General features: G+C 34.8%; 2 protein-coding genes across 5 annotated transcripts; one reads left to right on the forward strand and one right to left on the reverse strand.

Annotated features, from left to right (window-relative positions):
- Positions 1–10437: 10437 nt before the first annotated feature.
- NUDT15 (nudix hydrolase 15) lies at positions 10438–22572 on the forward strand. 3 transcript variants are annotated; one of them, XM_051987343.1, is made up of 4 exons: positions 10438–12785; positions 16689–16885; positions 18910–18993; positions 22000–22098. In XM_051987343.1, the coding sequence occupies exons 1-3, from the start codon at positions 12613–12615 to the stop codon at positions 18960–18962; spliced, it is 423 nt and encodes a 140-aa protein (XP_051843303.1). In that variant the 5' UTR covers positions 10438–12612; the 3' UTR covers positions 18963–18993; positions 22000–22098. The 3 variants fall into 3 exon arrangements, with proteins under 3 accessions (XP_051843303.1, XP_051843301.1, XP_051843300.1); XM_051987341.1 differs by lacking the exon at positions 18910–18993 and having other exon boundaries at positions 10439–12785; positions 16716–16885; positions 22000–22572; XM_051987340.1 differs by lacking the exon at positions 18910–18993 and having other exon boundaries at positions 11671–12785; positions 22000–22572.
- Positions 22573–24113: 1541 nt separating this feature from the next.
- On the reverse strand, positions 24114–60200 carry MED4 (mediator complex subunit 4). 2 transcript variants are annotated; one of them, XM_051987336.1, is made up of 7 exons: positions 59973–60200; positions 46991–47057; positions 39005–39175; positions 36153–36210; positions 34785–34871; positions 31678–31809; positions 24114–26597 (listed from the first exon to the last, which is right to left on the reverse strand). In XM_051987336.1, the coding sequence occupies exons 1-7, from the start codon at positions 60098–60100 to the stop codon at positions 26425–26427; spliced, it is 816 nt and encodes a 271-aa protein (XP_051843296.1). In that variant the 5' UTR covers positions 60101–60200; the 3' UTR covers positions 24114–26424. The 2 variants fall into 2 exon arrangements, with proteins under 2 accessions (XP_051843296.1, XP_051843297.1); XM_051987337.1 differs by lacking the exon at positions 59973–60200 and adding an exon at positions 51348–51435.
- Between the last annotated feature and the right edge of the window lie 748 nt (positions 60201–60948).

The following is a 60948-nucleotide window of genomic DNA, read 5'->3' on the forward strand; positions in this document are numbered from 1 at the left end:
TCTGAACCCCGAAGCGTTGCTAAATGCCCTTCTGGACTTAGCCCACGGGTCTTTCTCAGTGTAACCTTTGCAGAAGTCCTAACAGGATTTTGCCCACTGATGAAGATATTTTCTTCTCAGTATAAACCCATCCTTGCTAATTCCTATCAGGACTTTGCCTGCTCAGAAAGCTGTGTTCTTAATACTGTTTTCTTAGCATAAATAAACCCATTCTTTGTCACAAATCTTGTGCCTGTATTTATTGGGGTTTGTGAATTCTTTCACAAAACCTGCCATTGGCCAAGGGGGAGCCCATTGCTGTTAGGGGATTTCTTACCCTCAATTCTCACACTTCAACACTTCCAATAAAATGAAATTGTCTGTAGATGGTTTGGCCTGAAAAGAACATAGTATTTTTAAATCAATCAAGGGTGATATTATAATAGGAATAAAAGTTATTGCAGTCTCACAGTATCATAAATCTAGAGCTAAAAAGGACTTCAGGAACTATCTAATCCATACTCTTCCTATGAGGAAACAGGCTCAGAAAGATTAGATGATTTATCCAGGGTCACACAGCTATTAAGTATCAAAGGTGAGATTTGAATCCAGCATTTCAGAATTCCAGATACAGTATTCTATCCACCAGTTGCCTCATTTCATCATTAATTGCATACATGTTATATATTAGGCTCCATAGAGCTTACTGCCTAGTAAAAAGAGAAGATGCCATAATGCACATCCTAATATAGGATACCATAATTTTGTTTTGCTTTTCCTCTTCAGAATGAAGGGTGTTCCCTTATGGAATGTTCCTCTTAGAGATTAATGGGTTTGAATAATCTGAAAATTCATCTAAAAAACATAATGTGGGAGCTTAGGAAAAGTAATTGGAATTCAGTGGGAAAGTGCATATGGGTTTCCAAAAGAAGAAGGATACAACTTGATCCTAGGTATCTCTCCTAGAGGAAAAAAAAGACAAAAGAAATGGTGCTTTCTAGTCCTGCTGGGGAAGGTAGGGGGAAAGAGAGGTGACTAAGTGAGAAGAGATTGGTGGTGGGAAAGTGTCAGCATAAGTCAAAGAACAGCTAAAATGTATGCTTCCAACAGTATTGCATTGTATAAAACCCTTCTATTCAAGAAAAGTAGTTTATTCACTTTTGCATTGTTTTCTGAGGACACACTGAACAAATCTGCAGAGTGGATAATGATCCAATATAAAATCAGCATCAAAGAATCTTTGGCCTATGAAAAAGGGATTGATTTGTCTGTTTCCTGCTACTGTATATCTTTGCAAAGAACTCTCCCTAAAGCTGTGTCTCTAGAACACCTTGATGAGTTATTTCCTGTACCTCCAAACCAGAGACAAATCCTGTTGGCCATGGTGGCAAAAGCCTAAGGATTTTAAAACCTATCAAAACATGCTTCCTAGTCTTTAGCCTTTCCTACTTCTATCTTATACTCATATCAGCATCAGATAACAAAGCACTTGTTACAGTCACAAACTCATTAAATATGTTATACATCAGGACTGATTTCATAGCTACCACCTTTTGCAATGTACTATAATCTTTAGCTAATGATTTAGGTGCAGCCAAGGTATTATTGAATTTACATATAACGAGAAGCCTCTATAATTTATAAATAACTAAGTATATACAAGACATAGACAAAGTAAACAGAAGGTATCTTTGAAGCATATAAGTAGCTAGGGAAACCAGGAAAGTCTTCCTGCATAACATGAGATTTGAGTTGAATTTTGAAGGGAAGTCAGGGAAATGAAGAGGTGAAGGTGAAGAGGGAAAACATTCAAGAGATGAGGGACAAAACACTGTAAAGCAAGGAGACAGGAATAGCAATTAGGCTAGTATTATTGGAATATAGAGTATATAGATGGGAATAAAATGTAAGAAGACTGGAAAGGCCTTTCCTAGAGACTAGGTAATGAAGAGATTTAAATGTCAAACAAAGGACCACGCATTTCATCCTGCAGGTTAGTGGGTCATTTGGTTCCTGTAGACCTGGCCAGCGTAATAGATTTTACCATTCAGATTAATGATTGAATGAACAAAAGAAAAAGGGATAGAGATGTAGAGAGTAGAGATGGATTGTGAACTCTCCAGGGCCAGAACTTCAGGGAAGCTTGTACCAAGGAGAATATGCTCATTCATCACCTAACACAGCTCTCTATGACCTTAAGAATTTGATATGCGCAGACCTCCTCACTAAGAAAAACAAGAAATTGTCTAAAAGTATGTGTTCAGCCATAAGGAACAGGAAACATAACTTCCATAGCTGTTTATACAGTATTGCAATTTTGCTCTATTAAAAATCTTGTCCCTTCAATAAACAGATTGCTCACTTGCATTCCACTTGACACATATTTTTCTTACCAGCATGACAAGAAGCCCAGGACTAAATCTGCTGGGCAGACCTGACATAAAAAGTCTTGGCTTTCAGAGAACTTGGATCCAAATGCCCTCCATGATACTTATTTTCTACTTGTATGACTGGGTGGATTAACCTAATTTTAAATAGCAGATTAAAATCCAGGTCTTCTGACTCCAAATTCAGCACTCTTTTCAGAAAGAGGCAGGGAAAGCGCCTCAGTCACATCACAATCCAAATTTGTGCATAACCTGATTCTTTTGGTGCTTGTGGAAACTCCTCCCCTTCACAATATTGACAGTGGATGAGGGTATAGAAATGTCATTTCTTTCTGCAAAGAGAAAAGAGGAAGTTGTATCAATCAATAAACATTTTTGAAACATCTACTATGAGCCAGGCACTGTGTTAAGTACTGGGGATACAAAAAGAGACAAAACACTGTCCTGGCCTTTAAGGAATTGAGAGTTTAATAGGGGAATCTGGCCCTTCAGAATTAGTATATAAAAGTATGTGAAATTCTCAAAGGCACTAAATTGAAGAATCAATTCAGAGAATTAGCATGTTGACTAATAGATCTGAAGACATTGCAGGTGGTGAGCATTAACAAAATATTAACTGTTTAGATCTCTGAGATATATAAAAAGCTTTAAAAATAAAGATAATCATGAGACTTGGGCTACAATAGGATCCTTGTAGTACATAATTATGTAGATTTAAATATACCAATATATTTTCATTCTCAAGACATAAAAGCCAAATAGAATATGAGATTAGGCTATATAAAGCAGGAATGGCTCATGTTTCTGATGGGAGTATTCTAAAGCAATGCCTAAAGCAGGGGGTTCCAAAAAAGTCTCCATTTTAAGGTGCAACTGAACCAGATAAAATTTAATTGGGAAATATATAAAAATACAATAGATTATAGACAATGTTAATGTATGCTTTGTCTAAGTCAATTTGAAGCCTTCAGAGATCCTTATGTATGAATTAGTGGTTCCTATTTCGATTTAAGTTTGACATCATTAAACTATATGACCTCTTAAAAGTCCATTCCAACTTTAAAGCTATGATTCTAAATATAAATGGAATAATGAGTTTGGGAAAATGAGGCCCTGTGAGGAGTAGTCATACCTCTAATCTTTTCCAATTAAATACGCCTTTAAATACAGAGTCCCCACTCTTCTTCTATAGCCAGACTTTCCTGTAGATCTGGAATTACCAGTACCAGTACTTACCTGGCAGATAATCAAATAGGGAAGATCTGGAATACAATTAAAACAAAAGCCCACTAGGCTTTCCTACTTTTTTGAGTTTTTCTGTATTTGAATTTTAAATTTTTGTTTTGAAATTTTGAAAAAAAAATTTTGATTTTGAATTTTGAAATTGAATTTTGAAAATTTGAAATGTGAGTATTAGAATTTTATTACCTTTCTCTCAAGGATCCCAAGGTCTTGACAAAAAGAAAAGTAATTGGTCCTCACAAAGAAGACTGCGGCACTGTTTGGCATTTTGGAAATTGGCTTTCAGCCTTTCTCTAAAACATAAGTAACCAAAGATTATAAATAAATTTCAAATGAATTAAACACCATCAACAGTCATATGAAAGATTTTTTTTCTAAATCACTAATTTAAAAAAATGCAAATTAAAACAATCATTAGGTTTTGCCTCATCCATCAAAGTCACAGAATTGACAAGAAATAGAAACCAGCCAGTATGGAGTGGCTGTGGGAAAGCAGGTACACTAATTCACTGTTGATGGAGATCTGAATTGATTGAACAATTTTGGGAAAAGATATAGCATTATTTGAGAAAAAAATCACTAAATAATTCATATTTTTTGACCCAGAAATTTCACAGATAAGCATATTCCAAAGAGGCAAAGGGGGGAAAAAGGTGTCATATATCAAAATAATTCATTGCAATGGCTTTTGTGGAAGCAAAAAATTATAACAAAATGTGTGGTTGTTGATTATGTAACAATTGAACATATTAGAATTGACCAATATAATAGGTTACTGTACCTATTTTACCTTCAGAAACAGTGAAGGAGTAAATTGAAGAAATATGAGAAGACAAATATAAACTATTACATAAGGAAGTAGGAGCAGGAAAACAATATGCAATAAATTGACCACAAAAATGTGAATTAAAAATAATGCTGAAACAATGTCGCTGTAATAATCAATTTTGGCCTAGGAGAAGAGATAAGAAAATGCCTACTCCAGGGGTAGGATGAGTATGCTAATAAGATTTTTGCCAAGGAAGGCCTGTAGAAAGGAGCAGTGCATGGATATGATGGTGATGTAAAAGTTAAGTCCATCAATAAAACCTTTTAAAAACTAGTTGTTCCTGCCAACGAGAAACTAATACAGAAACAGAATTTAGGCTGTGGTAACAGCTTTTCATTCAACTCATTCTATTAATCTTATTGCCTGGGAGGCTATTTATCAGGCTATATCAGCAATATATAGATCAGGAGGACATCTAATCTTACCTCACCACTTAAAATTTAAAAAGTTCTGCCTAGTAATAAATAATTTCTTTGAAATCTGAAGCAACCCCGCTTTCCTTTCCCTTTATAGTCTGTCATTCAGCAGTTTATCTTTGTTTATAAATTATAGCCTTGAATACCAGCACAGGGAACACCAAAAGGGTAACAAACTTCTGAAGTATTTTTCACAAGAAATTAGGACATTTACTGCAACCCTGGAGGTCAATTAGTGATACTAAACAGGAAAAGAAATGATTTCTCTTCTCTTTCATAATTGACAGATTTAATAGTTAAAATCTACAAAGCATATACTATACCATACTAGAGTGTGGTTCATGGTTTTTTCATTATTCCAGATGAGCTTTCCCTTTAAAAATGTCCATATTATAATAGCCCATGAATTACCTACAGATTCTGCTATCCTATACTGTAGTGCTATAAAAACTGATTATTTGTGCATTAAGGTAATCAGATTTCATTTCCCCCTTGATAATGTAAATGACACTTTGTAATTCTTTAATGTACATATTAGAGGCTCTCACATCCAACTACAGCCCTTGCTACATCCTAGGGGCATCTCAGACTTCTGGCAAATTGCTTCCAGCCAGAAAATCCTGTAACTCCCCTGTATGATACTATATAGTCATGCCCTCAGAAAGGCCTGGCAGATGCTGCTTCCTGCCAAAGTACTAATGATTCAGTCTTTACTGCAGCTTTCCAAAGCTATTCCCAGCAGCTGTGTTCCTCTTGTGGTATTCTCTGCAGGTCTGAGCAGGTGAAGTTTGTTTCTCCTGCTGTGTCTCTCCACATCAAACAACAATGGTTAGTTATTAGCCCAGCTGCCCTCCAGGTGTGTTATCCCATATGGCCTTCAGCAAGTGCTGTCTCTAGTCCTTTTCCCAGAGGAAAAACCTTTGTTTTTGAGGTTTCTTTCAGTAAGGAAGTAAAAGGGAATTTCAGAGCTTTGCTCTCCTGCACATCATGGCATCCTTGTAACTAAATCAATGGGAAGGACAGCATGCCTCTGCTCTGCATTCTATCCCTAGTATAGCTACCAATCTTTGCCCTTATGAAAGTATCTAAGAGTTAGGAGGAGCCTAATTATGTTTCAATCATCTTCTAATACATCTCCACGTCAACACTAAACTAGGCCATGGTGATCCACAGTCTGTCCCCTTTTTTCCTCTACTGATAAGATTGAACAGTCCCTTAGGGGCAAACTAGGCAATTTTTCAAATTATTGGGGCTTATAGGAAAATAGAAAGAAAATTTTCATGTATACTAAAAATGTACATAGTCCCCTCAGTAAGATCAAAGAACTGAAAATGATATAGTTGTTCATGGATTGGGGGGAATGGCTACAAATTTTGGAACAAAAAAGTAATGGAATAGTAATATACACAAAGAAATGACAAACAAGAATATAGATGAGCTTGAGATTGGTATAAACTGATAAAAAATGTAGAACCAGAAAAGCAATATACCCAATAAAATATAGAACCAGAAAAGCAACATACCCAATAACTATAACAATTTTAAAAGGAACAAACAAACTGAACACAGTAATTATAAACATCAAGCTTGGCTCCAGAAAAGAGTTAAGAAATTATATCTCCCTCCCTTCATTGCAGAAATAGGGGAATATGCCATAATGTATTGTTGGAATCCTTACTAACTGCTAACTAATTAGAGTTGATCTAATCTTACAAGAAGATGTTTTGGCCAGAACCTGAAACAAGGTACTAAGTAGAACTAATTAATACAAGGCTTGTGTTCACACCTTTACTCATTGGAGTTCAATGAGTTCACACCTCCCTTGAAGCTCGTTGGGCCAGAGAGCACTATGGGAGAAAACCCATAATCCCATTCTCTCAGAAGAGTCAGATAAAAGGCCAGCAATGAGGGCTCTATGGCAGAATACATTATTTCCTCTTGGCTGGCTGGTCGCAGAAGAAAGTTCAGCTGCATTGGAGAGGAGCACTCTGGTGCAGACACAGAACACTTTGTGAGATTTCACCGGAATGACATGAAGAGTGGTGCTGGCTCTGGAGGCTGAAGAAAGCAGAGGCAGAAGCAAAGGACAAAGCGGCAAGAGCTCTTGGAACCAAGCAGAGAGATAGGCCTCTAAGCTAACTGGGCTATATTGGAGATAATTAAAGATCTGAACTTTTATCACCTGACTGCGTTTTGAGAAGAACAAGAACTCCAACATTTGAACTCTAACAATGTATGATATTGCATCTTTTGTCAGACACAGATGCCTATTGGTTTTGTGGGACAATCTTTTTTTTTTCCTTTTTAAGAAAAAATTTAGAAGAATATTTGGGCTTACCATCATTATTCTGCCATTTAGATATACTTGTCATCTTCTGTCATCCCCATGAATTCAAAGAATCTGAGAATATCATAGTTGAACTCTTTTTTGAATTTAATTGCATTCTTATTGAAGTATACAAGAAGTCACAGCCCAAACCATATTTGAACAGGAATTGCTTTTATATTATCCCTGCAAAGTGGTCATTCAGTTCACCCACTTCTGGTAGGTCAGGATCTTACTGCCTTCTGGAGCAGCCCTATCTACTTCCAGACAATTCTGTTACTTAGGAAGGCTCTCCTTACATAGAGCCAAGATCTGTCTCTGCAGATCTTCCACTCACTCACTAATCCCACCCCTACTCTCTGGAGGCAAGTAAAACAAATATAATCCCTTTTTAGCTTGACTGCCCTCTAAAAAATAATAGGTATCATTTCTTCCCTAGATTTCCCCCAAATATTCTAGCCATTTTAATGATTCTTTTCTGCATACATTCCAGCTTGTCAACATCGTTCATAAAATTTAAAGCTTGTGGACCAAACAATACTTTAGTGTGATTCAACCAGGATAGAATAAAGTTGAATTATAACTTTATTTGCTCTAGGCATGATGCTTCTAAGAATAAAGCCCAAGATAAATTCTGTTCTACCGCATTGTGGAAAAACCTTTTTTATTCTTTTTTAAAAATAACAATTTAATTTAAAAATATTTAAACTCCTACGATGCATACAAGAAAGGCAGTGAGATAATAGTGAGTAGAGAAGAAGCCTGAGTCAGGATTATAGGTTCAAGTTGTGTTCCTAATACATACTCCATCAAGATCTTTTTCACCTAAACTGTTGTATGGTGCCATCTTCCACATCCAGTATTTGTAGAGTAGATTTTTTTATTCTGAAGTGTGGGTCTTACTATTTAAGCCTCTTAAAATATTGGATTTGGCCAATCATTCTAATTTATTGAGCTCATTTTAATGTCAATTTTAACATCGATTAAGTATCCTAATACGTACCAGGCACTGTGTAAGGTCACCAACATAGAGAATACCTAACAAAAAGAGTGCCCAAATAAGACTCTTGGGATACATACATAGTTAGGGGTCATAATATGGTTGATAACCCAATAAAATGAATGAGAAATAATTTATTTTTACTATACCATTATTTTGGAAAATGTCATACATTCCTAGGGAAAAGAGAATAGCCACAAGGAGAGGATATTCAATAGTCAAATGCATAGGAAGGTCAAGAAGGATAAGGACTGAGGAAATGCCATTAGATTTGACTATTGAAAATATCAGAGTAGCTAAGTGGCACATTTGGATAGAGTGGTAGGCTTGAAAGCAGATTTATCTTGCTGAGTTCAAATCTGGTCTCAAACTCTTTCTAGCTGTGTGGCTCCAGGCAAGTCATTTAACCATGTTTACCTCAGTTTCCTCATCTGTAAAACGAGCTGGAGAAAGAAATAGCAAATCATTCCAGTATCTCTGCCAAGAAAACTACAAATGGAATTATGAAACTTTGACTTGACTGAAAATGACTGAAAAAATATTGAAAATTTTGGCAGTTTTGGACAAAGCAATTTGGTTTGAATGAGATCAGAAGTTAGATTGAAAAGAGAAGAGGAGTGATATGGCTGGTAAAAGATGAAATGACTACAGAAACAAAGGTTCAAGCTCCTGAGCATATCACTTTACGAAGCAATGCATGTCAACTACTTAACACAGTGGATCAGGTCCCTTCCTCAGCTTAAGACTAGACAGACCCCCCCAAACAGAGGGAAAGAATTTTTATACATTAAAAAACAATCAGATAAGGCCAATTAATTAAAAGGGAATAAAACATTAGGCAATCTGATTTCTAATTGGATGAAAGTTTAAGGACTTTGCATATTTGGAGGGGGAGAAGGAACAGGTACAATTTCCACTCCTCCCAAGTATCTGTAAACAATCAAAGGAACATGGAAACAATAGCTGACTGGTCAGAATGGGACTGGTTTTCAGGTAAGACATATGAATTGTTTGAGATGTACACTTGTGAGAAAACCCTTTGTATTAATCTTTGCAACTGAAGAGGTTTCTGGTCATCATAAGCTAACTTATGCATAACCACTTTTTTATTAAGGAATCTCTAAGTAGCAGGTAGTAGGTGTACAGCTTCTCAGCTATGCTTGACTATGTTCAAACAATACAATAAGATTTTCTCCAATTCTCACAACTGGATGAAATTTTCTCACAAGATAGAAGTTGGACTAAACTCATAATTGAATAAAAAGAGAACTAAGCTAATTCCAGGACTGAGTCATAAGATGGAGTCAATATGATTCACTCAGTTCCCACAATTAGGACTTGCTGTCTTAATCATCTTAATTTGAAGAGAAGTGAAAGCAACAAGAATAAACTTCTTTTACTAAAAGTTGAATTAAGAGAGGAGAAATACAGACAATAGCTTGAGGGAAAGATTGGTCAACTGAGGATTTACTAAAGATGGGAAAACATTTGTGTGCTGTAGGAAAGGAATTAGTAGAAAGAGAAAAATTCAAGCTTAGAAGGGGAGGATGATGATGCAAAGTATGATCTACCCAAGTATTGCTTATATTGCTTGGATATTTGATAAATCTATCCCATTATCCATGTCACTGATAGAAATGCCAAATGGCACAAGGGTAAGAATAGCGTCCAATGGTACTGAATTGAAGATATTTCCCTAGGTGATTCAGTGGATATAGCACTAGACCTGAAGTCAAGAAGACATAAGTTCAAATTCAGCTTCATACATTGGCTATGCAACCTGGGCAAGTCACTTAAACCCCTCTATATTTCAGTTTCTTCATTTGTAAAGTGGAAATACTAATAGCACTTATCTTCCAGGATTGTTGTGAGGATCAAATGAGATATGTATTAAAAAACCTTTGTAAACCTTAAAGTGCTATATAAGTGGTAGCTATTGTTATTATTATTATTATGAACTGTTATTTCTCAGCTTGAATTGTTGAGAGCTAAGCATTCACCTCCTTTTATCATCAATTAGCCAGCTTCTTCATGTTTTTCAAAAGTTCATAACAAGCTGCTGTCTAATGCTCTGAAATTCACATAAATTGTATGTAGAACCAAGTTAGCAGAGAGGACTTGTTCTTATCGAATACCTGCTGTCTAAAGGCAATCAGGTTTCCTTGACTGAGTGCTCATAACTATCCCTTTAAAAATGCAGTCTACATTTTTATAACAATCAAATTCATTCCTAGCCAGAATGAAAAATCTTTTATTAAGCTCTAAGTAGTGTGCTAAGAGTTGATGATTCAAGAAATGACACAATTCAGGCTCTCAAGGTACTCATACTCTCAATTGTGGGAATCAATATATAATGAAAGGTTCAGTTCTTGGTAGATGGGAAGGCCAAGTAGTACAGATCTGGCAGCAAAAGTATCAGGGCAATAACGAGGCTCCCAAAATCCTAGAAAGCAATAGCAGAGAGATGGGTCAAAATCTAGAGCAGGCATCTAAGATACCTCTTGGGAAAGAGGCAATGGAAGTTTGGTTGGGGGAGGAAATAGTGTACAGTAAGGCTGCTCTCTGTAGTCAAGTGCTTGTTGACAATTAGGGTGATGAATAGGAAGGTCCTTGGCATCAGAGCCATCATCATAGCACTAGTCTGCTGGTTGGAAGGGAAGAAGATAGTCTAAGTAATGGCAGGATGCCAAAACTGGACTCCAGCTTCGGTCTTATTTGCCCCAAGGTCCTCCCAGGATATCGGCTTACTGATTCCTGCTTCTTATGGACATCTCACTTTCCCAGAGAGAGAAGTCTAGAGGAAGAATTCAAAGTTGGTCTATGGTTTAAAGTATGCTGTTTCTACTCCTTTGGAAAATAGGAAAATATATTCCCTTTAGTTCTAGGGCACCTTCCATAATTTTTCTAATTTCATCTAAAGCAGTTTCAACATTCATATCAGCAGGGTCTTTAATAGTCTTGGGATGTATCTCACCCGTAACTGGTAACATGAATTCATCAAAGGCAGTTAGAAGCTTTAGTACTTCTTCCCTACTTACCAAGGCTATGAAATAATGATAAACTACATTTGTTCTATCCTTTTCAGTTCAGCTCATTCATTTAAAAGAGAAAAAACAAAAACAAAATAGGAGTTGAAGGGCTTAACTTTTTCCTTCAGGTCAATTATCATTATCATGGAGGTAATATTCACAATGAGTATGCTCTGCCTCCTCCTCTCTACCTTTCCTGACTTCTATAAAGATCAGATCCCTCTTAATTTCAGTGCCTTTCCTTTGCTGATTCTTTTCTAGTCATCCTGTGTATAGCTTTTTGATACCTAATTTGTGGCATGTTGTCTCCCCCACTAGACTGTAAGCTCCTTGGAAACAGACCTGTATTTTGTTATTAATGATTTTAAAAGGCCTTAGCACAATGTCTAGCACACTGTTATTGTTCAGTTAGGCCTAACTCTTCCTGATGCCATTCCCTTCTCTAATGGATTAAGGCCAACAAGGAAACTCAGGCTGAATAGTCTCTGTGCCTTAAGCACATAGTAGCTATGTTTAAAATGTTTCTTAATTGACTGATTGATTGGTATTTGTACAAACAACATCAAAAGAGCCACTGCCATAAAGTTGCAGACTGAAAGGTAGGAGGATGCTAGGTTTGGCTTGGAAAGCCAAACAGAAGTTTGTATTTGCTCCTGGAGGCAATAGGAAGCCACTGGAGTTAAATAAGGAGTGCCATGATGGAACCTGGGCTCAGGAAAATCATTTGGGGGGCTGAATGGAAAATGGGGAAGACCTGGGGCAGGAAGACCCACCAGCAGGCTATCGCAATATGCAGATATGAAGTGGTGGGGGCAGTGTCAGAGAAGAGGAGGGGCACACTGGAGAGATGTTGAAAAGGTGAAACTGACAGGCCTTGGTGACCTATGGCTATGGAGAGGAGAGAATGAGGAATCCAGGATAACTCCTATCCTGTAGCTGTAAACTCGAATGCCTGGGAAGATAGGATTGCACTTTACAGTACGGGGGAGTGGAGAGAGGAGGGAGAGAGGGACACATAAAAACACAGGACATTAAGTTAGTATAGACTGAGCTCAATCTCAAGCATTATTAGCTGTGTGACTTTGGAAACGTAAGTCTCGAAGACTGTTTTCTTCTCTTTAAGGTACTGAAGAATATTCCTAAGGTTCACCCTAAGGACGATGAGGAAAAGTACAAGATTCAAATGAAAGGCCCCATGGTGTCTACCGCCTCCACGCACGGCCTGGAGAAAACACTCCTTCCCAGATCACAAGCTTGACCCGTCTTTCTAGAGACCGACTACGGGAGCCTGCGAGATCCAGAATCTACTCGCGCGAAAGACCAGACGCCCACACAGGATACAAGATACGCGATTGGAGAGCTCTGAGGAACGTCACTTCCGGAAGTACTAATGGAGTCGCAAACATGGATCCGTCAGTGAGCAAGGATCCAGGTCGATTGCGGCGGCGGCGGCCAGGGGTTGGTGTCGGGGTGGTGATTACGAGCTCCAAGCACCCTCAGTGCGTTCTTCTGGGGAAAAGGAAAGGGTCCTTTGGAGCCGGCACTTTTCAGCTTCCCGGGGGTCACTTGGAGTTCGGGTGAGTTGCTTCCGGTGAGTTACTTCCGACACGCTATTTCCTGTGCGCGTGTCACCTAACTCTGACGTCACCTCGCGCTCCTAGGAGTAGCGTCTATACGGGCATAGGCTGAGTTTGGAGGAGTTTTAATTCATGAGATTTTGAGTGGTTTCAATTCTCTAACCACCGCTAAATCTCAGTTAAAGAGGGATTTTCCCCATTATTGGAATAATGCAGATTTCTGTTGGGGTCGAGTAATTTCATATTTCGTTGTTCGATCGTTTTTGTCGTGACCCTATTTGAGGTTTTCTTGGCAGAAATACTCGCAGAGTTTTCCATTTCCTTCTCCGCCTCACTTTATGAGAAAACTGAGGCTAACAAGGTTAAGCGACTTGCCGAGGGTCTCAGCTCGTATCTTAGGACTGATTTGAACTCAGGCCGATTCTATACTGCGCCACCTAGCTGCTCCGCGCATGTGGTACAAGCTATTTAAACGTTAGCTATTGTCATTAATTGTCAAGGGCTTCCCACGGTTCCTGGCATATATTCTGGAGTGGTACCAAACAATAATTGGCCAAAGTGTCTGCTGTCCTGCATACTTGTCCCAAGCTTTCTGCTTCCCACCTGTCCCTTAAATGTCCTTTTGATGTCTTCAAATTATGAAGGATCGTTACAGAGCTATTATTTTAAATCAAACACAGTGAGCACAGGGCTTAGCACATATTAGATGCATTATAAATGTTATTAATGATTTTTAAAGGCTGAGCACAATGCCTGGCGTCTAGTTACGTCCGACTTTTCCCCGTGCCATTTCCATCTCCAGGGGATTAAGGCAAACAGATTACATGATTTTGCGCAGGGTCTCACAGCTAAAAAAGCATCTGATAATTCAGGTTTCCCCAACTCCAGTCCCAATGTTCTGTCCACTGAGCCATCTCCTTACTGCTAGGGGTGTTACTCCTATTCATTTGAATATTATTTATTTAACTGCTTCCCAAGGTTGAAGAAATGGATAGAATAAAGCATTTAAGCCTTAAAACTCACACTTTTAATTGAAAGAGTTAACATGAAAGAAAGGACAGTTGCAGGGTAGATAAACAGGCCTGGAAGTCTCAAGAGGCCAAAGGGATCCGCGGTCCTGAGGATTCAAGTGGTTAGCTAGCCTTTGCTTGAAAATTTCCAATGGTCAGACAGCAACCTACCACTCTTGAGGCAACCCATCTCACTTTGGGACAACTGTCATTATTGAGAAGTTTTTCCTTTAGTTAAGCTTAAATTTGTTTCTCTATAGCCTCTGGTAATTGCTTTTAGTTCTGCTCTCTGAATCCAAACTAGAAGGTTTAAATCACTTCATAATCTGGTCCCCTCCTACTTTTCCAATCTTCTTACACCTTCCTCCCCCACATAATCTTTGATCCAATGATTTGGCCTTCTGACTGTTCCACAAATCAGATACTCTTATTTCTTAGCTCCAGGTATTTTCTCTAGCTGTTCCACATGCTTAGGATGGTCTCCCTCTTATGTTCTAATTACTGACCTGGCATCTTTTAAATTCCACTTAAAATCCCATTTTCTACAAGAAGCCTTCCTCAACAGCTCTCAGGATCTTTTCACCTATCTTGTATATGGCTTACAAAAATGTAAATATTTGTATTTATTTGTTTGTATGTTGGCTTCCCCATTAGACTGTTAGTTCCTTAAAGGCCAGGACTGTAATTTGCCTCTTTTTGTATCCCCAGCATTTAGCACAGGACTGGGCATATTATAAGTTCTTATTAAATGTTGATGGATTGATTACTGAATTTTGGGTTATAGTTTTTTATCAGTAAAATGGAAGGTTTTAATTGCATGTCTTTCAGTTTTCTTCCAAGTCTAATGTTTATCTCTGACTAATGAACTAAAATGATTTAATCACACTTAAAAAGAATTACGCCTAATCTCAGTATAGGCAAGTGAGAATCACTAAATTTAGTTATGTGATGGGCAATTGTAACATTAGAAAGATGAAAGTGACTTGCTGAATAAATTGTTTCTGAATGTGGACTTCAATGAACATCATAAGATAGATGAGTTAAAAAAATTTTAATTGGACTATTTAAACCAGTTTTAATATGGAAAGCTGTAATAATTTATCATTTCTTCCCCAGAGATTGCTCTAGAAAGTAGAGGAGCTTTAAAGATCTATAACATTAATAGTGAAGATATACCAATATAGACCTTTTTTTCCAGAACCAATATCTTCTTTAATTGTTAGAGATTAGAAATAAAGATGAATTGTCCTCAAAATTCAAGACATATATACACACACATCTATATATGCATGCATTTATGTGTACACACATACATGTGTATACATATGTACACATATATACACATATGTACATATATGTACTGTGGATTTATTCTTGCATATACAAATGTTTGTATCTAAACACTTATATATACATATACATATACATACCCACACACATGCTAACATAATGGCCTTTAATCAACTAATGGCCTTTTGGAATTATTACTTGCCTCATCAGATTAATAATGTTTTTGTTTTACCTCATAGTAAAGTCCATTTTAAAAATAGTTATAAGAACAAAAATAAATATAACAATGTGCTTGTAGATCAAAAAGTGAAGTGAAAATTCAAGATCCTTCCCTAAAAGAGTATATGATCTAGTTAGTTGAAACAATATGTATGGGTATAGGAATACATTAAAAAAAGATAATTTCCAGTAAGAGCTGGCAGGAGCAGGGAGATTAGGAAAGGCTTCATGTGGAAAGGCTTTTTGAGTAGCATCTTGATTCTAAGGGGATGAGAGAATACATTCCAGGCATGGGTGAGAGCTAGTGGAGGGTCATTTGTCTGACAAAGGAATAAGCCCAATTTGCCTGGATTGTAGTGTGTGTTAAAGGGAGAAATTTAATTTTAATCCTAGAGGTAATTTGGTAGTCACTGGGGTTTACTAAGTAGAGGTACAACTTTATGAAAGTCACTTTTGGCAGATGGAATGGGAATGGGGAAGACTTGAGGCAGGGACATCAATTGAATGGAACAAATGGATGAAAAGTCAATTATTAAGCACTTATTATATTCTAAGCATTATAGTAAATGTTAGGTGTATATATGGGGGAAAAATGAGACCATTCCTGCTTTCAAAGAGTTCACATTAATTGGATGAGACATCAAGTTGGTGTCTCAAATAGCCCAAGTAGGTGGAGATGGTATGGATGGTAGGGCATTAGTTAACAGATAGGAAATTGAAACTCAGAGAAGGATAGTAATTGCCCAAGAGAAATACAACTAGTGTCAGGGCCAGCTTTTGAAGCCTAATTTCTGCTTTTGTTGCTTACTGTATTATATCTTAGAAAGCTTCTTAAACTGGGAGTCAGGACTCCATATGGGGTCATGGAACTGACTGTAGTGAGTCCAGAAAAATTTATCAACAGTAAAAAGTACTAAGTATTGTGCCAAAATTCAATTCTTTATGTAAAAATAAATAAACATATCCATCTCATTAGTATGCAAATTTGCTTTTGTTTTTAATAAATGGTAAATTTATATATAATTATTTTAAATTTTATTTTAAATTATTTTATTTTATTTTTAAAAGAATTATTTTAAAACTAATTTCTTTGTCATTTATTATCAGTAAATGTTTGATTTATATACCTATTTTACATAGCTATATAGTTGGGGTTGTGTAAAAAGTTCTTGGGTGAAAAGGGGCATGAGTGAAAAAAATTTAGGAAGCCCTGTTCTAGAATGGCAGGGGAGTGGTAAGTTTCCTGGTGAATGTAACATTTTAAGATTTTTTTAACCAATTATAATGATTCTTACTATGCTTTCAAGTTTCTGTTAAAAATTGCTAGTAAAGTATTCTTTAAATTAAAGTGAACACTTTAGTGTAATTTCCATTGTCTTTCCAGTGAAAGCTGGGAAGAATGTGCTGAGAGGGAAACCTTGGAAGAAGCTGCTCTTCACCTGACAAATGTTCGCTTTGCTTCTGTTGTCAATTCTGTCAGTGAGAAAGATGATTACCATTATGTCACTATATTGATGAAAGGAGAGGTAGATATAACTTATGATTCAGAACCAAAGAATGTAGAACCTGAAAAAAATGAAGGTAAGTTGGAATTGTAGTGATCTTTATTCTTTGGGAAAGAATGTGAATTTGTGAGCAGAGTATGGTCCTACTCATTGGTTACACTAGGTAATTTTACTAGATGTTTCCATTGTTTTAGACACTTGTGACTATAAGCCAGTTATTTAAATATTGTCTCAGTTACTCCCGTGTAAAATAAAAATAATAATAGCTTCCTCTTGACAGACAGGTTGTGACTAAAATAAGGAGAGCCTCTGCTTATTTGGCACTTTATTGTTCATGCAAAGCTGTAATCAGGGCAATAGGTTGGGAGTTATGTATCATCTTCCTCCTCCTAAATAGAACATTGACCATGTTCTGAATTCTTTTCCACCCTCCTTCTCCTTTTTTAGGAGGCAATTGGAGTTAAATGGCTTGCTCAGGAGCACAGCTAATATGTATAAAGTGTTTGAAATCAAATTTGGATTCAGATCCTCCTGACTTCAGGGCTAGTGTTCTATCCACTGCACCACCTAGTTGTTCGCCTGAATTCTTTAAGGAAGACCCTTATGTACAGGTGTTTAACAGACAAGCATCAGCTCAAGCATTGGCTTAGGCAGAATTGTGATTTAAAGTATGAAATTATGCTTCTAATGCTGCCAAACCATAGTTTAATAATTTGAATTCAAGTATATTTAAATAGATTATCTTTCAATAAAGTTGTATACTTTATTTCAATTCCTTTATTAATCTTAAAGTCAGAAGGGCAGAGAGAATAAAGTTCTAGAGTCCCTCCAATTCTAAGCATGCAAATCCCATTCTTAGAATTAGCAGGATAGTGAACTCTTTATTTCTAATATTTGTAGGAGTAAATGGAAGCTATCAAATAGACCTTTACTCTTAGCCAGTCTCAATTTTATTGTCTTAGCCTTCTAACTAGTCCCGAAACCTCTAGTCCCTTCCCACTCTCATTCATTCTCCACTCAACTGCCAAGATACTTTTTCTAAATTGAGAGTCTAACCATGTTACCCAACACACACACACACACACACACACACACACACACACACACACACTTCATGAATTTCCAGTAATCCTCTATTCCTGTCAGGAGAAAATATAAGGTACTCTGCCTCTCATTTAAAGTCCATCACAGCTTAGCCCCTTGCTACCTTCCCAGTCTTTTTTCACTTAAATCTCTTCCACATCCTGTACAGTCTGATTTCAGTGTCTCAAGAATCTGCCTTCCCTGTGCCTTTCTTTCATGTCTTAGAATACTCTGCCCCCTCACTGCTGCCTCTTAGTCTTCCTGGCTTCTTTAGGGCTCAGCTCAAAACTCACCTTCTACAGGAGGCCTTTTCTAATCTTTATCTGCTATAGATCTTGATATTTACAAGTTCTCTCTCCCATTTGAATGTATTCATCTTGAAAGGACAGAGATGGGATTTTTTTTTTTTAATTTCTTTGAATTTCAGTATTTTGCAAAGTTCTGGCACATTTTAAGAGCTTAATAAATTCCTGTTGACTACCTATCAGATGACTAGAGGATACCTTGAATCTTCTCTTTTGTAAAAATGGCAGTGCCATCTGGAGGAAGAAAAACTGTTAGCTCTTGAATTTGACAATTATACTGTAGTGCTTATTCTTACTATATAGGAATTAAAATAAGTTGATATGATAGTTTTATGTAAAAACCTTCCTGTTGCATGTTTTAAAAAAAGTAATTTGTTAAGCATGAATGCCATTTTTATATTATTAAACATACATAGTATTTTAAATATTCATATTATTCACAAAATAATCTTCAAAACAGAAGTTTTTTCTAATTTTGGAAGGGAGGAACAAAAAGTCTTCAGAAACAAGAGCATATCTATCCTCTAGAACAACAAAGTCCTTATAAATAAGCTAACAAGAACTCTAGATCATCCAGAAGTATAAGTTATATCTTCTAGCAGCCAGGTTAGAGGTCGCCAGTATGGTATAAAGTGAGATACTAAATCATTATTCTGGACATCATTACCTTACCTTTTAACCTCTTTCTCCTATCTTCTGCCTCCAAAAAAAGAAAAGAAAAAAAGTCAAGATGGGGACAATGAAAAAGAAGATTGTATTTGCTAGCCCTGACTCTTAAGAATCAACTAAAAATGAGGTTAGTTTTAAGCAGTCACTTCCCTTCATTTAATAGAATTTATACAACTAGAAGGGAATTCAGGTCATTTGCAAAGTTCATAGGGTAACCAAAAATCTTTTCTACAATATTTTTCAATATTAAAAATTTTGAGTAAGGAAGAACTCATAGTTTCCTAAGGTAGTCCCAAAACAAGATAAATACCCTTTACCATTTGACAACCCTTCAAATATTTGAGCAGCCATGATTGTCTCTTTTAAACTTCTCTTTTCCACTTCTCCAGGTCTTCAGCTGGGCACATTCTTCAGTTTTCTTATCAGCCCGATTGCCTTTTTGTAGAAACCCTTCAGCTTTTTTGAAAATGTGAAACCTAGAGCTGAACATAGTTCTCCAAGTGTAGTTTAATCAGGTTAGAGAGAGTAAAACTATCTTCCCCTTCATTTGGAGACTATGTTCCTTTTAATAAGACTTAGTGTAGCATTATACATTTTGGCTGCCATTTCAGGTTATCGAAGCATCATGAGATTTATAGGCTACTACTCCACCTCCCTCAACTCTGCTCTTCCAAATCTTCTCATGGGAATTGTAGCATGGCAATATCTTCCTTATCCTTTATTTGTATCATAAATAACTGTTTAGAATCTCAGTACCTAACTTTGTCCTATGACATTCCTTTAATTCAATTCACTGCATTATATAGTCTGTTAACATCATCTTGGCTCCTGTCTTTGTCATTTATATTTGATATCCTTGCAAGTTTGTCTCATCTGCATTTTGGCTAAGGCGGCATAGGTTTTAATCCAAATCACTGATAAAAAAAAGTGTTAAACATTTTGAAACCAAGGACAGATCCACTGGGTCACTCCACAAAAGTGACCCTATTAATGACTATTCTCAAGTCTGGTCAATTTATTAGTTCTAAATGCTATCTAAATGTACCATCTATGTTCTGTATATTAAAAATGTATGGACATTTATACGTATAACTGTATTGACATGTATACATATATTGTATTTAACTTATACTTAACATAATAACATGTATTGGTCAACCTACCATCTGGGGGAGGGAATGAGGGAAAGGAGGGGAAAATTGGAACAAAAGGTTTTGCAATTGTCATTGCTGAAAAATTACCCATGTATATATCTTGTAAATAAAAAGCTATAATAAATAAAAATGAAACAGCAGTTCTTACCCTGAAAAAAAAAAAAAGTACCATCATTTAGCCCTCATCCTCCCATCTTGAACATAAGCATAGCTTGAAAGATCATTACATGTTTTCTTGTAACTATGTATACTGTTGTCTATGGTTTCTCCCCCTAATGTACTTGGATTCTATCTCACTGATAGTTTTCATATTTCACTATCTTTTTGAAAATTGAGACAATTTTTAGTCCTTTCTTTAGCCCTTTGGAATCTTTTTCATTCTCTAAGATCTTTTAGGGATTGTCAACAGTAACTCTGCAGGTGCCAATTCTCTCAGTATTTTGGTATGTAATTTGTCTAGATCTGGTGACTTGAAATCAGTTGTCATCATGTCATTTACCTTAAGCAGAAGTCCTCCCATTTCTTTGATTTTTACATTGCCTAGAGCATAGCGTGGGGGGTTGCAGACACAGAAAGCTTTGTTGTGCTTAGCATTCAGTGCCAGTTTGAGCCGTTTTCACAGTAGAATTCTTAGTGACTTATGCTATCTTTTTATATTCATTCTCATTAATTTATTCTTAGATACATCTTCTGTTCTCTTTCTAAAAAATCTGACATTGGCTTCTTTAGACAGCTCTTTTTTACTTCTTCCTTATCATAATTTCTTCTTGGATTTCCTAAACCTCAATTTTAAAAATGTTCCACCAATCTTGGGCTGATTTCTACCTGCATAATAATGAGCTATTAGGCCTTACCTTTCTATGAACCCTTTTATATCTACTCTCTCAAAATATAGATTATACTTGGATTTCCAATTTACTTTTCTCAGAAACTCTGGGAAGTCATTTGTAACTAGGATTCCTACTGTTTGTACTCTGGCAGACCAGTTCCAAATTGGACAGAATCAGAGCAGTACAAAAGTTCCCCTTAATACTTTTTCCATCTTTGGAAGAATGAAATGTTAAGACAAGTTACACTTACAGGACACCTCTGTGCTAGGTTTGTGATGGTTTTCTAAACTTGTCATCTCATTTCTTCTATGCTGGTGATCTGTATTATTGTAACTCTACTTCCCTATTACTGTCTCTCCTCTTGATTTTCAACTACCATTTTCCTCTATTTGCTTAAATTTCCTCACAGGAGTACATATATTGTTAATACACAATGTCACTCTATCTCTTCCTTTTTAAAATTATTTTCTGCTTTATTAGTATATGCCCATTTAGAGTCAAATTCTAATCATGATTCCCATTCGACCAAATCTTGCCTGAACTAAGTTTTAAAAAATTTTTCTTATATACAAAATGATCTTGCACTATTCTTCATTTGTGATGGACCATTTAGTTGTTTTCAAGAAATCATTTCTGCTCAATAAGGAAATAAATCATCAGATTATGTTGAGAACAATAGATTAAAACCACAAAAATAATAAAAATTGTTTATTTCTATAATTATAGAATTTTAGACCTGGAAAGAACTTTTAAGATCGTTCACTTCAATTCCCTAAATTAATTTATGAGGAAAGAAATTGAGGCTTTAATGAAAGTGAAGATCTATATTCTAAAAAAAAAAAACTTTCTGAATTTTGCAATGGTCATTATCTGAATATTGTAAAATATTAAGTAATCATATTCTACTTTTTACAATAAGATGGCCCCAGTAAACTAATAGAAATCACATTATTCCAACCAATTTGTTTTTTAAATTATTTAAGATATTCATGTAAATCAGACATTTTCTTTGTTCCTTGAAATTAATTTATGATTGCTTACCATTTCATTTTACTTAGGCATTTTTGAGTTCCCTCTAATAATATGTAAACTTACCCATCAAACATATTTTTTCTTCCAATTAATTTTATTTTATTTTTTATTTTCCAGGTTGGGAATGGGTTCCATGGGATGATTTCCCTCCACTAGACCAGCTTTTCTGGGCTTTGCGCTGTTTAAAGGAACAAGGCTACAATCCTTTTAAGGAAGAATTGAATCATCTAGTAGGCTACAGAGGAAAGCATCAATAGAATGCTTGCACATCAATTAAGTTGTCATAGATTGTACAAAAAACTTCCCATGTTCTAGAAAACAGTAGAGCTTCCATAATAAAAGTTAATTTATTTATTCTCGTAGCAAAGTAAACAAGGGAGGCTATATGAAAGTAAACTTGGCCTCAGAGCAGGGAAGACTTGGGCTCAATCATTTTCAAGGTAGTAGCTATTTGCTACCTTGTGAGTATAAACCTTACTTTAGGAATAGAGAATGAAACTCCTATGAGGGAGCCATTCCACACCCTTTTCCCACAGCAATGCAGGTCAGGATCTTCTCTGTTACTGTAGTTTTAGAGAGTTGCCTAAAGCTATGAGAAATCAGGAACTATTTGTTAGAAATTGCACTTAAATACAGGTCTCAATCTGTAAAATGAGAGGATTCAATTAAATAAATGTATCATCCATTCCTGCTCTGGGTCTATGGTTCTGTGATCTTATTCTTGGAAAACAGCTACTCCACTAAACAGTATACAGAGAACTCCTTTCTGTGGATATAGCTTCTGCAGTTTTGAAACAGCAACCAGGATTTTGTAAATGTGAGGATAGCAGTTCCTACATGAGACAGGTCATGAACCATAGATAAAAACGGACCTTGTTTTTCAAATGGGATTTGAGTCTTTAACTAGAGGTGAACTAGCCAAAAACCAATGATCTTGGACTTTTCTTTTTAGTTTATGAAAAAACAGCATTTTAGAAAATGATTGCACAGAAAACGGAAAACCAGTTTTGCCATTCCTTTTAAATATGTAATATAAAATTACTATATAAATTTCTTTTTTTCCTTCCCAACCTAGAATATGTAAAATCATTTTACACATACTTCTTATTAGTTCTTTGGATGCAAATAGCATCTTCTTTTATATGTCCTTTGTAGTTGAGGTATTTATAACAGTCAAAATTACTTATTCAAACTTGTTCTTAAAACAGTATTACTATACAGTGTTCTCTTAGTCCTGCTCACTTCTCATTATTTCATTTAAGTATCTATGTTTTTCTATCATTAAACTCATCATTTCTTATAGCATAGTAGTATTCAATTACGATTATATGCCATAGTTTATTCATCCATTTCCCAATTGATAGGCATCCCTGAAATTTCCAGTTCTTTGCTACTATAAATACTTTGGAATATATAGGCTTTTTTCCTTTAATTCTAATAATCTTTGGAAATTGATTTAGTAGTTATATTGCTGGGTCAAAGGATATATGCAGCTTAATAACTTTGAGCATAATTCCAGATAGCTTGCTTTCTAAAGTGGTTGGATCAGTTCACAGTTCCACCATCAATGAATTAAGTGTTCCAATTTTTCCACATTCCCTTCAATATTTTCTGCTTTCCCCTTGGTCATGTGTTTCTTAAATTATGTTACATGAAACCTTGGGGTTTTGTAAAACAGTCCAAAGAGTTCCACCAGGACAAACAAATTATGATGGACAAATAGGCCCAGCCCATCCATCCACTTTATTGTTTCAATTACCCAAAAAATGTGCATTTAGTCATTGTGTGGTACTTGGTTGAAATAAATCCTGGTATTAAAATATTAGATTTTTATTGGAATAGAACCAATCCTTGAGTCTTAAAAGTACATGAAAAATTGTTGATACCTGGAAAAGTGTTAAAGTTGAAGTCAATAGAAATTATTTCAGTGGCCCTAGCCTTGTCATGTCATCTTCTCTGGGTCTAAGTTTCTTGAACCTTGTAAACATCGTAAACAAGAAATGGTTTGGATAGAGTGCTAGGCCTAGAATAAGGAAGATTCATCTTGCTGAGTTCAAATCTGGCCTCCGACTCTTACTGTGTGACCCTGGGCAAGTCACTTAGCCCTGCCGCCAAAGTTTCTTCATCTATAAAATGAACTGAAGGAAATGGCAAACTGCTACAGTATCTTTGCCAAGAAAACCTCAAATGGAGTCATGAAGAATCAGACACAACTAAATCAATACACCAAGTGATGCTTAGACTCATTTAATTAATATTTTTGACTGATGTGTGCCAAACAAGAAATGAGTTGTTGTATTTTTTTACATATAAGTGCTTCCCCTAGAGTCTTACATCAAGGAGTTCCAACAAACTTTATATGGCACAATTCCCGATTGTCCCTCCCTCCCCCCAACAAAGTACCAAAGGGGGAAAAAAAAATCACAAGCAATTCACTTAGTTTTTAGACAATCCCAAAATTCAAGTCAGAGTAGTAAATAAACCTAACTACTGAAGCCAGTGGGCTAGGAGATCACTATTACTCACTTACAAAAACTGAAAATTATACAAATGAATTTACAACATTCACTGGGATGTCATTCTTAAAGGTACTGGGCACATTCACGTCTGTCTAATTGCTAAATATCCACAAAATGATCAAGTCTCTTGATGAGTCAATTAGGGTTGCCTCACAGTGTGAGCACTACCAGTATCCTGGAAGCTGTCTGGGGAATCACACTTCCACCACAAGCTCATCCAATCCAATCCTAATGACTCCAGCAACTATTTGTATTGAAAGTTTCACAAATAGGTAAACTGAGGCAGTTTTCCAAGCAAGCTATCAATAGGGCCTGATAATAAAGAAGTCCATGGCCTGCCTCCATCTTTGCCAGATGTGAAGGCCAATAGGCCTTGTGTCTTCTGATTGACCTGGCAGTCCATCATTGTGATGTCCCCAGCAAAGGCCAAACTGGCACACTCTGTAAGAAGGAAATTGAGTTCTCAGGCTCCTCCCTATCACTTCATTGGAGGGCAGGACTAATCTTCAGTTGATCAGTCTGCAGATAGGGAAAGTGGGCTAGCCTTCAGGTGAGGCTCTTTGTGCCCCTCTCAAGACACTTAAGAAGTGCTAGTTGTTTCCTGACCTCAGTTGCCTCCAGAAATCTTGGCCAGAAAAACAAAAAATCATCTCCATCAAGTTCATTCCCTGGTTTGTTCTCCCTCATGTAGACCATGCCACCTCTTAACTTTGATTAGAAAGCAAGGACAAGAGATGCCCTCTGGAGAGGGCTTAGCTCAAGGTGGTTCTCCAGAGTAAACTGAAGAAAGAGTCTCCTGTCCAGCCCAATCTGGGTAACAAGCAGATGCTTTGGGGGCTTGGAGTGATCACATTACTCACTCACTGACTGCTTCCAGAAGTGGGGAGTGACAAAATGAGAAAAAGGATGGATCAGAGTAATATTAAATAATAAGCATATTAATGTTCCTCATAGGGCAAGACAAGCTAATTTATTGGTTCAGGTTTGGGATAAAATGAGACATTCTAGATCTAACAATTAACCAAAGGAAGTTTAGTTAGCCACAGCATGGATAGAAAATTCAGTAAGGATATGGCATTAACTCAGTTGAGTGCAGACTCCCATTCTGGGTTGGTCATGGTGGCCCACAAGTCAGAAACCTGAGAAAAATGCTTCTGGCTCCCTGTATGCTAACTTTTGTACTTATACTACTACCAGGTATCTTGTCTATGTGTTGACATTTCAAGTGGGGCTTCAATACTTAAGGAAAATCAGCCTTATTTGCATGAATCAGGGCCCTAGGAGACATTGCTCCTATATTCGATCTCTGGTTTCTATAGTTTTGCAGAAGCTATTTATTCCTCCTCCTAACCTGTTCTTGTCTAGAGTGCACCAATACTCCCTTCTTGGTACAAAATTATGATCAATATTCAGAATAAGATATATTCCACAGAAGTAATTTCACATCTTTCATTAAAAGTACTGTTTATACTTTTAAATGTACACTGTTGAGTTTATTTACAAAAACATTTACGGTGATTACACATGAAATTCACTTCATTACTGTACCCTTGAGATAGTAATGAAATACAACTTTCAAGCAAAAGACAGTAAGTAAACTTTGCTTTCAAATGAGAAGTTTGGTTATATCTTTAAAACACGTAATACATTCAAGATCTATGGGATAGTAGAGCTGTTAGCAAAACACTGTCATTCATTTTTCTATAACCTCCAATCCAGTTACATTTAATCCAATATAACTGGAATAGGCCTGGAAAAGACAGCTCTTTAAATTATACCCTCGAGAAAATGGAAACATTTACTATAATAATAAAAGTCACACCAACCACTTTAATAATTTATTAAACTCAGTTCTGGTGGACTGGATCTGAAGTCATGATTTTGATTATGAAAACAAAGTCCACGGAGGTACTGAACAGGCTGAACATTTACACAATAGACAACTGTTACAGGTTTTTGGTTCTGCATGCTTGTTTCAGTATTTCTGTGATCAGATGTAATACATTTTCCTCTGGCATGGCTCTTAATCCGAGTCACTGCTACTACTTGAGGAGTCTGTTGACATAACTTCCACATCATCTTCATTCTCCTTATTATGCCCAGGTGGCTCCAACATAAAGTCATTGCTGTGATTTGGTGGTAACATGTTAACTGACATATCACTTGACTGCCATGGGTATTGTGGAGCTAGAACATCTGGGGGGAAAAAAGGATCATTTTAATTTAATTGGTCTATTTTCTTTGTAACAGGGAAAAACTATTTGTAATTAAAAAACAAAAAACCCTAACTGAAAAACCTGAAAATTAAAAAAAAAAAATTCGAAAGTTTATAAGACAACAAGTTCTATTTTATCAGCCAAGGAGTATGTTGCTCAAAAAGTAGGTGGTCCAATGAATAGAGTGCTAAGACCTGAAGTCAGAAAGACTCATCTTCATAACTTCAAGTCCAGACTCAAATACCTACTTGCTGTGTAACTTTTTCTCTCAGTTTTCTGCTATGTGATTTATTTTTTTAAATAGCTTTTTTTTTCCCCAAATACATGCAAAGAGAATTTTCAACACTTACCTTTGCAAAAGTTTGTGTTCCAAATTTTTGCTCCCTTCATTCCCCACCCTTCCCCTAGACAGTAAGCAATCCAATATGTTAAACATGTGCAATTTTTCTAAATATATTTCCATATTAAAAATCAAAATATTCATATTCAATCAGAATATTCATATTCAAAAGGGAAGATAGAAAAATAAATGTCTACTAATTGAAAAATAAATTGAATTAAAAGAATTTTTAAAAGAGTATTTGATGTAGACTAAAGTATAAGTAAGATGTAAGAAGACTGGAAAGGTAGGGGGAGGCTGGCTTATTATGAAGGGTTTTGAGTGCCAAGCAAAACATTTTGTATTTGATCCAGGAGCTAAGAGGGAACCACTGGAGTTATGTTGTGCAAGAGATGGAAGGGATGAGGAGTGGGGAAGTTACATGATTAGGCTAGAATTTAGGATCAAACTTTATAAGGGAAAATACCTTATCGAAAATCAGATCAAAAGAGAAAAAACCACGAGGAAAAAAACCCAAGCAAATAAACAACAAAAAAGGTACAATAAAGGTAAAATACTACACGTTTTGATTCACAGTCTCCATAGTTCTCTCTTTGGATATAGATAGCTCTTTCCATCACAAGTCTATTGGAATTGCTTTGAATCACCTACCTCATTGCTGAAAAGAGCAAAGTCCATCACAGCAGATCATACAATTCTGACTGTTAACTTACTTAATGAGGCACAAAAAGGAAGAGATTCAAGAAATCAATTGCAATTGAGTTGGAGAGCTACAGCTCTCCAAACAGATTAAAAACAATAAGTGTTGAGATGACTTGAAAATAACTGAGGTTTAATAGACTAAGGTGAAATAATGGTGTCAGGAAAATTAGAGCCCTGAAAGAACAAAGAAATATCCTCCAAAACAAAACCAAATCCAAACCATTAAAGACAAAACAATTTTTAAGACTGTTCACATTCCATTCATAGTATGTAACTGATAAATGTAAAATCACCCATCTTCTATTTACTTTCATATTCTCCAAAAAGGGAAATGAGTCTTTTAAATTGAAAAGAGAAGCCAAATAAAAAGCTGCTCTCAATGAAGGTCAAATCTTAAAGCCATATGAAGTACAACCAAAGTTGCAGAAGACATGCACAAGTCACTAATCTTTAATTACCTTTTGATATATCTTCCAATGATATCTTCTGCACTAAGTTTACATATTATATGAGAAATTTAGTTTAGAGAAGTAAAGTCTAAGCTAAGAAATTACAGCTAACTTCAAATACTACTCAAGACTGTCCAAAAGAAATCTTAAACTAACCACATTCAAAACAGAACTTTTTCTCTTTCCACCTAACCCCTCCTACCTTCCTACTTTCCAATTAGGACAGAGGGTAGTACCATCTTCCTAGTATCTCAGGTTCACAACCCAGGAGTCATTTGGGATTCTTCACTAACTTTTACCCATCACATTCAAGCTACTGTCAAGGCCTGCAGAATTCCCCTTAGCAAAATCTCTTGAATCTGCCCTTCTCTGATTTAACAGTGTGCAAGCCCTCATCACTTCACACCTGGATTACTACAATAACTTGTAAGTGAAACTGCTGTTTGCCTCCAATCCCTCCCCAATCCAAACCACCCTCCATTCAGCCACTAGTATTTTCCTAAATTCTATGTCCAATCATGTCACTTCCCCCATCATCCCTTCTATCTCTTGCCCAATATAACTCCAGTTATCCCTCTTAGCTCCTGGATCAAATATAAAATGTTTTGCTTGGCACTCAAAGCCCTTCATAACCTAGCCTTCCTCTACATTTCCAATCTTCTTACATCTTACACTTTACTTCTCCATCAAATACTCTTTTAAAAATTCTTTTAATTCAATTTATTTTTCAATTAATAGACATTTATTTTTCTATCTCAATCTTTACCCTTTGACTAAAAAGAAAAACAAAAACAAAACATCAAATACTCTGAGTCAATGATTCTGCCTCTTTGCAGTTCCTAGAACAAAATACACTGTATCTTAAACTCTGGGTATTTTCTCCTGCTGTCCTTCATGCTCTCAAATCTTCCTGATTTCCTGGAATCCCAACTAAAATCTCACCTTTAACAGGAAGGCTTTTCTAATCCATCTTAATTCCAATGCCTTGCTCCTGTTAATTATTTCCCATTTAACTTGTATCTAGTTTGTACAAATAGTTTGTATATTGTTTTCTACATTAGACTGTTAACTCCTTGAGACAGGGACTGTCTTTTACCTCTTTTTGTATCCTCACAGCGCTTAGGCTCAGTGCTTGGCACACAGTCAGCAATATATTAACAATAAAATGTTACACAATAAAAATGTTTATTGATTGACATGATCCTGGGCAAGTTATCTACATTTTCTAAGCTTCAGTTCCCTTATATCTAAAATGAAGAGATTGGACCCAGTTAGCTTCTGAAGTATCTAAAACCAATGAGAACAACTGACAAAGAAATGAGAAAGAATGTGGTAATTAGACTTGTCTAATAATGAATCAAGCTACCTCAAAAAATAGATTTTTCCATCACCAGAAATGTTTAAGTAGAAGATAAATTTCAGTGTCATAAGAAAGACTTGCATAATTGAAGTTTGGATTAGATGGCTTCAGAGGTCTGTTAAGATTCTATGATTTTTGATGATTGCTATTCTCCCCAACATATACAATAATTTCATGCTACTAGCGAATCACTAATAATAACAGAAATAAGATATACTTCAAAAGTACTATGAGACATCTGAAAGAAATAAAATCTTTGCAGAGGCTATGATGATATAAAGAATACTACAGGATTAACTAAAAACCTACTTGAAAAAATTAACAATTTTAGCAAAGTTTCAAGATGTAAATCCACATAAATCATCAACATTTCTATATATTACCAACAAAGTCTTGCAGCAAGAGATAAAAAAGAGACACTCCATTTAAAATAATTGTAAACAATATAAAATACTTTGTAGTATACACACTAAGAAAAACCCAGGAATTAGAAGAACATTTCACACAAATTAAGTCAGATCAAAACAATTAGAAAAATATTAATTGCTCACACATAGATCAAGCCAATATGAAATGATGACAATTCTATGTAAATCAATCTATTTATTCAGTGCCATACCAATCAAATTATCAAACATTAAGTTATAGAGCTAGGAAAAATAAGATTCATGTGGAAGAACAAAAAACTCAAGGATATCAATGAAATTGATGAAAAAAATGCAAAAGAATGTGGTCGAGCCATGCCAGATCTGAAACTGTATCATAAAGCTATAATTATCAAAACACTCTGGTACTGACTAAGAAGTAAAGTGATTGATCAGTAGAATAGATTAGATACATGGACCACAGCAATCTAGTATATATAAAACCCAAAGATCCAAGGCTTTAGAACAAAAACTGTAGGGAAAACTAGACGTGTATAGAAATTAGGCACAAACCAACCTCTTACACCATATACCAAAATAAAGCCAAAATGGGTCCATGATTTATACATAAAGGGTGATATCACAAACAAATTAAGAAAGCATGGAATAGTTTGTCTATCAGATTTATGGATAAGGGAAGAATTTAGGACCAAAGAAGCTACAGAGAGCACTACAATGTGTAAAAGAGATTGATTATATACAATTAAAAAGATATTACACAAACAAAAGCTATGCAACCAAAATTATAAAGAAAGTAGAACCTGGGGCGGAGCGGGGGGAAGGTGGGAGAGAAGGAAATTTTCCAACAAGTATCTCTGATAAAATTCTTATTTCTTAAATGTATACAGAGCTGAGTCAAGTTTACAAAAATACAAATCATTCCTCAACTGATAATTGGTAAAAGGATAAGAACAGGAAGTTTTCAGACAAAGAAATCAAAACTATCTATGATCATATGAAAAAATTCTCCATTATCAGTATTGACCAGACATTTTAATTTAAAACAACCCTGTAGTACTACCTCATACTTATTCAGAGTGGCTAATGTGACAAAAAAGGAAAATGTTGGATGTTGGAGGGGATGTGGGAAAACTGGGACAATAATGTACTGTTGATGGGAGTTGTGAACTGATCTCCAACCATTCTGGAGAACAATTTGGAACCATCAGGGCTATCAACCTGTGCATGCCCTTTGATCCCAAATACATTTTTTAAAAAATGAGAAAGGACCTATTTGTAAAAAAAATATTTAAAGCATCTCTTTTAGTGGTGGCTAAGAACTGGAAATCAAAATGATTCTCATTAATTGGGCAATGGCTAAACATACTGTGGAAAAAGATTTTAACAGAATATTATTGTGTTATAAGAAATGACAAGCATCATGATTTCAGAAAAACCTATAAAGATTAGTAAATGAACAGAACCAGGATAACATTGTACACAATGAGAGCAATATTTGATGAAAAATTGCAAATGACTTCGCTATTCTTAGCAAAACAATGATCCAAGACTATCCCAAAGAAGCAATGAGGAAGTATCAACAGAGAAAAAACTAATATTGATTGAAAATAAACTGAAGCAATGCTGTTCTTCACTTCCTTTTGTTTTTTCTTTTATTTGTCGTCTTGTACAAAATGATTAATATGGAAATGTTATATATAATTGCACATGTATAATTATTGTCTTGGGGTGAGATTGAAGAGGAGGGAGGGAAGGAAGGATAGAATTTGAAACTCAAAACTTTAAAAAAATTAGGAGAAAAAAATATCAACAATGAATATTACCTGGCAACCTGCCTGCTGCAAGTGCATCCCCTGGTAAATGGCCATTTACACCGTTAGTGGATGGATTATTCATCTGACCTAACAATCCGCTTCTCATCTCTAAATCAGTTGGGTAAGGTCTCCGCGGGTCCCCTTAAAATGAAAGAGAGTTTTTAATCTTAATAATATTAGCATTCATGCTACCTTGAATTCTGTGATATGAAATTCATCTTGTTTAATGGCATACAAATATTATTTTGAGATATTTAATAAATTAAATCTAACTCTAAGCAGTCATTTTCATGCTTCCTATATCTATTTTTTCTCTAAAGAAGTCTGGCATGTAGCATTAGATAGTCTCCCCCCCGCCCACTCCCCAAAAATAAAGCCCATTATTTTAGGAGATAACTCCTAAGGGAAATTTATAAACAATGGAAGGAAATAATTTTTGAACTTATATTGCCTAATATGAGGCTGGAAAATGATATAATTTTATTCAATAAAAAAACAGAATGCAGTAATTTTGAAAGTGCCATATAAATCCTCCTAATTTAGTCTTGTTTTTCAAAGGATGTTACCACATAAATATGTCATTACTATGACATTTAATCCCAGCAATGATTCTGTTCTTAATCATTGTCCTCCCTGGTCAGGAATAATGGGAAATATGCTCATAAGGAATTATATTCAACCAAATTGTAGTCTTAGCACTGTTACCAATTCTAAATCATTCAACTAATCCCCAAAAGGGTGTTTTAAAATAGAGAATGCTTCCATAATGACATACTAAAAGAACATGAATATATCTATAGGCCCACAATTAAACAAACAGAAGAAAAAAAGCCAGTTAAACTATTTTGAAAAGAACCTGGATGTAGAACATGAGCTTAATTTTTATTTTAGAGTCTGGCAAAAATAACCAAAATTGATTTTAAAATTTATTTTCAGCAACTTGCTTGAAATAGTATTTTTCTCTACTTATTAAAAGACATCATACACACACACACACACACACACACACACACACACACACTTAAACTACCTAGATTCTTCAAGAATAAATGTTAACTCCAAATTGCTGTGTTTTTCAGAGGCCTAATGCTTTAAATTCCAGAACTTTTGTATTTTACAATATTATCTAGTGAAAATCTTCAAAAAATACATTATTAACTTCTCTACCTTCCAAACATTGTGATTGAACATAATTTTAAACTGTTTTTGAAAACTTGGGGGTCAATATTAGGAACAGTAACCATCCCTACAATTGTATTTATGATTTTGGAAGATTCAGAGCAATTTGAAGACTTCATTATGCAAGTAAGCACTTAGTATCAATTTATCACTATTAGATGAATAGTCCACTGAGCTAGAAGGGGAGTGAATATTCCTAAACCCAAGTGAACCCTATGGATACTTGTAGAACTTGTTATGTATACTATAAAATGTTTTCCAAAAACATATGGTACCCACCCCCTAACACTACCCTCAGTAGCTTCTTTTTCCCTATCACCTTATCAGCCCAAAAAAGAAAGAGGGAAAGAGTTATTCCTCAAAAGGCAAAAAGATCAAATCTTTCTTTGGAGATGCAGCTTTCTAAAGCATTCAGAGAATCCTGCTTAGGAGGGTAGACTTCAAATACTATAGGTGACTTATCATATTACTCATTTGTTGTCTTTCTTTCCGATAACTTCTTCTCATTTTCCCCTTATTTTCTCAAAGTCTAAGATCTTGATCCTATCCTAATACTAAAGCTACCATATCCAGCTATCTGAACATCAGCCATTGGGAAGTGCTAAAGATGACGACACCCAGGGCCAAAGAGATACTAAGCCCAGGAGTGGCCCTGATACTTTCTTTCTTGAAAGATGCCAAGCTTGCTTTTTGATAACTTCCCTACTTTTCCTTAAGATAGAGCAAAGTATATATAGCTTATATGATCACTTAAGTGGCATAACATTATTTCTCTACAAAATTTGATTTACTGAATCAAAATCTAAGGCAATTTTCTCCTAAATTGCTTTCTTGCCCTGCAGAAAACTGTCATCTCATTACTACTGCCATTATTCTTTGTCTGGAAAAAGCCACTAAACACATTACTGATGACTGCTGCATTGCTAACCTAGTAGATCATAATCATAATCTTCCAAATGTGTATTCAGGCTTCTATTTCTCTCCCTTGCATTACAGCTATATTTTGAGAGGTCAGGGAAAGATTGCTCCAAATCTCAGAATTTATTTCATATAAGGTGATAATACTTCTATATCCGTGATACTAGGGCAAATTTTAGCAAACTATCTTTAATGTAAAACTTTAAACAGGATTAAAAAGCAACACTATTGTCCCCCCACTCTCCCACAAAATTTAAACAGGATTGGAGAACATGTAGCTGTAAAAAAAGAAACTTTAAAATTATGTGATCTAAAGTTTTATAAAATATTTTTATGATGGATCAACTTTCTCATAAAATCTCCTTTATAGTAACACTTCATTATTTGAATTACCCAACTTCACGGGCTGAATTAAAAAGATGACGTTTGTGCCTAGGAAAATGATATTCAGAAAAATAGATCCCAACCTTGCTTCTTTATCTAGGAACAATTACTAATGAATGAATAGCTATCCCTGGCAGATTATGATCAACAATCCCTTAAGCTTTTGGCCATTAATTCTCATGTTTGCTGCTCACCCTCTGGAGCCCTGCTGCTAGATGTCTGCCTCTCTCTTTATTGGCATTTTTCTGTACTGGATTCCTTAGTGAGTGATATAAAGAAGTTCTTTTTCCTAGAAAAGGAGGTGGTTTTCCTATTACTTCCAGTTTTTTTTTTTTTTTTTTACTTCCACTTCTGAATCTACTTTAAGAGTATTAAATTCTAGAAAGAAGGTTCACAGATAACTCGGTTTTCACTATAGTAAAAATCAGTTTCCCATAATGGCCAAATGAATTTGCAAACCATACCCTTCTATGTGATTGTTATATAAGAGGCTTAAGAGAAACTGTTGTTGAAAAAAGTTATTTCCTGAGATAGATTTTACAATGTTTTATACGTTGCACTTTAATCTAGTTTCCTATTTTTATGTAAGTCTTGCTGTTCAACACATGAATATCTAATATAGAATTTTTTTTTACCTGGGACCCATGTTAGTGGGGCACACACAGCATTACTGGCACTGATCCTATGTGCATACTTAATTATTTCTTCAGAAGAGATGGCACCTGAAAAGAGAAAACCTTTTAACCTAATTGCATATAAGAAGGAAATATTCAATCTTACCATTTTATCAAAAGCAAGTAATCCATAATGCTTGGTTTTCTTGATACTTTAATATTCCCAATATCTGCCAAGTGTTTTGTATTAATTTGATACAAAATGAGCAAATGTTCTTACAAGTGTCCAATAAAACACAATATAAAATATTAGCACAATGAAACTTTTGTGCAAGTCTGGAATGGTTTTCCTTGTATTCCCCAAGGTCTAATGCAGGACTTTACATATAGTTGATACTGACACAAGAATTAGAAGCATTATGAGAAGCAGAAACAACTTAAGAAAAAAGTACATAGATCTAATGCCAATTCTAAATTATGAACCACTGTTACAAAAACAAGATATACTCATGTGGGCCCAATGCTTTTTTTTTTTTTTTTTTTTGCTGAGGCAATTAGGCTTAAGTGCTTACCAGGGTCACACAGCTAGGAAGTGTTAAGTGTTAAGTGTCTGATGCCAAATCTGAACTCAGGTCCTCCTGACTTTAGGGCTGGTGCTCTATCCACTGAGCCACCTAGCTGCCCCTCCAATGCTTTTTTCATATTATTCTCCTGCCAGGAAAACCCTCCCAACTTCCTCCTGCTGTTTATTCAAGGTCTCATCCAAACAGTCACTTTTCTCTTACAGCCTTCAAGACCAAATTAATCTTCCCCTCTCCATATAGTTTTCTTATCATTTGTACCACTCATTTTTGCAGTTAATCACATACTATCACTTGACTGCTTCTTGAATGTATCTCTGTAACTCAACTGTGATGTCCTTGTAAAAGATACTGAAACAATGTCTTATGCAACCTCTGTATCTTTCACAGGGTCAAGTGTAGGACCAACTACATATAAAGACACTCAAAAGATTATATTAAACTGATAGTAGAGTGAGCTGGACTCAATATTGTCAAGAGAGATCAAAGTATTAACTGAAAAGAAATCAAGTCAATAAAAGATTTAGAATATTTACATAATTTTATAAATCCAGAAAAATATTCTCAAAATCTACCATACATTTTAACAATATCAAACTATAACCATTATCCTATTATTTCCTTGTCAATCAACCAACAATTATATCTATTAAGTACTTACCATGTGCCAAACACAGTGCTAGGTTCTACGGATACAAATACAAAGATTGAAACAATTCCTGCTCATGATGATCTGACATTCTAATGAGGGAGACAAGTATATATAAAAATATATACACAGCTAGGTTAGTTTTCTCATTGTACAAACCTTTTCTTGCTTTATCTATGGATTTGAGTTTTTCTTTTGCTTGATAAACAGCTGTTGCCTAATTTAAATAAAGAAAAAAGAAAAATATCTTATTTACAGACATTATTAATTTTTTTCTTGGCTCAACATAAAATAAAAAAATCTATTAATTATCTTTAATCACATGACATAAATATAGAGAATATTTAGAAATATTCATAACTTTCTATAAAATATCAGCTAGCACACTAAGCATCAGAATCAACCTGTAAGAAAGTAAAAAATAAGAATAATAATAATCAGTGTTTTGTTTACATTTCTATTATCAAAAATAATAAGTTTTCAATTTAGGCAATCTGTTTCTAGATTTTAATTCTTCCTGTAAATAACTAATGCCTGAGAAAAAATGAACTCACTTTGAAATTCAAGAACTAACATTAACTCTACGGCATGCAAAAGGTTAAAACAAATAGATAGTATCAATGTCTACCCCCAAATATATACATCAAAATTACAATCATGTAGTCCATATGAGAAAAGTATTTCTCCAAGACATATTAGATGTATAAAGCTAATGAAATCAGCTTTTTAAAATTTTAAAAGTTAGAAACCACTTTTTGAATTTATACATATATCATATTAATAGAACTCTTCTATGATTGTGATGAGTCAATGTTAAATGTTCAGAAAACTTAACAAGCAAAAGAAATTATGGAGTTGATGTAAATAGTGGGAAAGGGATGAAGTCTGTAGACTGAAATATCAATGAGGAAAAAAGTCAGAGAGGGCAGAAAGGAATCTAGGATTAAGTTAGATACAGGAGGAAGGATGAAAATTTAGAAAGTTAAGATAACAAACACATTTCAGTTCAGGAAGATTTTGAATTTGGGGAGAAAGAAAAGAATACAAGACATCAAGAAATCACTTGGAGGGAAAGTTTTGCTTTAAAATAAGGAGCTATGTCAATCAAGAAGGATCTTACTTCTTCAAGGGCTAAGGAAGCTAGGACAAACTTTTAGCCTAGGCCCAAGGAAAGCAATAAAAGGTAATAGAGCTGGTCTTCGGGCCAAAGAGACTTAAAGCAGGGGCTACCATGCTTACCCTACTCTTCCTTTTGGAGAACCAGAAAATCAGAAAGAAAAGACTGAAGTTAAAAGTTTGAAGGCTCAAGTCACAGATCAGGGACTCTCCCATACTTCCTCTAGCAAAGCTTTCTTTCCTTCTTTAGCTTAGCCAGGTGGACAAGCTCATAAGTTCCTTATCTGTTGCTTTCAGATCTCATTTACCTAAAATAAAAAACTCCATTAGCTTGAAAAACTGCTAATCAGTATATTTAAAGTTTACAAATAGAAGATAAGATGAAAATGTTCTATATTCCAGAAAGAGAAATGAACTGGAGCTTATTTGGAGGCTAAAGCCTATAGGGCAAAAAGAGAAGATGGCTAACTCGATTGAATTTACAAGATTGCCCTGTATCATCAAGACTGAGATGTTCCTAGAAGGAAACCATAGTATGGCCCTTATACCTCTGACTTTCAGAATTGTCTCTCAATGAACAAAACTTTTCTCTCTCTAGAATAAAAAGTGTTCCTTATTTGTTCTCTATAAGAACAGAACTGGGTACTTCCACAAACCAATAGGATTTTTTCTGTAAGTAAATGAGATCTTAATTGTGTAACAAAATGGCAAGCTTGCCCATAGCTCTAGTAGAGAAAGTAAGAGATTCTGCTCTATCTCTTGGGCCAATTCTCATCAGCCTAGAATTGTGGGTCCCTGGCATGGAGGCTCTTGCTTTTGTCACAGGGCAGGATCAATCCAGCTCTTTGAATAATCTGTCATAGTTTATGTCTGTGTGCCATCCAATTTCATGTTCTACTCACCAATCCCTTCTTCCTGCTTTTCCAGCTCTCCAAAAGAAAAGGAAAGGGGAATCTGGGAGTCCTCTTCTTCAAGTCTCTTTGCCCCAAAGGTAGGTTACAGTAGCTAAAGAGATTGAGACTAGAGAAAATAACCTAAAGCAGAGACATCTTCTATACTGGAAAAGACTGGACCTTGTACCTGTAGTGTGTTACCTTATGTATTTTAAATCACGAAGAAATTACGTATTTATATATTAAAGGAATCTTTCTTATAAATGAAGCCTATATTTAAATGTCAATTAAAAATTTAACCACTTTTTAATAGAAATTTCTAAACATATTATATTTCTTTGCCTTCTATAAGAATGTTAAATTTAACTTTTTCTTGATGAATCAGGATCATGATTATTAACATTAATTATTGCACTATGCTGTAATTTAACAATATCATCAGATATTATTGAGGTATTTTAATTCAACATTATGTAGCCCCAAGATAATATGCTTCTCTAAACTTAAATCTTTTTAGTTTGCTTTTGCAACCCTTAATGGCTATTGTCTGTCACTAGTTACTCACTTTAGCCTTTCTAATAGCAGAAATGTCTCATCTCCCTTCTACTTTAGTACTTCCAAGCTGATGTGGGCTAAGAAACCATATATTTTTTAAGGAGCATAAAGCAAAACAGCTTTAATGATAGCTATTTCTGTTACTTAGAGGTTTTTTCAGAGAGTTCATGGTGTCTCCTCCCAAGGCAAATAATCTGGAAGTCTGACCTTTAGGGTATTATTGGAGGAAGTAAGTTTATCTTGGAAATTTTCCCTATTTAAAATTCTATTCTTCGTTTTATCCCTTGTCCAGTCTAGTCTTTTTTCTCGGCTAAAAGTCTGTTCTTTCTAGATTTAGAAAACTAATTATTTCAGGCTATTCTATTCATTAACTAGAATTGTTAGGCGAAGCTTCATGGGTCACACAATTTTACATACTACTATGAAGATTCTTCATCTAGCACTTACCAATATCTGCTCTGCTTCCTTCAGCTGTTTCTGTAATTGTTGAATGTCACTATCTCTCTTCTCTACTTCTTTTTCTAGTAGTTGCATTTCATGATGGACTTTTCCTTGTTCAAGTGCCAATTTCATTAGTTCTTGAAATTCCCCATCTCTATGAATTAACAACTCTATAATCTGTCAGAAAATATTTAGTTTAATCAAGTGTCATATTATCAAGAGCCATATTCCAAACAAATATCTTAATGTTACTGATTTAGCCATATTTTAATTTCTGTATTTTAAAGTAGTTATTAAAATTATAATATTGGTATAGACAATAGGCTACACCAAATGACTCTAAAATGAAATTTCTATGTAAGAAAACCAAAACTTAAATATCTTTTAAGATAACAATATAATATTAATGAATATATTGTATTTATGTATGTGTATATATGTATACATGTATATAGAAGCCTTTTAAGTTCAATTCAAATAATATTTTATTTATTTTAATTCTAACTGCTCTTCCTTAGCTACTTCCTTGATGTTATCATACTTCATTAGTTTTGAAAGACAGCACTTTTAAAACCAGAGGCATGAGATTCAGGAGATTATATCTTATAACTACATTAAAATCCAGTAAATAGATGTGCTCTGTAATAGCTTCCTTCCTTTTACTGTTTGGGGCAACTGCCATTTGGGGAAAAAATTTGAATTCTGCATTTTAAGTTCATTCTTGAAGCATTATTATTTAAAGATTAGTAAATAGATTTTTAAAAAATAAATACATATTGTATTAACCAAAAAATAACATTTTAAAATCTCAATATGATCACCCACATTTGTTTTAACAAACTAAGTGATTTGCCATTTCTAGGTCTCTCTCAAAATTAACAAGATAGTTACAGACATTTGCTGAAAAGAAGAGGTGACCCTTACAGAAGCTACAAAAGCATATTGAAATCTCAAAGAAGTCTAAGGAAAAGAAAAAGGATCTATTTATACAAAATTATTTATAGCAGGTATTTTTGTAGCAGCAAAGAACTGGAAATAGAAGGGATGCCCATCAATTGGGGAATGGCTGAACAAGTTGTGGTATATGTCTGTGATATTATGCTATAAGAAATAAAGAGGATGATTTCAGAAAAACCTGGGAAGACTTAGGTGAACTGGTACAAAGTGAATACTGGGAGAACACTGCCACAATAATGTAACAATATTTAACTATGAAAGACAGCTACTTTGGGCAACATAATGATCTGCAACAACTCCAAAGAATTCATGATGAAAAATGCTGTCCACCTCCAAAGAAATATGATGAACAGTGCAGAGTAAAGCACTTATTTTCATTTTCTTTATTTTTCTTGTTCAACATGACTAATGTGGAAATGTTTTGCATGACTTCCATACATATAGTGATGGTCATATTGTTTGTCATCTCAATGAATGGAGGGTGGGGGAGGGGGAGAAGAGAATTTGAAACTTAAAATAAAAAAATGAATGTTAAAAAGATGCATTGAAGTTCTTTGTAATTCCTAAGATCTCATCTAAACCATAGTTTTTTTTACCTCTCTTGCTAAGTATATGATTATAGGTTGTTCTTAGATTTTAGGCTAATTAAAATGGGAGGTAGCAAGGTGGAATGGGAATTATAAGCTAAATATATTCTACTGTGGTCTTAATTTTTTCTCTACTTTTCTTATTTTCCAAAGCAACTTGGGGTTTAAAGGCATGATATTTTTAACCATGCAATGATAAACTTCTTCCTGTAAAGTTTATACTCCAAAATATCATTTCAAAAATACATCATTGCAATTTACTTTCCAAGTAGGAGAGATCTGGGCCTCAATTATTAAAAGCATTATATTAATAAAAACAATGAAACATTTATATAGTGCTCGCTATGTGAAAAATAATTGTGCTAATTATATCATAAATATTATCTCATTTGATCCTCATAATAACTTAAAAGAGATTTTGCTGTTCCTTATTATCCCCATTTTACAGTTGCAGTATCTGAGATAATTAGATTAAGTGTTATTTGTCCAAGGTCAACAGCTACTAAGCAGCTGAGACAGGATTTGAACTCAGGATTTCTTGATTCCTGGCCCAGGAACTTATTTACCTTGCCAGCCATTAGTTTCTATTTCAACTGGACAGCATTTCATGCGTGTTCCCTAAGTTTTACAACGTTAATTTTACTGGATTTGGTACACTTTTAAAGAAAATTAAGTCAGACTAAATTAAGCTTGTGGATCAGTAAAGGATACTGATTTACCAAGATTTGGTTATCCTGCTGTCATACATTTCAATAGATTTGACTTCTTAGTGGGAGGTTAATACAAGGTATTGGGTTGTCGGTTTGTAAGTTAACCTTTTCTTATCACTGACAAAGACTTAATTACCCTGAGAACAGTTAATAACTTTCAATTTCTATTTTTTCTTTCAGATTCTAGAATTATGAGGATAATTTTCCTTTGTAATTTCTTGAAAGATGATGGGCAGGCTCTTTTTTTAAATTACAATTCTCAAGTAAACTAATAATTTTAAAATTCTCTCTTCTGGATCTATTTTCCAAGTCAGTCGTTTTCCAAAGAAATATTTTAAATCCCCCTCTCCCATTTTTTGGTTTTGTTTTATTGTATCTTGATTTCTCATAAAGTTATTAGCTTCTATTTGCTCAAATGTAATTTTTTAAGGAATTTTTTTTTTCAGTGAGTTTTTGTACTTCCTTTTTTATTTGGTCAATTTTGCTTTTTTAAGGCATTCTTTTCTCATTGCTTTTTCTATTTCCTTTTGCACCACTCTCAATTATCTTCCTATTTTTTTCCTCCCTCTCTCAATGGATTTTCAAAATCCTTTTTGAGATCTTCCGTAGCCTGAGACCAATTCTTATTTTTCTTGGAGGTTTTGACTTTGTTATCTTTTTTTGAGGGTGTATTTTGATCTTCTTGTGCCCATAGTAAATTTCCATGGTTAGCAACTTTATCTATTGTCTGCTCATTTCCCTAGCCTAATTTTAAGTCTTTGTTAAAGTAGGGCTCTGTTTCAAGTGTTTTGTATAGCTGTTTTCAGAGATCCTTCTAAGGTCCTGACCATAACCCCCCTTTTCTGCCCTGAAGCTGTTAGTAGTATTCCTGCCCCACTGGAGTTGTAAGATCTAGTATACTAACGCAACAGTCCTTCCTTAGTGCTAATAAAGAGAAACCTGGAACACAGATAATGTCCATCTCTTCTTCTTGATGCCGGGGTGATAACTTTGTTCCTCCTTTAGAGGTTCAATTGGCTCCAGCATAAGCTCCAGTGTATAGTGTCTTGAAACCAGTATTTTGAAAACTGTCTACTGGATGGACATGCTGTTTTTTTGTCATAGGTGCTGTTATTTTTAAACTATTAATAAAGAATCTGTCAAATAATTGCAAAACCCCCTTTTCCTTTAAAAATCTAATATTCTTAGTTTTTGTTTTAGCTAGTCTTACTGAATATCTCTGGAGAAAGTTTAGCAAATGATAAGGAAGTTGAAATTTTAGTCTGTAATCTATCCAAACTGAACTTGTTTCATATTTCCATGTTCAAATTTGTAACAAAATTAGTTCCAAATAAAATAAAAATTAAGAATAATAATAAAAAAGAGAACACTGGATTGTTCTAATACTTAAACTCTTAACTAGCGCCTTCTGTACAACTGCAGTCATTTTTTTTTTCCATCTTAGCTTACTCATTTGTAATATAAAGTGGTTTAAATAGTCCTCTTTTTCATTCTTCTAGGTACATTGAAATGTTTGCATTTGTTGGTAATTAAGTTCATAATAAAAAAGAAAATAATAACCAAAAAAGAAAATAAAAGAATTAAAGCAGATGTTATCTAAGATCTTTTTGGCTTTAAGTGAGGTGTGTAATCAATAAGCTTTCCAAAAATCATATCTTCTATAATTTTATAACAATTTCCTTTAAAAGGTACATATAAATAAAGGGTATACAAAAATATGTTACTATCCAGGGATGTGAAGGGTACTATTTTCCTAGTAGATGGCATATTGGATTTGGGAATCACAACTGGGCTCCAAAGACAAGACCTTTTAACTTCTCTGTGCCTTAACTCCTAAAGACTTAAGATTGTGGTTTACGTTCTGCCAAGGTGAGAAAATTGCCAAGGATCACAAAACTAGCAAGTGTATAAGGTTGGATATGAACTCAGGCCTTCCTGAGTGTAGGCCTAGTGCTATCTACTCAGAGCTGGTCACAGGACAACAAATTTTTTTTGGTTGCATTTCAAACTCTGGAAAGTTATGAAGGGGTTATATTCTAGATGAAGTATATATTGGAAAAAAAATCAAAAGTCCTTGTATTTTAGTATTCTTAAAATATTACACATCTGTTCTCAAAAAATGATGCAACTAGAAGTTATGGTTCCATGATGATTTTTTAATCCAAAATTATTTTTTAAAATTGTTGTAAGATTATATGATGATCAATTCCGATGGATATGGCTCTTTTCAACAATGAAATAATCCGGGCCAGTTCCAATGATCTTGTGATAAAGAGAGCCACCTACACCCAGAGAGGGGACTGTAGGAAATGAGTATAGATCACAGCATAGCATATTCACTCTTTCTTCTGTTGTTCACTTGCATTGTTTTTTCTCATTTTTTTTTCTTTTTGATTTTTCTTGTGCAGCAAGATAATTGTATAAGCATATATTGGATTTAATATATATATTTTACCATGTTTAACATATATTGCCATCTAGGGGAGGAGGTAGAGGGAAGAAAGGGAAAAAATTTGAACACAAGGGTTAATGTTGAAAAATTATTCATGCATATGTTTTGAAAATTTAAAAAGCTTTAACAAACCAAATAAATAAATAATAGAAAATGAAAATTGATGTTTTGAGAAGTGTGTGTGTATGACGGGATAGGCATTTTTCTTCCCATAATGATATATTTTAGCTTGAGCATATCTTAAAATGCTATTATTGTTATAAAATTTTAGGAGGTTCTTTCAAAATAAATTTTTGAATAAAATTTTAACATTTTAATGTAAACATTCGATTATAATTTATGTCTAATGCTATCTAGTTATATCAGTAGCCAGGAATCAAGAAACACAACTTTCCAGGTCAGCTACCTACTGAGATTAAGGTCATGAGAAAAAATAAGAATTATATGTATCTTAAAATACTTTATCATCAGAGGAGGAAAAAAAAAAAAACACCATGTAAGATGAAGTGATTATTGTTGTGAAAAGTCTTCAAAAATCTTCCTATAACATTGTTAATACTTTAAATAAAGTTTATAATAGCAAAGATGGAGAATCCTTTACAAGCAGTTAATTTCATCCTGCCTATGAGCAAAGATGGAGAATCTTTCACAAGCAGTTTAATTTCATCCTGCCTATAGCAAGCTTTTTAGATTTCATCATCTTGCCATAGAGTAGAGCAAATGCAACTGTTCAACTAACAAAGTTTCAACAGTCTCTAATGAGTATCCTCATTTCACTGAGGACAGGAAAAAAAAGAGGTGAGCTGATAAGAAATAGTGAGCCCTGTATTCTCTGCTCTCCTCCTCATTTTCTGGGATATTTTTTTATTTTACTCATTTTTAACATAACAAATATAAAATGAGAAAAGAAAAACCTTTCCTAGTATACAGAAGAACATAAAAGAGGATTCAATATAAACAAATTATTTCAAGAAATCTATATAAGTAAATACTACATATTGTTTTCAAAGTTATCCAGTTTTTCTTTGCCTCTTCGTGGGTTTTGGGTTTTCTTTTGTTCTCAGCCCTTTTTTTTCTTCCCCACCTCTTTTTTTTTTTTTTTTTTGCTGAGGCAATTGGGGTTAAGTGACTTGCCCAGGATTTACACAGCCCAGACATGTTAAGTGTCTGAGGCCAGATTTGAACTCAGGTCCTCCTGACTTCAGGGCTGGTACTCTCTAGACTCTAATTTGTGGAAAGAAAAGGGAAATAAAATTATAATCAGAGTAATACAAAGGTTACATGATAGGACAAAAGTTACAGAATGAACAGTGTGGTGACTAAAAACACTTTTCTAAGTTGTCCACCAGGAGCAATGGTGGATGAATTCTGTAATTTCTACTATGTTCATTCCCTCTTTCAACTGGTCACAACCCACATGACTGCCAAACATGCAATTTTAGTAGTATATAAAAAAGTATTTTCCTCATCTTTACCTGTTGAATTTCTGTTGTAGTTATTCAGTCTTTTCAGTGCTGTCCAAATCTTCATTTGCCATTTCCTTCTTCAGCTCATTTTACAGATGAACTAACTGAGGCTAACAGTTTTATCTGTTGTCTGCTCATTTCCCTAGCCTAATTTTAAATCTTTGTTAAAGTAGGGGCTCTGTTTCAAGTGTTTTGTATAGCCCAAGATCACTCAGCTAGGACATGTCTTAGGCCAGATTTGAACTCAGGAAGATGAGTCTTCCTCACTCCAGACCTGGCACTCTGTCCACTGTGCCATGTAGCTGTCCACTGAATTTCTACCCATCATTTAAAGACAAAAGCAAATATTTATTCCTTCAGGAAGCCTTCCTCAAGACCCTGCAAAGAATCAAGGGACTTTGGGCTTGTCTAATGATAGAAATCTCTCTGCATCTCATCCGTATTTTTTGGCATTGTAGTTATTTTACATCAAAGTAGACTACATGCTCTATGAAAGAAGAGATTATCTCATCTACATCTCCCTTAATACAACATTCTGACAAGAAGGCCTTTGGTAGAAAAAGGGAGAATCTATGATCTTTGGTACATAGAACTCCTTTATGAGCAAAATCATACTGATGTAGATCAACACTCTAGAGTATTAAGAAAACAGTTTCTAGTGCCAGAGGCAGGACTTAAATCCAGGTCTGCTTGGCTTTGAGGTCATTCAGTATGTCACAATACCTTTCAGTAAATATTACTGTTAAATTGAAAACCATAATTTTATATTCCCTGTTTTTAATTTTAAAAGCAAGTTAAATATTTCAATTTTTTTCTCAAAATTAAATTACATATAGTCAATGTTTAAAATTGGTATGCAGTTCTTGGCTATTTTTTCCCCTCAGAATAAATAATGCTGGGAAGAGATGGTGTGTGTGTGTGTGAAAAAGATTGCTCAATCTTATTTTATAGTCAAAACTACAGCCCTTCTGTTCCTTAAATGAATTATGGAAGAAAGTAGAAAAAAGGCGAGGGCATGGGGAGTAGCAAAAACAATGAATTTATCAACTATTGTCATCTCTTATCACTTGGTATTCTCTCAAAATCTGTATTCTTTCTTTCTTATTTTGCAGTTATATATGATCACTTGCAACAGGAAGAGATTACAGTCAAAATGAAACTAGAGCTAGTCCTAGAAATGGCATTAAAAATAAGACTGGAGCAGAGACAGTAGCAAAACTCCTGACGAACTGGCTAATATGCTATTAAACACTACCACAAAGCAGACTTATGTTGGAAAGTCTAAAGATAAATGAGCAAAACTGTTAACAGGTAACAGAAGATTGGTAAATTAGAGCAATAATTTAACAAGAATCTTTTAAATCTTTAGACAAATACTTATACTTAATTGTTACATGTTTAAAGAGAACTTTAACGTTTACAAAGTATTTTTTATCACAATCACCTTTGAGGACATTATCATCTCCACTTTATAGATGAGTAAACTTAAAGCTCAGGATAGTAAAATGACTATTCAAAATTACAAACAATGGTCTAAACTGTACTGTGTTCTTTTCAATGCTGTCTCATTAAGTATGTGTTTATTTTGTGTGTATCTTTTTCAGTCTTAAGTCTACTAAAACATGTACAAACATGCATGTATATGTATATATATATATCTATATAATTATAAATACTAGAATTATCTAAGATTTCTCAGTTGAAAGAGATGCTACACTGGCCCAACCACAGATAGATAATGCATGTATACACACTACAAATGGGAAGTTAAATTAAGAGGTTTTTTTTTTTTTTTTAAATTTCAAATAGAAACCACTTACCTGGTTTTCCTCTCCAGGTTGAAGCAACTTTTGGCTTCTTGAAATTGCCAGATTCTCTATAAGTTCCCTAAAAACAAAAGTAATTATGATATCAGTAAGTTTGAAAGCCAAAATCATGCTCAAAACTGAAATATCAAAAATTATTTGTAGCATTTCTTTAAGCAAGCAAGTATTCGAAACTCATTTCTTCACAAAACAAACCTCAATTTCTAGGACAGACAACAATACGGAGGTCACATTTTTCCTAGATGAACAATTTTTCCCTAAAGAACTATTAAATCTCATTCACATATTACCAATAGTTTCAAAACTGACCCAAATTAAGATGCTAAAATCACTTTCTTGGAGATTAATATATTCACAACCTCTGCCTTTGTGTATCATCTTTCAAGAAATTATCAAGGGAAATTATCCTGATATTCTAGAATCAGAAGATAATATAGAAATTGAAAGAATCTATCACCTCCTGAAAGAGATCCCAAGATAAAAATTCCTAGGAATATTACAACCAAATTTCATAACTTCCAGGTCAAGGAGAAAATATTATAAGTACCTGGAAAGAAGCAATTCAAGTATAATGAAGCCACAGTCAGGAAAACACAAGATTTAGCAGTTTCTACATGAAAGGACCAGAGGGCTTGGAATATATTCCAGAAAGCAATGGAACTAGGATTACAACCAAGAATCACCTACCCATATTTCTACCTTCTGAATTCAATTCTCCCTGTGCAAAAAGAAAACTGTTCAGTTCTGCACACATATATTATATCTAGGATATAGTGTAACCTATTCAACATGTAAAGGACTGCTTGCCATCTAGGGGAGGGGGCAGAGGGAGGCAGGGGAAAAATCGGAACAGAAGTGAATGCAAGGGATAATGCTGTAAAAAAAATTACCCTGGCATGGGTCCTATCAATAAAAAGTTATTAAAAAAAAAAAAAAGAATCACCTACCCAGCAAAATAGTATAATCCTTCAGGGGTCATTCAATAAAAAAGAGCTTTAAAGCATTCTTGATGAAAAGACCCAGACCTAAATAAAAAATCAGATGTCCAAATACAAGACTCAGGAGAAGCATAAGGAGGTAAGCAGAAAAAGGAAATCATAAGGGATTTGATAAGGTTTACCTGTTTACCTTTCTACATGGGAGAATGATACTTATAACTCATAAGAACTTTCTCATTATTATGGAAATTAGAAGGAGTATATATAGACAGAGGACACAGGTGTGAATTGAATATGAAGGAATAATTTTTTTAAAAAATAAAATTAAGAAGTGAGCTATATACTGGTAAAGAGGAAAAGGGACAGATGGAATAGCATAAATTATCTGCCATAAGAGAAAAAAGGAAAAACTTTTATAGTGGAGGAGAAGATGAATGGGTAAACTTTATTCTCATAAGAATTTGCTCAGAGAGAAAATAGCATACATGCCCAAAGAAATTATCTTATTCTGCAGGAAAGTAGGAGAGGAAGGTTTAACACAAGAAAGGGGGAGAGTAATACAAGCAGAGTGATAAAATTGGGAGAGGGAGTGGTCAGAAACAAAACATTTTTGAGGAGAGACAAAGGAAAAAGGAGAGAGAAAATAGAATAAATAGGGAAAACACAATTAGCAATAATAATTGTGAAAAAATTCTGAAGCAAATTTCTCTGATGAAGGCCTCATTTCTCAAATGTATACAGAACTGAATTAAATTTATAAGCTATTCCCCAAATCATAAATGATCAAAAGATAGGAACTATGCCCAGAGGGCTATAAAATTATGCATATCTTTTACTCTAACAATAACACTATTAGGCATGAATCCCAAAAAAAGATTTTTTTTAAAAAGTAAAAGGATCTATATGTACAAAAATATATTTATAGGAGCTCTTTTCTCAGGGCAACGAACTGGAAAATTGAAGGGATGCCTATCAATTGGGGAATGGCTGCATAAATTGTGGTACACAATTATGAGGAATATTACTATTCTATAAAAAATGATGAGCAGTATGCTCTCAAAAAAACCTGGAAATGTAGCTGAGCTGAAGCAAACTAAAATCCAAGGCTACTCTGAAAGACTTGAAAAATACTATCTGTAACCTGAGAATGAACTGAATCTGAATGTATCTGAATCTAGATTGAAGCATACTTTTAAAAACAATTTTCTTGAGGGTTTTTTTTTTGGGGGGGGTGGGGTGGGAGAGGAGACCTATGTTTTCTTTCACAATATAACTTTTATGGAAATGTATTACATTACCTTACATGTGCTTTCTCAATGGGGAAGAGTTGAGAAGGGAGAAAATTGGAAACCCAAAGTTTTAAAAAACATGTAAAAATTAGTTTTACATGTAACTGGGGAAGATAAAAATATTAAATAAAAAAAGAAAGTGTAAATTAAAGAAGGCAGTAGTTATATGCAAAACAGACTTTTGAGGAAGAACAGGATAAAGAGAGAGCATAAGCTGAGAAATAGTAATCATAAATGAATGTGAATGGGATGAACTTACCCATAAATTGGAAGCAGAGAGCAAAATGGACTAGAAACCAGAATACAACAATTTGTAATGTAACAAGAGACAACTTAAAACACACAGAGTTAAAATAGTCAGAGAATAATCTATGCTTCAGGTGAAATGAAAAAAGGCAGTGGTAAGCAATCACGATCTCAGACAAAGCAAAAATAAAGATTAAAATTAAATTAAAAGATAATCAGAGAAACTACATTTTGTTAAAAGGTACTATAGACAATGAATTAGTACAAAAAGGTCTTCTTTCTCAAATATATTGAGAAATGAGTTAAATGCATAAAAATAAGAGCTATTCCCCAATTGTTAAGTAAAGAATATGAACAGGCAGACTGCAGAAGAAACCAAAGCTATCTCTAATCATATGAAATAATGCTCTAAATGAATATTGATTAAAGAAATGAAAATTTGAAACAACTCTGAGATACCACCTCATATCTATAAGAAATGATAAACACTGTAGGGAATGAGGGGGAAAGTAGAATAAAACTGCTGGTGGAGTTGTGAACTGGTCCAATCATTCTGGAGAACACTCCATACCTTTAAACCAAGAATACTACTACTAAGCCTATATTGCAAAGAAATCAAAAGAAAAAAAGGGGAAAGGATTAATATGTACAAAAATACATATAGCAGCTCTTTTTTGTGGTGCCAAAGAACTGGAAATCATGCAGATGCACATCAATTAGAAAATTAGTGAACAAGTTTGGGCATATAATTATGATAGAATACTATTGTGCTAAAAGAGATGAGAAGGTTGCTAGTATCAGAAAAACATGGCAAGGCTTATATGAACTGAGGCAAAGTAAAGTGAAAAGAACCAAGAGTTCATTGTGCATAGTAATAGTAATGTTATAAGGGTGACCAACTACAAAAGACTTTGCTACTCTGATCAATACAATTCCAAAAAGCCCACGCTTAAAAATTTTTTAAAATACTATCCATCTCCAGAGAGAGAATTGATAAACTCTGAGTACAAATTGAGACAAAGATTTCTAATTTTTTTTGCTTTTTAAAAATAATACAGCTAATATGGAAATATATATGCATGATTTCACATACATGATTGATATCATTTTGCTTGCCTTCAGTGAGTGGGTGAATGGTGGGGAGAAAAAAAAAAGCAAAACAATTTGCAATTCAAAATTTAAAAAGAAAAAATGTTAAAATAAATAAAAAATTGGGGGAAGAATACATATACACACACCCATTCACTCAAAAATTACACATTCACAGCAAAACAATCTATTACTACTACAATTTTAAAGTGTGGCACTCTCAAGAAATCAGTAGAAAATGAATGTTTTACCTATGTCTTGCCCATTTTCTCATCTTAATGTTCTGTACACTATAATTTTAAAATGCACAAGGATGTTTCCTGCATCAGAAATTTTACAATGCCTATTTTGACCTGAAAGAAGTAATGGTTCCCTCAGATACCCAAGATTACTGACCAAGACACTAAAAGATCATCTTTGGGTTTCTAAAGATGCTGCCTTTTAAGAAATGTAACTCTATCTTCCAGACATGAATAGCTTTGTCCCCCTAATTTGCTCAGGCTTACAGTTTTTCACTTGGGAAGTTATATAATTTTGTCTTAAATCTCTCTTTTCCTCAAATTTCTAGGGCTTTGTACCTCAGCATGAGTGTAAAATACATTATTCAAACTTCTCTCCACTTCCTAATTCTGATTTCATGAAAACCCACCTGTAACACATACACGGTGTGTGTAACACCATGGTTTAATAATGACATACACATAACCAGAGTCCATTACTGCTTAGCAATTCTACTCCAATTTCCCAAATGTGCATGCACCTGTGAGAAAAGGAATATTAATTATTTACCTGCTAATCATAGTATAGTCTTGTTTGTTCCACAACCAAATCTATTAACACAGATAATTTTTTTAGTTTTTGTTGGTCATTTTCTATGAGAAAATGTTGGCTGTATACAAATTTCAATGAAAACTGAAAGTTTACAGATCAGGGCTAGGTAACTGGTCTTCCTGGATGAGCACACAATAGGTTTTTTTAAAAAGCCAATCATACTACAGCAATGTAATACTGGTAAAGGGCATAAAAATCCAAAGAAGTTTGAATGGGAAGCCAGAAAGTTTTATCACCAGAATCATCACCACCAAGACTTTACATGAGCAACAATTTTAAAATCTGTTTTTCACTCAGTCTACTAGCAAAGCATAATCCAGAGTTTTGACAGTTCTGTCAGATGTAAGATTTCTGAAGATGTTGAACATATGAAATGACATATAAATCATGAAAACAAAGAAAAAGAAAAAAAATCTCACAAAACAATGGATCATGGTACAGGCAGCAGAACGTCTCAAGAAGGAAGAGGCCTATCATCAATTTGTTAGTGGACTCAGTGAAGATGACTACAGATTAATAAGAAACAAAAATCTTCTTGGCACTCCTGGAGAAAAGACAATGGAGGAACTACAGCTTCTCTTAGATCAAGCAAAGGAAAACTTAGCAGCCCAATCAAATGTATGCAATTTAGGAACTGAAGAAGAAAGCAGCTGCACTGAAATTGAGGAAAATTTAAGTGAAGAATCAATACTTCAATGGATAAATACATTTTGTCGCACAGGAATTGCCATACTCAACGGGCAAAATAGAAACCAAATTTGGAGAGCTTTAAGTCAAAGAAGTTCAGATACAAGAGAATTCCAATTTAGACTTAAAATTAACATGTATGATGAATTCCAGAATTTTGGTATCCCAAGGGAAGGATACATAAATATGCCATATTTGAATGCCAACATATGCCAAAACCAACAAATAAATAGGTTTCAACTATCCAATAGCTCAGTAGCCAGACGAAATAGAATCAAGATCTCAAATGTGAATGCTGAAATGTTGGGAATCATGAGAGGTTCTATAAGGGAGCACCCAATAGAAGGGCCTTCTTCCTGGATGATGGCTAGGCTCAGAAATGGAGCTCGGGAATTTAGAGAAAGATTCATAAATTGTCATTCTAGTGCTAGATCTATTCAGTTCACTAGACATGTCAATGCTGTTATACTAAGAGAAGCTCATGAAAAAAATGAATCTACAAGATTCCAGAGGCATAGAATAAGAAACAACAGTCCACTGAGTAATCTAAGAGAAAAAATTGAAACGTTAAGATTAAGAACTACTCAGAATAACAGTAGTCATTCAAGATTGCAAAGACCAATTGATATCATCTCAAGAAGAAAACAAATCAACAAAAAACTTAAGCAGTGTCATCAGCACCATATAATTCCAAATGAACAAGAAATAAAGGGCATGCCACAATTTTCATATTCATCAGCACTTTCAAGAATTCTTTCCACTACTACAAGAAGTCATCCAACTCTAAGGCTAAATCTTAGGGTAAAAGTTCTCCCAGAAGAAGAAATGGTACAAGGGAATATTTCAAGCAGAACTCGATCTAGTTTTCAAAGAACCAGCGGAGCAAATCGGAGTAACAGAGGTATATTTCAGTTAGTCATTTCCCGTTCTGAAAATAATGGATCACAAATCTGTTTCAGAACAACATGGCTACCCCTTCATGGTATTTCAGAGCCTGAGTTTCGTCAACCAAGAGTTCTACAGCTGCTTCTCCAGCAGGTTCTATCTGGGCTGAGCACACTAAATTTTTCAAATGAAACTCGGGCCTATTTAGAAAGACAGAGAGACAATCAGCACTTATGGGACATCAATTCTGAGGTGAATCACTTAAACAGAATAAGAGCTCAAAGAGCACTAAATGAAACTCTAACTTGGTACACCAGAGAAAATCATGCCAGGCACAACGATGATGTGAGTAATTTGATTGAAAATATCATAATACCGACTCTCCGTCTTGCTCGTACTTTTTTATTAAGTGATGATAGCTGGTATTGCTCTGGGGGACTAACCAATGAAGAAATTGATAAATTTTCTACCAAAAGCTACGAAAGCAGCATCAACGGAGAGACAAATAAGGCCTGCAGTATTTGTGTAAACACCTACACACAGGGGAACAAACTAAGACAACTGCCTTGCACACATGAGTTTCATGTCCATTGTATTGACCGCTGGCTGGCTGAAAATAATACTTGTCCCATTTGTCGCCAAGCTGTATTAGACACAAATACAGTCTAACCAGTGGATTAAACATATGCAAATCTATTTAATTTTTGTGTCTTTTTTAGAGTTTTTAAATTATTTTTATTAATATATATTATTATTAATTAAATATTGTAGGTTATTAATATAAATAGCTCCCAATTTATGGGAAAAGGGAAAGGAAATAACATTTATATAGCTTTTAGTATGTGCCAGGCAACATACTAAGTACTTTACAAATGTTATTTCATTTGATACAACAATTCTGGGAAATTGGTACTACTATTATTGTCATTTTATAGTTGAAACTATGGCAAAACTAAGTGCTTTGTCCAGTGTCACACAGCTAGTAAATTTTCTGAAGCTGGATTCGAACTCTGGATCTAGCACTCTATTCATATTTTGTGTTACCTAGCTGCCATGAGAATCTCTTCTATAAAAATTACTGCTGTCTTAGTGGTAATTCACTTTGCTGATGCTTGAAGATCCACTTTTTATCCAATACAGGGAAAGGGCAGGATGGAATTGGTGGCAAAGGGCAGTAACAAGGAAAAGAAAGGAGAATAAATCCTTCTCTTCATCACCGCAAAAAAATGTTTCTCTCTGAAACATCTCTCCCTCTTACCCTCTACTCTGCTTCAACACTGCCAGCACTCTGGTTCAGGTTCTCATTATTCCTCACCTAAATTATTGCAATAGACTCATAATTGTTCTCAGTCTCAAGTAACTTACTACTGTAGCATATCCTCCAATCAGCTATCAAACTGATTTCTGCATTACTTAAGGGAAAATACATGAAAATGCTTTTATCAATAAAATAGAAAAAATGGCAAATCAATGAATTAGACATGTAACTACAAAAACTAGAAAAAGAAACTTAAAGCCCCCCAATTCCTACTGTAGCATATCCTCCAATCAGCTATCAAACTGATTTCTGCATTACTTAAGAGAAAATACATGAAAATGCTTATATATCAATACAATAGAAAAAATGGCAAATCAATGAATTACACATGTAACACAAAAACTAGAAAAAGAAACTAAAAGTCCCCCAATTAAATGTCAAATTTGAAATCCTGAAAATCAAAAGGAAATGAAGAAAATGGAAAATAAGAAAAACAGTGAACTAATAAATATAACTAGAAACTGATTTTATGAAAAAATAAATAAAAATGGATAAAATACTGATTAATTTAACAAAAGAAAGAAGCTAAATTACTAGTATTAAAAATAAAAAGGGTGAATTCATTACAAATGAAGAAAAAATAAAAACAATTATTAGGAGCTATTCTGTTCAATTATATGTCAATAAATAAGAATGTAAATTGCCCAGATTAAAAAAAGAAATAGAATATGTAACTTAACATCTTAGAAAAAGAAATTTAACAAGCTATTAATTAGCTCCCAAAGAAAAAGTCCCCCAAACTAGATAGATTCATACCAAACATTTAAAGAATAATTAATCCAAATACCATATAAACTATTTGAAAAAACAGAGAAAAAACAAGTTCTTTCAAATTCATTTTATAATACAATACAATACAAAAACACTTGATAACTAAACCAAAAAGAGCAAAAATAACCTGATGAAACTATTTTAATTAAAACACTAGTAAGGAGATTTTAACAATATCACAAAAACCAAATATTGTGATATTAGAAATGCAAGGGTGGTTGGATTTGAAAAACTATGATCATTAAGTATATCAATTAAAAAACCCAAATTATGTGACCGTCTCTTTTATTTTTTATTTATAAAACACACGCATGGGCAATTTTTCAACACTAACCCTTGCAAAATCTTCTGTTCCAAAATTTTCCCTCCTTTTCCCCACCCCCTCCCCTAGATGGCAGGTAGTCCAATTATGTGATTATCTCAATAGATGCAGAAAAAGTTTTGATAAATTATGACACTCATTAGAAAGTACAGCAATAAAAGTTTTCCTTAAAATTATAAGTAAAATTATCCAAAACCATTAGCAAGCATTATTGCTTCTAGCAAACTAGAAAATTTCCAAATAAGATCAGGATGAAGCAAGGATGTCCATTATTAACACTATACTTCCATATTGTACTAGAAAAGCTAGCTATAAGAAAAAGAAATTGAAGTTTGAGAACAGATGAGGAAACAAACCTATTTTTGTAGATGATATAATATAGTTGGAGAATCTTAGAGAATCAACTAAAAAACTACTTGAAATAATAACAAAAATGCAGGATATAAGACAAACCCACATGAATCATCAGCATTTTTCTATATTTCTATTATCAACAAAGTCAAGCAGCAAGAAATAAAAAGAAAAATTCCATTTAAAATAATTGTAGACAATATAAAATACTTGGGAGTTTACATACCAAGACAAAACCAGTAGCTATATGAATATAATTACAAAACACTCTTGACACTAATAAAATCAGAATTGGCTATTCATGATAGCCAATTTAATAAAAATTATAACAATTCTACCTAAGTTAATTTATTTAGTGTCATACCAATTAAGCTACCAAAATTATTTTATAAGGAAAAGACTCATCATTAAGATGAAATAAGGAAATAACGTATAAAGTACTTTGTAAACCTTTAAATATCACATGAACAGTAGCTAATATTTAAAAACATTAATTTTTAGCTCCTTTTAAAGATTCTAAGCTAAAATGAGAAATAATATCAGGAAGTGCTTCTGGATCCCAAGAATGAGTCAGTTCTTTGGATTTCTTTCATAGAAGAACCCTGGAACTCGCTCCTACATATCTGTTCATAAGCCCTGGTCTTACCTTGTACAAGAAGCCTTTCTCAGATTTTAATGTCTAATGTTAATCTTAATGTCTTTTCTCTGGAACTATCCCCAATTCACAATAAAACATGGAGACACACACTCTTGCTTGCATGTAGTTGTTTCCTCCATGGATTACGCCTTGAATATCAGCTCCCTCCTAGTCACTTGTGTTATCATTTACTAGACAAGTCCTCTTTGACTGAGAAAAAAAAGATGCAAAAAAAGAAGTGAGCAGCTCTGCCTCTCAAACTCTTAGAAAAGCTGTCTTTGCTGGATGTCTCAACTTCCTCTCATTCATTTAAAACATTTTTAGTGTTTTTCTAGCACAGCTGACCAATACAGGAACCACTTCCAGCTTTGCCCCAGTTGGCTCCTCTGGCCTTATGATTTCTGGATTCAATACTGGTCACTATTTATTCTGAAGTGATTCAAGACAATTCCAATAAACTTGTGATGTAAAGTGCCATCAGCATCCAGAGAGAGAACTAGGAAGACTGAATGTGGATCAAAGCATAGTATTTTTATCTTTTTGTTATTTGTTTGTTTTTCTCATGTTTCCGCCCCCTTTGATCTGGTTTCTCTTGTGCAGTATGATATGATATGAAAATATGTTTTAGAAGAATTGCATGTGTCTAACCTATATTGGACTGCTTGCTGTTTAGGAAAAGAGGAGAGAAAGAGAGAGAGAGAAGTTTGGAACACAAGGTTGTGTAGAGGTGAATGTTGAAAACTGTCTTTGCATATATTTGGAAAAATAAAATACTATTATTAAAAAACTACATTCTGATTCAGTCTCTGTTTTGTACTTTGATTTACAATATTATGATTACTAAGCAAGTTGTCCTAGCTCTGATTACTTTGTCTACATAAAGGTCTTCTCACATTTTTCAGAATTCTCCATATGCACTATTACTTATAGCAAAATATTATTTGATTACATTTAAATGTAATTCCATTATATTCAAATACCTCGATCGATGGGCATCATCTACTTCTAATTTTTTGCTACCAAAGAGGGCTGCTTTGAATATTTTGGTACATTTAGGACCCTTCTTGTTTTCCTTGATTTTCTTAGGAAGCATGCCTTGCAGTATGATTGCTGATCAAATGGAATGAACAATTTAAAAATTTTCTGCCACAATTCCAAATTATGTTCCAATGCTGGACCAATTCATAGCTTCACCAACAGTATTTAATATTCTAATACCTTTTCAAATCACTATTTCCAACTTTGTGAATTTGATGGGCATGATATGAAACTTCAGTTGCCTTAATTTACATTTATTTTATTATTAATTATTTGGAATATCTTTCCATATAGCTACTGATAGTTTTAATTTCTTTCTATATAAAAAAATATACATGGGGACCAACAAGATGACCACATATTGCTTTCTACAAAATTGTCCTACTGTCAAAATCTCAAATGAAAGGAATTGGAAAGCTACACTGAGTAATTACATGGAATTCATAAAACCATATACCTTCTCCCAAAAAGTAAAAACTTTAGAAATAATACCAGATGACTTCAATACCTTTATTCTATACCTCTGTCCACATTCTCAAATTAGCTAGGGACCTCTGAGTCCAGCTTCATGAATTTCCCATAACAATGATTCTGCCCAAGTTCCCTTCTCTGCAAAAAGGAGTAGACACCAATTCTGCTCTAATTTGAAGAAATGAAGTGGAGGGGAAGGGAGAGAATCCAGGAGGGCAGAAGAAATTATACAGGCTCCTCTGATAGAAAGGGGACTAAAAAGCCATCTGGGGAGAGGTCCTCTCCCCTCTATTCAGAAGTCCTCAAGCCATAGTTGGCCTGCCTCCCATAAACCCCAAAATAGGAAGGCCAGCAGCTCAACCTACCAATGCAAGGGGAAGAGCTCAGGAGTCAGAATTCTCAAGCGTGACTGATGAGAAATACAAGAGAAACTGAAAGGCCAAAAAAAATCAAGAGGGAAAGCCTAAACAAAAAACCAGCACACAATTAGATAAAACAATGTGAGGATTTACAAACAGAAAAATGAGAGAACTATTTGTATCCTTTGCCTACTGATTCAAAGTAAAATCGTTATTGGATTTACAAGTCTCTTTTATTTCATCTTTTAACTCAGAGTTTAAACACAGATATGTATGAGGGAAAGATTTTCCTCACTCTGAAACACATTTTAATGGCAATTTTATTCATGTAACAGATTTTAAATTTGATATCAAGAAAAAATTTTCATTTTATTTTACATTTTATGATTTCTATGCAGTGTTTGATTAAAATTACATTGCCTTAATGTCTCCTCAAATTCTCTACAGCTTTTGATATTGATCTATTCCTTTTTCCTTGGAGACTATCCCCTCCTGGGTTTTTCAGACATATATTTCCTTTCTGTCTGATCCCTCCTCAATTTCCATTGAAAGCCCATCTTCCATTTTTTAATCCCTGCATCCTAGGGTTTTGTCCTGGACCCTCTTATGTTATCTTCCGTTCTTTAACTGTCTCTCATCAATTTAGATTTCAATTATCATCTTAAGGCAGATGATTACTAAATCTAAGCAATGGCTCTCATATGCCTCCTAAGCGCTAATACAATTTCACCACCTGTAGGCTAGACTGCTCCATCTAGAGACGTCACAGGCACCTTCACTGTGATAAATCCAAGAGGCCTCATTGCGTTCTTCCTTAAACCCACCAAACCTCCTTTTTTTTTTTTTTTTTTTTCTTTTTTTAAATTTGTCAAGTATTCCATCATCCTTCCAATCATTTCAGTTCGCAATCTAGGAGAGTGTTTAACTCTTTACTCTCCCTGAACCTCCCTCCTCCTCCCCCCCATCATCCAATCAGATACTAATTCTTGTTAATTCCTTCTCTTTATTTATAAAACTACCAAGCTGGGATCAGGGCTTCATCATCTGCAGCCTGAGCTATTAACTCATTTGATTAATAATGAGAGACAGGGGTTATTATTATCTCCATTTCACAGAAGAGGAAACTGAAGCAGAGTAAACGCTGTTTTATTATTATAATTATAAAAAGTAATTTATAATAACATAAATATGATATATCATAATATTATAAATTAGATGACATTGTTGATAAATGTTTGAGGTCGGATTCGAACTCAATTCATGCAGACGTCATCCACTCCGGCCTTCAAATACAGCACTCTTTTCGAGGGGCACTGTGGCCCCCGGAACAAGTTTTATTTAAATAAATTGACAAGAATGTCAATTACCAAAAAAGAAAAGGCGTCGGCTATTACGGGGCCGCCTGGATATAACAAGCCCCGGGACAAAACATTAGACGTCATCTAGTGCAATGCCCTCATCTTACAGATGAGGAAACTGAGGCGCAAGTGGGGCTCCCGCTTTAGCGGGCGGCGAAGGCGGCCCTCGACGAAGGCGGGCCCTTCACCCCTAACCGTCCCGAGGGAGGAAGCCGCCGCAGCCGCCCAGGGGTCCCACGCCACGCCGGCCGTTCCCGCAGGCGGCATCCTAGCCGGGGAAAGAAGGAGGCATCCCGCGGGGGGTTTTGCCTGCCAGCCCGCACTGTCCCGCCTCGTAGCGTCCAGACCTCCTCACTTCCTCCCCACCCCCACCGCTGCAGCCCTACCTCGACAGCACCTCCAAGTCCTCCAGCACAGACAACAGCTTCTCCCGCGTGCTGTTGCCGGGTACATTGGCGATGCTAACCGATCCAGGCCTTTCCTTCTCCTTCTCCGCAGCCGAGGATGCAGCCATCGTAGAGGTCGAGAGAGCAGAACAGAGATCGCCTTCACGCAGACTGCAGATAGACGAATGCGGCAACCGCAGCAGTGCGACAAGATCTAGTGCGCAGATAGGGGAGATGGAAGTGCACGCTGCTTGGACAGCGGCCTCTAGCGGTCAGGAGGAGCAACTGCAGGCGCGGGCGCCGGCTCCTCTGCCATCTCCTGGGGGAAATGGTGACTTGCATTTACTTCTGCGGGAACCTTATCTCAAATCTAAAAAGGGAAATACGTCTGAGGAAAACCGGGACGAAAACATGCATCTAGCGTGCTTTCTTGGTGCATCACAAGTTTCTATTACCCAACTCAACCTTTTTATTTTTAAAATGTGAGCCTGTGATTTCATAGGGTTGGAAACTATTCCCGGTATGGAAACTCCCTCCACGGATGCAAATCACAGTCTCCTAGGTCTCGTGTTGAAAAGGACCTTAGAGATCCTAAGTAGGGATTTTGATTTGATTATGCACAATAAGATAATAGAATATGACCCAGATTTGCCTAATAAATACTGTATTGGGTGGCAAATTGTGAATTTTAAAATTTTAAAAATTTTCTCCCCAGCCTGACCCTTCTTTGCAATTTATAATCTTCATCCTAGAGCACTTTAAGAGAAAGTAACTTGCCCGGATGGGCAAGAGATAGATCAGGATGACGAGATGGCCTAATCAAAAGGGGCTAGTGGTCATAAGGAAAATATACTGTGTGTCACCAAGGTTATTTAATTTTATTTTAGACCATTTAAAATGACTGTATACAATATAAAATTCTCCAAAAGAGACCCAAAAACTATATATAAAACGTTTTCTATGAAGTGAGATTTAA

Source organism: Antechinus flavipes, chromosome 3 (genome assembly GCF_016432865.1).
Source record: "Antechinus flavipes isolate AdamAnt ecotype Samford, QLD, Australia chromosome 3, AdamAnt_v2, whole genome shotgun sequence".
NCBI classification, from domain to species: Eukaryota; Metazoa; Chordata; class Mammalia; order Dasyuromorphia; family Dasyuridae; genus Antechinus; species Antechinus flavipes.

Bases quoted from the DNA above. Each gene is read 5' to 3' on its own strand.
- NUDT15 (XM_051987340.1), top strand. From the start codon at position 12,613: ATGGATCCGTCAGTGAGCAAGGATCCAGGTCGATTGCGGCGGCGGCGG. The intron at 12,786-16,688 runs GTGAGTTGCTTC...TTGTCTTTCCAG, and splicing joins GGGGGTCACTTGGAGTTCGG to TGAAAGCTGGGAAGAATGTG. The intron at 16,886-21,999 runs GTAAGTTGGAAT...TTTATTTTCCAG, and splicing joins AGAACCTGAAAAAAATGAAG to GTTGGGAATGGGTTCCATGG.
- MED4 (XM_051987336.1), bottom strand. From the start codon at position 60,100: ATGGCTGCATCCTCGGCTGCGGAGAAGGAGAAGGAAAGGCCTGGATCG. The intron at 39,176-46,990 runs GTAAGTGGTTTC...ATTTTCTGACAG, and splicing joins AACCTGGAGAGGAAAACCAG to ATTATAGAGTTGTTAATTCA. The intron at 36,211-39,004 runs GTAAGTGCTAGA...TATTTAAATTAG, and splicing joins AGGAAGCAGAGCAGATATTG to GCAACAGCTGTTTATCAAGC.